The sequence below is a fragment of the Gymnoscopelus microlampas genome, assembly GCF_963454915.1.
Source record: "Gymnoscopelus microlampas genome assembly, chromosome: 2".
NCBI lineage: Eukaryota > Metazoa > Chordata > Actinopteri > Myctophiformes > Myctophidae > Gymnoscopelus > Gymnoscopelus microlampas.
This window is the reverse complement of record NC_139939.1, coordinates 6,157,500-6,229,588: the sequence shown is the minus strand read 5'-3', so window position 1 is coordinate 6,229,588 and position 72,089 is coordinate 6,157,500. Positions and strand designations below refer to the sequence as shown.

At 41.2% G+C, this 72,089-nt stretch overlaps 3 protein-coding genes across 4 annotated transcripts; all 3 read left to right on the top strand.

Moving 5' to 3' along the window:
• Positions 1-5,107: 5,107 nt before the first annotated feature.
• On the top strand, positions 5,108-18,568 carry LOC311060737 (kelch-like protein 24). Of its 2 annotated transcripts, none has more exons than XM_084079044.1 (13): positions 5,108-5,240; positions 7,456-7,543; positions 8,746-8,946; positions 9,298-9,432; positions 9,818-10,009; positions 10,893-11,036; positions 11,332-11,491; positions 11,895-12,029; positions 13,304-13,450; positions 15,043-15,246; positions 15,478-15,624; positions 17,124-17,295; positions 17,936-18,568. In XM_084079044.1, exons 2-13 carry the CDS (start codon positions 7,481-7,483, stop codon positions 18,201-18,203), a joined length of 1,968 nt encoding a protein of 655 aa, XP_083935170.1. In that variant the 5' UTR covers positions 5,108-5,240; positions 7,456-7,480; the 3' UTR covers positions 18,204-18,568. The 2 variants fall into 2 exon arrangements, with proteins under 2 accessions (XP_083935170.1, XP_083935171.1); XM_084079045.1 differs by having other exon boundaries at positions 5,220-5,240; positions 7,456-7,547; positions 8,749-8,946.
• Positions 18,569-21,470: 2,902 nt separating this feature from the next.
• On the top strand, positions 21,471-44,183 carry LOC311053483 (kelch-like protein 23; the record flags this gene model as incomplete). The annotated part of the gene is made up of 13 exons (XM_084069061.1): positions 21,471-21,502; positions 22,620-22,723; positions 23,299-23,327; positions 23,566-23,704; positions 24,450-24,568; positions 25,108-25,299; positions 25,977-26,120; positions 27,125-27,310; positions 31,200-31,353; positions 36,039-36,182; positions 40,419-40,610; positions 42,316-42,490; positions 43,931-44,183. The coding sequence occupies 13 exons, from the start codon at positions 21,471-21,473 to the stop codon at positions 44,181-44,183; spliced, it is 1,863 nt and encodes a 620-aa protein (XP_083925187.1).
• Positions 44,184-47,184: 3,001 nt separating this feature from the next.
• Positions 47,185-62,473, top strand: LOC311053478 (GTP-binding protein 2-like; the record flags this gene model as incomplete). The annotated part of the gene is made up of 12 exons (XM_084069050.1): positions 47,185-47,385; positions 49,719-49,745; positions 51,293-51,477; positions 52,254-52,365; positions 53,504-53,701; positions 54,564-54,738; positions 56,727-56,946; positions 57,719-57,854; positions 58,767-58,825; positions 60,091-60,262; positions 61,615-61,779; positions 62,153-62,473. 12 exons carry the CDS (start codon positions 47,185-47,187, stop codon positions 62,402-62,404), a joined length of 1,902 nt encoding a protein of 633 aa, XP_083925176.1. The 3' UTR covers positions 62,405-62,473.
• Between the last annotated feature and the right edge of the window lie 9,616 nt (positions 62,474-72,089).

Sequence of the window (72,089 nt, the reverse complement as noted above, 5' to 3'; positions counted from 1 at the left end):
GACACGTCGTGGATTACGTCGTTGTTACCGACATTGCTGATGTCAGCGGCGCCTGTGGGAAATAAAGTTGGGTACGACATTGTCCAGAGGCCAAGGGTGTTGTACTCAGAAGCTGGTTTTGGGCCGCGTGTGGGCCACTGAAGAACAGGGTGTGGTACTTTGTCGGCATCCACTTGCGGATCTATGGCATCTCGTACTTTGTCCGCCTCCACCCGCGGATCAACCTCATCTGCCAAACCGGTGACGACGGTGTCTCCTGGCTGGACTTCACGGGACTCATCAAAGAGTGGTTCATCGTCGTTGTCTTCATTGTTGTGCAGAATCTCCAACAGCTCGGTGGGAACCCCATCTTTGGGTAGTTTTTGGATAACATCTTCCCGGATCGTAATGTCGGCATACAAACGATTGTTTGCCTTCAACCATGTCAAGGCGGAGAGGATACGTTGGCCACGAACTATGAAGTCCTTGTGCGTGTTGTTGCTGCCCTCCTTCCGCACGATGAGTATGTTGGCATCACGTGGACTCCGAGGAAGGTCGCTTACAAAGGTTTGAATGTCCTGTTGAAAGGCGATGACGTGGTTTCGGTATCCAATCTGACCACGTAGGCGACAAACATACTTGCACGGCAAGAAACGCGCGATGAGCATTTCTTCCAAGAAGGTGAGGTGGGAGAGCTCAGGGGGGACGGTGGCGTCTGGCTGCATGCCGTTGTCGGCGCTCCATTTTCTTGGCTGCTGCTTGTCAGAGTGGCAGGTGGTGCAAAGGTGTTGGTGGTTGAGTGTGAGGCCCAGGCTTTTGCGGTGACAGCAGGCACACTCGTGAAATGTGAGTTGGCGTTCAGCTTCTATGAACTCCTGCTGAGGTGTCGGCAGAGGTGGTTTAGGACGTGCGGCTCTTGAGTGCCGCATCGTGGCAGCATTGTTTTGCCGCAGCTGGGCCCGACTGGCGTCATCCAGTTGTTGGCGGCGGTGCTGGTTGCGTTCAGCATTTTGTTGGCGCAGCTGGGCCCGGCTTTCGTCATCCAGTTGTTGGCGGCGGTGCTGGTTGCGTTCAGCATTTTGTTGGCGCAGCTGGGCCAGGCTTTCGTCATCCAGTTGTTGGCGGCGGTGCTGGTGGCGTTCAGCATCTTGTTGGCGCAGCTGGGCCAGCCTTTCGTCGGTTTTGTTTTTGCGTAGACGCTGCATCCGTTCCCTGTTGAGACGGCGGCGACGCTCTTGTTTACTCTCCTCTGGGCTATCAGCACCTGCATTAGGCATTGGGCTGTTTGATGGTCGTCTGCTGGTGGAGGGCTGGGACTGTGACATGCTGTCTATGTATCAGGTCAGTAGCTGAAGTATTGTCCGGGCTAGAGCTCATCTAAGTTGGTCAACTCTAATCTGAAACTCTATTGTTTTGAGGTGAGTTGAGGAAAAGTGATAGAGAAAAGTGATAGAGATGCATTGAAATGGAGTTCGATTTGTATTTGTCAAAAATTACAATTTCTTATGTATTAGACTGTATCTCGCTGAGTGTTCCTTAAAATTGCAAATGATGACCCTGACTCTACTTATTAGAGCATTGCTAGCTAGCTACATGGAGATGCATAGAAATGTATGGGTTTTTTATTTTTGGCAAAAATAAGGTTCAAAACACACCATTGTAGTAGTTATTGCCCCCCCCCACAAAAAAAACATATTTATTTGACTGTATCTGGCTCTGTTTTTCTTAAAAGTGCTAATTAGTCATTTGGAATCCCATGTTACAGCATAGACCAATTATTTGTTTACTAACATTGAGCCTGGACGCACAGGTGATTGTTTCACGCAATCAATTCCCAACCTGTTTCGGGGTGCACTGGTTTCAGCACACCCCAACCCCCTCTTGTGTGTGTTGGCTAGTGAGACGCGTCCTAACGAGACCTGATATAATGGGTTTCGTTGCGCGCATACTGGCTGCACGCAGCCAGTATGACGTCGTCTGTTAAGGGGTCTATAGCTAGCTAGCTAGCAAGAAGAAATCTCAAACTGTCCTCAAACTAAGGCGTTTTCAACTTGCCATCCGGCCTGAAATATGCAGAAAGGACATGGAAATCTTAGATATCCCAATAGATGAACTTGTGTAGATGCTTTTAGATGTGTTATTTTTGACTGTAGCTGCTATATTTCTGTCAGAGGAGTGTAATTAGTCAACAGGGGCAAGCGGATTTCAGCCACACTGTAGTGCACGGTTGTTACAGCAGCTAGCTAGCAAGTAGAAATCTAATACTGTCCTCAAACTAAGGCGTTTTGAACTTGCCATCCGGCAATTCTTTTTGACTGTAGCTGCTATATTTGTCAGGACGTTTCTCTAGTAGGACCCAAATGCAAGAAAGTCAGAATGTTGATGTGGAAGACAGAATTTAATGGACAACAGCAAACATGAACAGACTTGGAAACTCAGGATACAAACACAATGAACCAACAAACCAACACACCCAAACACAGGGCTTAAATACACACGAGGATAACAGGACACAGGTGAACTCAACAGACAATTAACACAGGGATTGGCTGGGGCAAACAGGACACAGGTGATAAACATGAACCATAAATCAGGGTGAGACAAGACAGGTAACAACCACAATGGAAGACAGGAAACACAAGAGCATACTTCAAAATAAGATTCAGGAACACACTTTCAAAACAACACAAGCAATGCAGGTCCTGACAATATTTATGTCAGAGGAGTGTAATTAGTCAACAGGGGCAAGCGGATTTCAGCCACACTGTAGTGCACTGTTGTTATAGCAGCTAGCTAGCAAGAAGAAATCTAAAACTGTCCTCAAACTAAGGCATTTTCAACTTGCCATCCGGCCTGAAATATGCACAAATGACATGGAATTCCTAGATATCCCAATAGATGAACTTGTGTAGATGATTTTAGATGTGTTATTTTTTACTGTAGCTGCTATAAACAAGTAGCTGCTATATTTCTGTCAGAGGAGTGTAGTGCACTCTGGCGCACTCCGGTGGCTGCACACAGGCAGTGCACTGCACACAGACACACACACACACACACACACACACACACACACACACACACACACACACACACACACAACCCCAGCACGGTAAGCTCCACTTGCGCGGAGGCGCCTCCTTCCGCTGCGTTCGCAATGACAGGTCAATAACAGGTAGATGAGTGACGAGTGAGATGTGTGACGTGATATAAAGTCAACCTGTTTTTAATCATAAGAATTTAAAAACAGCCTATCAAACAAACATGTAAGAACAAAAATATAATGCATATCAATTTCATATTAAATGTCTCATTGTATCCAAGATGTGTGAGCCTTCTGGACAAACCTCATCTCTATTATACTAAACAAGGCCCTTTGTATGTGTCTATTTATTGAAACCCTGAATGTGAGCCATGATGTATGAATTATCCTCCGTTGAAAAAAAATCCCAGTTTTTATGAAAGCCATAGTTTCACGTTCGATAGATTTAGATACAGATTTATCCACATGCATTGTTTTCTATTTAGTTCACACATTGGAATGATATTCCAGCTGCCAGATTGGTGTGATGATTAACATGAATGGGTGCAAGAATTCAGAATAGTTTATTGATTTAGAATTAATCAGAACAAGATTGTTCTGATTAATATGTCTTCCGTAGGGGTAGGGGTTGAGTGTCTTGCTCAATAACACTTATGGACTCAGGCAGTGGTGGAAAGTAACTAAGTACATTTACTTAAGTACTGTACTTAAGTACAATTTTGAGGTATTTGTACTTTACTTGAGTATTTCCAATTTCCAATACTTTTACTTCTACTCCACTACATCTCAGAGGCAAATATTGTACTTTTACTCCACTACAATTATTTGAAAACTTTAGTTAGTTACTTTTCAGATATAAACTATGATATAATGAAACATACATTAACCACTTTAGCCCTATTTTATACATAGGCTATTTGAAAATAGCCGATCTACAAGCTCACAACGCGTCGCATCGCCACGCCTTGTGAGCTTGTAGATCGGCTATTTTCAAATATTTAGTACTTTTACTTTTGGTACTCTAAGTACATTTTGATGCCAATACTTTTGTACTTTTACTCAAGTACATTTTTAATTTTGGACTTTTACTGATATTGCAGTATTGGTACTTTTACTTAAGTAAAGAATTTGACACTCTGAGCTTGTAGATCTATTAAAATAATAATAATCCTAATAATAGTAATATAATACAAATCAATTTTAAATAATTTTGTAAATGTTTAACAACGCAAAACTCTTTTCAAATGAGGGTCCATGGCCAAATACATAATGTGGGGGTCCTTCTGACATGAACATGTTTTAGAACCACTGAATAAATGAACAGGTTATCACGTTTGGGATTTATTTGTGTGAATACTGCTTCTAATTTATTACGAGGAATAAATATTGTTGAAACATTGTTGATCTGATTAATAATATGATTTATTTCATGGAACTGTTTTGTATTAACATGGTTTGTGTCCGGAACCTGCGTGTGTTGTTGTCAGGACCAGTGTTGCCATGTCCGCTTATTATAAGCGACTTTGGGCTTGTTTCTGTGTAAAGTTGCTTGTAGTCGATATTGGTAGTTGCGGTTTGTGGGGCTTATAGACATAGTTTCTAAAGTGAGTGTAGTCGTTTATTTGACCTTGTTTCTAACGTGTAGTTAATTATTTGGGCTTAATTCCAAATGTTTTAATTATTTAAACCAGTGGTTCTCAAACATTTACATGTCAAGGACCCCCACATTATTATGTATTTGTCCCCCTAACCCCCATCTGAAAATGTTTTGTGAAAGGGAGCTGTGTATCAGATTTGTGTTATTAGAATGTTCCGAAATATTCCACAATGTCTTTACATTTATTTTCAATAGCAGATCTACAAGTTCACAACGCGTCGCATCAAGAGAAGTTGTGAGCTTGTAGGTCAGCTATGTAACTATGTTCAATGTATACAATATGGTTGAATGTGCTCAGTATAGGCGCACTGAAGTGCTTCTTTTGGGCTTGTTTTCATATACCTGGTTGCTTGTTTCTCTCGCACAACCTGGCAACACTGGTCAGGACACATTTGGTGGTTACACTTCCTCCCCTTGAAGTTGACAAGCGGCGTTTGTTTTGCTTGGAGTTGAAACGTTTAAAAGCCAATATTTAGTTGTTTATTTAATTAACATCATTTATAATAACATCGTCATTGCAGTTTGTTTGGAGCGGCTGTCGTGATTCACACTTGTGAGGACGAGGTATGTTTATTTGAGCTGTTTTTTTGCACATTAACGTTTCCATGCTTTCCTAAACCAGTGGTTCTCAAACTTTTTCATTAAGGACCCCCAAATTGTCACTTATTAGCCCGGGGACCCCCATTTGAAAAGATATGTCAGGGACCCCCATAAGGGAAGTATTTTGTACAGCTCTAGCAGTGATTCTCAACCATTTTAATGTCAAGGACCCCCAATGTGCATTAGGCTACGGACCCCCCATTTGATGGCATTTCTATCTCTGGGACCCCAATTTATAATGTAAAATCAATGTTAATGTAACTCTGAGAGTGTACAAATGGACCCGTTAACGGGTCCATTTGGTTCCATTTGTACACTCAGAGTTACAGACACATATAGGGTCCATTTGGTTCCTATATCATTTAGCTTGGGACCCCCTGGAACTCCCTCAAGGACCCCTGGGGCTCCCCGGCCCCACTTTGAGAACCATAAACCAATATTTCTTCAAATAATGAAGAGACTCATAAAAGACACGTTTATTTGTAGCTCATTTCAATAAGGCACTTCACTGTACTTTATATAAATGATTACGAAAAAATGAACGAATTTACAGGACATTTGAATTCAGTACAAGTTAAAAAGTTAAACTAATCAGGACCATGATAGCCCTGAAACATGACCGTCATGTCATGACAGTCATGGCGCAACTTGCACCTGGTTTTGGCACTTTCTCCATTTACAACCCGTACATCTACATAAACCTTCAGATTTCAAATATGAAGTGCTGACCCCACGGCCATGGATGTAACAAGCTAAAACGCCCTTGTCTAAGTACCCGTATCTTCCGTATTGTTCAATAAAAATCGTTTTAATCCGATCGGTGGCCATGTTCTAAAAACTTCCTCCCTATGCGTTCAACCAACGTGACCCTATCGGTTGGGACGTGTACTGCACTCTGATACATTATAACTCTATGAGGAAATGGCCGCCGATCGGATTAAAATGCTTTTTATTGAACAATACGGAAGATACGGGTACTTAAATCCGAGCGTTTCAACTTGTTACATCCATGGCCGTTGGGTAAGCACTTAATATTTGAAACCTGAACGTTTATGTAGAAGTACGGGTTGTAAATGGAGAAAGTGCCAAAACCAGGTTCAAGTTGCGCCATGACGCTTGTGACAGACACGCGTCATGTGAACCATGGCTATTCAGGACACCGAGCAAAAACAAACAAACACTGACGTCATTATTTTATAACTCAATAAAAACAAAAGTTAAAAATGGAAATAGAAAAATAAGAGTAAAATGACAAGTAGACTGTACTGTATGTGCACTATTAATACATTGAGTGAACTTGTAGATTTATTTATGCTATTTTGACACATTTTAAGTTTTTAACAACTAGCCTACAGTATTTATTTACATGACATTATTTTTGCCTGTATGGCATGCGAGTCATGAATCTGTTTTCTTCCATAGACAGATACCATTGTAATATGTAGTATAATGCTGGTATGCTCACTATGCTGCAGTCAGTGGTGTGTAAATAGCCCACATTGCAACTATATATCCTATTTTTTATATCTGGAATATAAGGTTGCAATACCGACCCTTGACAGCCCATACATCCAAATAGAAAAGCCTTATCTAATCTGATTGTATTAAACAATGTTAAACTCGCCAATATTGCAGCTGCACGGAAAGCTTGGATTATGCTCTTTGTATCTGCCAAGTTTTTGTTTCATAACAATCCACCATAGACATGTTATGAGCTACTAAAGCGAGTGCTTCCAAACTCCAACACTTAGAAAAATGATCACCTGCTGAATTTCTTTGTACTGGGCAGCTCCCAGTTACTGCCTGTTAATTGAACCGTGTGCAGTAGCCAGGAAATTACTGAAAAATACTTGGATGTTCTCAACCAATCTCCACTGATTTAATAAAGCTTCGGTATATCAGATTAATAAATAAAACTTCAGTAGTATATCAGATTATTACAACATAATAGGCTGACAAGTCAATAAGCTGTTTCTTTGCATTTTAAATGTGGTGAGAGTAACTTCACACCACCACATCTCAACACTATACAACCTCATTTCACTATGCCTATAGCCTAAATATAATTAAATTGCTGTAATCAACAGCTGATTAAATAAAAGATGAAGACGTGAACACTGAACAGCAAGGATTTTTACTGTGTAACCAGTTTTAACAGTACTGTGTGTTCTCTCTGCAGACGCTTCCCTCACCTCACCTCAGCCATGGCAGCTGCCTGCCAGAGTGGATCACCACTGGCTGCCAAGAAAGGGAGACGGGGCAAAAAAGTAAGTGTGTGTGTGTGTGTGTGTGTGTGTGTGTGTGTGTGTGTGTGTGTGTGTGTGTGTGTGTGTGTGTGTGTGTGTGTGTGTGTGTGAGTGTGTGTGTGATCAACAGTTGTTGGTGGACTGCTGTGTTGACATATCAAGCACAGGAGAACAGAATAGAAATTGGATGCCTGTCAATCTGTGTGTCTGTCTGTATGTTTGTCTGGCTACTTTTCAAGGTGTTTATTGAAGTGTCTCTGCCTGTAGTGACACATCTCGGTGTGGTCACCCTCTTTGGCTGCATTTTAGTAGGAGACAGATTAGGAGGGCTTGGAGCTGTTTGGTAAAGGTTGGTGCAGAATGGAGGGTAAGGGCCTTAATATTGAGGCTGTTTAGGGCACTTTGATGCTGAGAGGGGTAGATGAGAAACATCACTCTAGAGTACCCTGCCAGGTCAATAAGCTAACTGGAAAACCAATAGAGTACAGCAGTCCTGACGTCACTCCCACTACCCCTGGGTCACGGAAGTATTTCTTCTATTGAAATTCCCAAGTTGTTTAAACATAAAGTCTGTGTTTGGAGATTTTTTATTTATTTAATTTATTTGGGTAAATTAGTCATTTTTCACCGTCAGTTGATGCTTCATATCCATATGAGTAAATTTGTCAGACTGTTTCTTTTTTTTTTTTTTTTTTTTTTTTTTTTTTTGTAAACAGTTCTTATATGATGCAATCTCTTCTCTTATGGGATTTCCAATGTAAAAAAATAACTGTGATCCAGGGGGATAGCGCCCTCTAGCGGCAGTGATGTCAGACCTCAGTGCTCTAGACCAATTATTTGTTTACCAACATTGAGACTGGACGCACAGGTGATTGTTTCATGCAATCAATTCCCAACATATTGTTTCAGGGTGCAGCTGGTTTCAGTTCATTCAACCTCCTCTTGAGTGTTGGCTAGTGAGGCGCGTCCTAGGGAGACATGACAGAATGGGTTTCATTTGGTGCCGACCTGCGTGCGCATACTGGTTCTTATCAGTGTGACATCGTCTGTTAAGGGCTCTATAGGAAACCCATAATGTGTTGTGTTGACTCATGAAGCTGTCAATGAGGGACTGATGTACAAGGACAAATATGACATTTTGCAGGGTACACAAGGACACAAGATCAGCGACATTACTCACGGAGTTGTTTATTTGTCTGATTTATAAATCTGTTGCACTTCAGAAGGACGGCACCAGCGTACATCTATCCTCAGTGGATGATAAAGACTGGATGTTTGTGGATTCCAGCCATCCTAACAAGGTGTTAGAGGGCCTCAACAGGCTGCGGCTCAACACTACCTTGTGTGATGTGATTCTGTGCTGTGAGGGACAGGAGTTCCCCTGCCATCGTTACGTACTGGCCTCCTTCAGCCCTTACTTTGAGGTAAAATACCACACATTTATTGAAATGCTGTTAAGGGAATGACACTCAAATCAGCCTTGGCTTTCACGTGAACCCAACATCATGCTATAAATTGTACACATAATGTAAATAAAAAAACGTTCAATGTTCGGGGTCATTGTAACGTCTACTGAGGCTATTTTTGTGAGCACCCCAGACAGTTTTTTAAGTTTCCAGTGTTTACGCCCCCTTCCTATACAAACCCATTGTAACTTCAAACTCCATTTTTAACCATGATGGATTCATTGAAAACACCCGTCCTTGGTTCTGGTGACTGATATTGTCCTTCTAATGCGTGAGGGGGTTGTGTTTTTTCAATTACTTTTTGAACAGGCAATGTTTACATCCAGCATGAGGGAGTCCACACACGACAGGGTGACCCTCAGCGGAGTGGAACCTCAGATGATCGGTTTGTTGGTGAACTATGCCTACACATCTAAGGTGTCCATCTCTACTGCAAATGTGCAGGTAATGTATTATCATGAACGTTATCCATTGTCTCCATGTTTATGCTACATAACATGGGTGCTCATGGATTCAAGTTCTCAGTCGCCACGACTAATTTCAGTCATTTGGATTCCGTAGAAGCCAGCTTGTCTTCTATGGAAGCATGTTGCGCAGCAAAAATAGCCGATCTACAAGCTCTCGCGTTGAGAGCTTGTAGATAGCCTATTTTCGCCTATTATTTTAAGTTTAGAGCATTTTGAAGTGGTCAAACTAGAAATATGTTCAGAAGTATCTTCCATAAAATCTTAATAGTCTTTGATAGTTCATGTAGAAGCAAAGGTTACAGCTTCATATTTTGCTTTAATCCATGGGTGCTAAGTAAAGATATTTTGTTCATTTGGTCTAGGCCCTGCTAGCAGCATCCAACTTGTTGGACGTCACGGCTGTTCGACAGGCCTGCTGTGACTACATGCTGCGTCACATGGACGTAAATAATTGCGTAGGGATTTACTGCTTTGCCGAGGCTCACTCCTGTAAAACGATGGAGAAACGCAGCATGGATCACATTCTGCAACACTTCCGTGTCATCTACAAGCAGGTCAGTCAGTTGTTGAAGGATCATACATACATTGTTTGTGCCGTTGTTGGCTTGTTTTCTCCTATAACTTAGTTGTTATTACTATTACTCAATCTTTCACCACCACAACTGACCCAGACCTGTGTAGAAACATTCAGTCAGTCAGTGTTCAGTGATTGCATATATATTAATAAGCTACAGTCAGTCACTTGTGGGGCGGCAGTGGCTCAGGGGTAGAGTGGCCGGGTAGAGTGAACTGGAAAACCGCAAGGTTCCCAGTTCGATCCCGGGCTGGGGCGCTCACCTAGAGTTAGTGTCGAAGTGTCCTTGAGCAAGACGCTGAACCCCTAATTGCTCCCGATGAGCAGGTTGGTGCCTTGCATGGTTTCCTCCGCCATCGGTGTGTGTGTGAATGGGTTAATGGCACAATCAATGTAAAGCGCTTCGGATAGAAGCGCTATATAAATGCACCATTTACCATTTACTTGTCCAATTCATTAAACAAGCTCAGAAGTAGGTTGCGCACATCCAGTTTGTTGCCAGTGCTGGACACAGAGTAACGGTTCAAAAGCATAAAAGTCTGCACAACAGCATTGCTCCTAAAAGTGTTTTTTGTACTTTAACACACAGTGGTACAGGTGGTACAACGTTGTGGCCACACTTGGCCTTCATCAGGAGGCCATGTGCGGCTAAAACGTTGTACCACTTTTCTGTGGTACAACAAAAAAAAAAGTAAGAAGCAATGCTGTTGTGTGGACTTTTATTCATTTGAACCATTTCATTAAACAAACCATCCATCACCATTTAGCACTTTGAATGGAGAAAAGATTACTTCAGTATGAAGTATGAGAACAGGGGCTTATCTATCAGCTAATCTACTGTACGCTTTGTTCTCTACCTCTAGGAAGAGTTCCTCTCGCTCTCTGTGGAGAGACTGGCAGACATTCTTGCCAGTGACGATCTCCATGTGCCCAAGGAGGACATGGCGTTTGATGCTGCCATGTTGTGGTTGGCCAAGTGTCCTACCCGCAAGCAGAACTTTGAAAAGGTCAGTCACCTCGCCAGACGATCGGTGGTGTCTGCCTATCGATACATCTAAATGCTTGGTAGTTGCTAGAACGGCATCTGCTGTCCAATACATGCTTGGCATCTATATTGTTGCTGTCTGGCAGAACATCTCCATATTTTTTTATCCTGAAATGTAACAGTTTTGGATATATGAGGTTTCCACCCGACAGACACGATATGGTACTAGCTGGTACTATGCATGATTGTTATATAATGATGTTCACCCAATATCCAGTTGGACTATAAAATAATGAGTGTTCTATGTGTTCTTTAAGGTGCTGGAGCAAATCCGTCTGCCTCTCATCAGCCCCTCCTACATCGACAGAGTGATTGAGTCTCTGGAGGTGGTGAAAGAAAACCAGGGCTGCCAGAGGTTCATCTCTGAGGCCAAGGATCGGCCGTACTGTAAAACAGCACGCCCACGCAGGACCACAGGTACCCTGCTGAACACACACATGTTGCATGGTACAGCTGATGATGGTGCAAAAAAAAAAATCATCAAGCTTTTTCTAGTTTTTGCTGAGACAAATCCCCACAATGTGCAAACATACCTGGTAGGGGTGTAAAGATGAACACATATGAATCGTAAATTCATTTTAACATTAATGATGCGGCTACGTCGACGTGCGGACCGCTGGATCCACTTAAGCCCTATATACCTGTACGACGAATAGTGAATTTTGCATTGTGACGCGTTGTGAGCTTGTGGGTCTGCTACTTTGGATTAAAACGTGGTAAACTCAACATCTATCCAGCATGCCTGTGAGATGCTCTCTAGTTTTTTTAATAAATGTGGTTTCCTCTGCTTCTCTACTCTTGCCTCCCCTGCTTGCTGTAGTGATCATGATGATGGGCGCTGAGACTCAGGCCGGGTGGATTCACACAGTCGAGAGCTTTTGTCCCCTCACCAATCGGTGGAGGACTCGGGGACAACTGCCTCTGAAAGTTTCCTGGCATGCTGTGGTTATGTCAGGTGAGATTGACTCAATCAACCTGGGACCTGTAATGGATCCTACTCTGTTTTACCTCTGAACTGATCTGTAGCGATGCAGTCACTTAAATAGAATGCAATGAGCAAAGCACCGGAAATCTACAAGCTTACAACACGCCACACTAAGACGTGTTGTAAGCTTGTACATAGCCTATTTTCGTTTATTTAGTTATTTTCAGATTAAAGAGTATTGTGAAGTGGTCAAACTAGCAAAAGAATGCATGTTCAATCTTCCAGAAAATCCTGATATCAGATAAAAGCAACGGTTAACCCACTGGCGTCTGGCATTTTGTTTTAAAATACAAAATTATCCTAAAATGATCCTATCCTTTTTTGTCAGTGCATGCTGCAGGGATGGCCGACCATATTTTGCAATTTTATTCAACTGGTAGGCTGTATGGCTACCAACACATAATTCTACATATTGTGCTAATTAAAACACAACGCTAGTGAGGGGGCTCCTTTCACGTTGTTTTACAAATCGCATATTAGGCCATAATAGGCCTGACAAAGCATTTTCAGTTTTATTTTGCTTTAATCCATGGGTCTGTATAATCTGAAAGCAAATGTGTACCAACAGCGTTCAGAATTGTATTTGTCACATCACAGGCGTAAAGCAGTAGGTGAAATGATAAAAAAAAAGTGTGTACACTCCATCGTTTTGGAGATGAGGAGACAATCAGACAGACAGTGAGTAGTATGAAGCTGTAATGATTTTTTTCAAAACTGCCAAAACGATACATGTCACGAAAACGTATTTTGCGATATATCGGCACACCCCTAGTGAACACCTACGGTATTTCAAGAAGAGGGAGGAACACAGGGTAACATAAGAGTGGCGGTAGAAGCACACCGGTGGACTATATTGTATGTAGGAGGGCTAGTCTGAAAGGGATCGGCGACTAGGTGACAGCAGGGGAAAGTGTTGATTGTTTATAGACGGCAGTGGAGTTCCTCACTAAATTGTTCAACACGATCTTAGAAACTGACTGAAATGTGTCCTAAGCAGTGGAAAAGAAGTATACTGGTACCGATTCTCAAGAACAATGGCAATTTACAGAACTCTAGTAACTACAGAGTTATAAAGCTGATGAAAGCATGGCATTTCTTGGCTTTCACAGTAGTATAGAAGACGAAGAAGACAGCCTATACTGTATGTGAAGACATTTTAAGTTGTGCATGCGTGTGACTACTTTTCTTTAACAATCAAGGCATAACTCATTAATTGGTTTAATTCTGCTCTGCTTCCACCATAGGCTCCTTTCTGTATTTGGCCGGAGGATTCGTCATACAAAAAGGTTCACGGCGCACTGGTTCAGGCAATAAAGAGTTATGGCGCTATGAAGTTGACCGTAACTCATGGTTGAAGATGGCTCCCATGAATGAGCCACGCATGTTCTTGAGTAAGACTGTCAAATCTTGTCGTTCCTATTTTGGGATTACCATTAGAGTAACCTTCCTCTTCACATTAGGACAAATACGTACTGTATATTTATAGAGCATTTCCTGGGAATATTTGTTCTGCCACTTATACTTGAAAAATAGCAAAATTCTGTCTGTTAACCCAAAACTACACAATACACTACAATGCAAACATCACGTAATTATCTCCGTCAGGCCGAAGGCGTGGCAGAGACTATATTTTGTACGCTGTCCGTCCATCTGTCTGTCCGTGCATGTGTGTCCATCTGTCTGTGACCAGCCAATCTCCGGCACCGTTGTTTTGATTGCAGTGAAACTGTGCACGCACACTTTCTGGATGCCAGAGCAGAACCTCTGCCCTGACATTTTCAGATCGGCCTGTTACAGCCCCACCAGGAGGGCGATCTTTTAAAACAAAAATATATATATATATTACTCCTACAGATTTTGTTCAAACATCAGCAAAATGGTAAGCAAAATCTCTATAGTCATTAAACGAAATGGGTCTTTCAGATTTTCCATATTCCATCCTGATTGGCTAAGATTGGCTTCTGAAGTTTGCGGGGGTGTTTTGAACAGAATGCCTCAAATCATGAATACAGCGTGCGAATTCCGTGAAATTTTGCATGCACATTTCCACTATGCCGAGGAAGAAATGGTGGAGCTATAACAGGCCGAATCACATTTTTACCTATAACTGCACCGATCTGCGTAAAACTTTGTATGTGCACTCCCTAGAGGCCAAAGAAAAACCTTTGCCCTGCATTTTTCACATCTGTCTTTTATAGCACCACCAGGAGGCCAACCTATGTAAAACATTTTGAGAGATTTTATCCAAATTTCATGCAAATCGGTACACATGATCACATCAAGATGGATCCGTTTGATTTTTCATATTCCATCCTGATTGGCTAAAATTGACAATTGACACAAAATCTAAAGTTTGCAGGAGTGGCCCCGTTTTGAACAAAATGCCTCAAATCATGAACACAGCGTCCGATTGCGGTGAAACGTGCATGCACTACGTTGAGGAACATGCCACCCTTTTGACATTGCCCTATCATAGCGCCACCAGGAGGTCGATTTTAGCAAAACAACTGTTTTGATATTACTCCTACAGATTTTGTGCAACACGCAAAATGGTACACATTATCTCTATAGTCATGTGATCAAGATGGATCTGTCCGATTCTTCATATTCCATCGACATTGCTGGCCCACAATAACCTACCTGACCTGGTGGAGACCTGTGCTCCGAGGAGCCCTTTTTCTAGTTATCCAATTAAATTAACTGTTTTGCTAACTATAACTGGTAGTAGCGAATCTAGCGATATGTTAATAATTTGGTCCAATTATAACATAGGCAAAGTTTTTTTGTTTGCTTTTTCACATTCATTTAATTTCAAGTTGAATTAAAAATGATCTGTTGCCCTATCTTTAACTTTGTTTCGGAATAATTGCAAAGAGTTGTTGCCTAGGTTAACCAAGCAGAGATTGTATAGTGCATATGGCCCCGTTATCAGTTCTAATGATCAGTTTTATTGGTATTGTTTCCCTGCTCTCATGGTCCATAGGGCTGGTGATGCTGGATGGAGATGTGTTTGCAGTGGGCGGCCAAGGGGGTAACAAGAGTGAAGACTCATTGGAGCGCTACAACCCCAAGACCAACACCTGGCAGCTCACAGAGTCTGTCGGTGTGGCAGCCTACGCTGATGCCGATCTTGATGTTTATAAACCTGCTACAGTGGTGGCTCTAGATGGACTGCTCTATTTTATTGGTATGGAACAGGTTTATGCATCACATTAACCCTAGTGTTCCTATTTTGTTTAGTTTTTTATGTAAAAAAAAATGGCAGATCTACAACCTCACAATAAGACACTATGGGGGCATTCATAGCTGAATGGTTCGAGAGCCCCTCTGAAAAACCTGTTATCCTGAATAATGTTTTGCTGTGTGTGTGTGTGTGTGTGTGTGTGTGTGTGTGTGTGTGTGTTCTCCTGGGCCCTAGGTGGCATGTCACCTCGTAAGCAGATAGCTCCGCCCCATGTGGCCAAGTACGACGCTGAAACATCCATTCTGACGGAAGTCGCTCCTATGCATGTTCGGCGTAATGATTCGGCTGCCTGCTCTCTGAATGGAAAGATCTACGTTACAGGTATCAAAACTGTTCTTAAATGCTCGTAGACAGTGGTCAGTTTTCACCCATTCTTGAGAATTGGGAAAAACCTTTAATTATATATAAAATAAAATAAATACTCTTCAATTATGCCAGGAAAATATATTTGAAAGGATCAAAGTGTTCGACTATTAAACCACGTAATGGGCCAACCTCCCGTGTTTTTTGTTTTTTTACATGTCAACTCCATAAGAAGACATATCTGACGGAGTTGACATCTTACAGAGTTGACAAAATGTTATATTTTATTAATTCAACAGCACAGTCATAGTGAGTAGACGTTCAACGTTGCTCAGAGTTCTCTTAATGCTAACAAAATTACACATTTTATTTAGTTTGAATTAAGAAGGACTTACGGACTTGACATGTTATGGTTGAGACACATCTGATAGCAATATTATTTAATGCATTTATCAAAAAATAGAAAGCTTACATTAGCTTCAGCAGCTTTCCTGCCTTTTTTTAAACCAGGAAGTGAAACAGGGGACCTTAAGATATAGCTAAGCCTGTTTATGCCTGATTAAAGTTGTGTTTAAGATCTTTGTCAACTCCGTCAACTTTAAGGTCCAACATTTTTACAAAAAATGTTTTTTTAAACAAAGATGATGATAATAATAGTACATTTTTACACCTATTTTATCTACATGGTTATTTTTGTTTTATTTATGTGCTTTTAACAAAAATATTTTTTGAGTCCTTGTCTGAGACGAGGCTGTTTTCTGGCAGAGTGCAAGTAATAAAAAAAAAACAGGAAACCGGACCAAAACATTGTATAAATCATATGTAATTCATTAAAAACTCAGAAAAACAAAATAACAATTGAAATGTTTGTTTTAAAAAACTAAATCTGCAAAGTAAGGATCAAAAGCTTTCAAATAATTGTACTGGATACAAAAAAATGCCTGTTTGCCTCTGAGATGTATGTAAAAGTGCATTAAAACAAAATTCAAACCCTCAAGTTTACATTTTCTCAAGTACAGTGCTTGAATAAATGTTAGTTCCATAATAGACTCGCTTCGACTTAGTAAGGGGACATAATCATGGTTGCACATAACTGTTTTGGTCTAGTTCTCAGGGAGCACATTACATAGTTAAGTGCAACAGAGCCATATTAATATTTTAATATGGCTCTGTTGCACTTACGGTAACTATGTATTTAAAAGCTATGAATCCGTTAGATAACTACATATGACGGCAGGCTGAGCCTGCAGACTGTGTGTGTGTACTGTAGAACCTCTGAGCGCAACACTACTGTACCAAAGAGCTATGCTGTGCACATCCAGCAGTCGCTGGTGCAAGACAAATAAATAACAGTAGTAGAGAAATTATATCGGCCATGTACGTAAGATTGCTTATTTTCGTTTGATCTGCCACGCAACATTTATTTTGACCGCGCATGCGCACTAGTTACACTATGTGCACCGCTGCACATAATAGAACACACTAACAGTCCTTATGGTCTTCTTGTTTATCTATAGGTGGCAATGTGGGTTATCCTTATATGATCGCGGATTGCTCAATGGAATGTTACAACCCCAAAACCGACCAGTGGACTTATTGTGCCTCCATGCCAGTGGAACGCTACATGCATAGTGCGGTTGCAATGGATGGAAAGATCTACGTACTGGGAGGGCGGGACGACACGGACAGGTAACACACGGCTGCTCCATGAATGTCTGGGAAAAGGTGTCTTCTTTTCCACACCAGACGTTTCTCTTGTCTATTAGACCAACTATTTTTTTACGACACTGCAGGCACAGGTGTGGGTTGCATGTAATCAATTCCCAACAGACGCCCTCTTGTGTGTAGGCTGGTGAGGCAGTCCCTAGCGAGACATATACTTTGTAGCACAACACAGTTAATACCCGTTGTACAAGTTCACAACGTGAGCTTGTAGGTCTGCTATTCTCGGCCGGTCTCTGCGCACGAGCATACATTTGCCTTTAGTGCCGGCAGCTGGGCGAGCAGGCAGGCGTGGTCATGAAGAGTGAATTCACATTATCATGAGTCATCTGCAGACCAGTCTGGCCCCAAGCGCTGGGCGGGCGTTTTGCAGAAACCAAAATGTGGAAGAGCCAATCAGCGTCTGTCAATCACAGGGCCCTGACCGCAGACGCTGATTGGCTCTTCCACATTTCCACAATAGCGCTTGGGGTGCTATTACCACTTTTTCACTGCTATGCATCTTATGAGCGGCCGGTTTCTAGTGAAGCCAGCCTGTGTGCGCACACTGGCTCTTATCAGTGGGACGTTGTCTGATGCCATTATCGGTTTGCCTCTCTTCATGTAGGTATCCCCAGAACATCGAACGCTACTGTGAAGAGACGAACACGTGGGAGACTGTGGGAAAGATGACTCCTGGTCGCTACAAACTCCTCTGTGTCTCTCTCAAGCTGAGGACGGATCATGCACCCGTGGTTGATGATGAAGATCATGCACCCGTGGATAGTGATGATGACGATGATGAAAACGAGGAAGATGAGGAAAATGAGGATTCTGATTCATACGATGATGATGAGGATGATTATTATGACAGATCTAACAGATGCCGGTGGTAGGGCAGTAGATTCCACTAGGATCTGGGGGTGTCAAACCTCCCCGTGCCCTCCATAGAGGGAATCGTTGCTGTCAGGTGGAAACCCTGTATGTCCAAAACTGTTATAACTTTTAACTTTTTTATCACCATTTAACAAAAATGTAAAATAGTGAAAATAGTCGATCCACAAGCTCACAGTTGTGAGCTTTTAGATCCGTTATTTTCACTACTTTCGTGTGACTCTTGTAAGTAGGAGATTAATTTTACGGTGAGTAAAGAAAACATGACATTTTGAAATGTGGATCGGACATATGAGGTTTCTGCCCGACAGCAACAAAATTATGTTCTTGGATTAATTAGCCCTGTTTTCATTGGCACATGGTTCATGGACTATGGATGTACACTTACATGTACATTGCTGACACACTGTACATATATCAGCCTCACATCCACTGCTGACAGTCTGTACATATACAGTAGATATATGAAGACAGAGATGGATAACTTCAAGCACACTCACCAGTTCAACAAGTCAAGGATTTAATTAAAACATTTTGCTAGTTTGAGAGTTGGTAGTTTTTTTGCCATTCAAGTTTATTTTCAGTTTGTGTCTCTTTTTGTCTGCCTATTTATACAGCAAATGGTTCCTATTTTTGTTATTTTTATCTTTGCTTATTTGCTGGACAAGATACTCTCTATATATTTTGCAGAAAGACAAACATCTTTGTTTCATGTTTGTTTCTAGGGATTAATGTAACACAAGATGTTTCAACCTAGGTTCAGTCCTTTTACACCCAAATTCACCATGAGAAAAAATAAAGACTGATCTTAATGTCTTTAATGTTTTATTTTATGGATTTATTTCCTATTATTACTTAACCCTGGCCACATGCAGCCCAGTGGTTCCTCTTCATTCCTCTAACCTGTGTTTTATCTCCTGATTATCAGTAATTAGATGAACATACTGTATATGAATGAATGTCTCCATAACTCTGTTTGATGAAGACTCAACATGCATCCAAATATTAGTCATGAATATAATTATTTGATGCCGTATAGTCATGTGTTAAATATATCCTACCAGGCCCTCTAGTACTGCTGGTTTTATATCCTACCAGGACCTCCAGTACTGTTGGTTTTATATCTTACCAGGACCTCTAGAACTGCTGGTTTTATATCCTACCAGGACCTCTAGAACTGCTTGTTTTATATCCTACCAGGACCCCTAGAACTGCTGGTTTTATATCCTACCAGGTTCTAGTACTGCTGGTTTTCTATCGTACCAGGTAGCTCATTGCATTCGCCTGGTCTTCCACATAAAACAAGGTTTAGAAGTAGTAGAATTCTACAACTTCTACAGTTAATCATTACATACATCGGGTATAACTAAAACATAGTTATTGTGATCACGTTAGCACATGACTATAAACAGATGTTGTGATATAAAGACAACCTTTTTTTAATCATAAACATGTAAAAACATATCAAACATAAATATGGTAATATATATATATATATAATTTATATACATTTCATATAAAATGTTTGAGCCTTCTGACAAACCTCATCTCTATTATACTAATCAAAGCCATTTGTATATTTATTGAAACCCTGAATGTGAACCATGATGTTTGAATTATCCTCTGTAATGAGAAGTTAAATGAAGGCATCGTTTTCTATTCAGTTAACACATTGGAATATAATCGTCTCTGTCGGGTGGAAACCTCATTATTTCCAAAACGTTACTTTCTAGGATTTAGGAGCTTGTGGATTTGCTACTTTTGATGGCTGTAGCCTGTAGTAGGTCTATGATCAAGGAGGCCATTCATTTACGAAGACAAATAGTTAAAGTTAAAATATGGAGAAGAGGTTTCTGCCCATTTCAGCTGTAAGATTGGTGTGATTAATATAAATGGGTGCAAGTCAAGAATTTAGAATTGAGTCCACAATGGACAAGATTGTTCTGATGAATATGTCGTCCGTAGAGGTTGAGTGTCTTGCTCAATAACATTTGGACTCTACCCAGGGGGAGCTGCAAGTATCCAACCAAGAACCTTGTGATTCCCAGCTGACCACTCTACATTGGTTCTCAAACTGGGGGTCCGGGGACCTCCAGGGGGCTTGAGGGGGTTCCAGCCATGCTGCCAGGGTCCTCAGCAAAATGTGTTAATACAGCAGAAACCAGTTTAACCACTATAGCCCTATTTTATTCTTTGGCTATTCGAAAAAAGCGGACACTGAGCTTCTAGATCTATTAAAATGATAACAAATAATGATAATATATATATTTTTTTTAAATAATTTGGTAAATGTGTAACAACACAAACCTCTTCTCAAATGGGGATCTGTGGCCAAATACATATTTAATTTGGGGGTGCCTTTGATATGAAAATGTCTGTGATATTACATAAATGATGTATATAATATCACAGCCTAGCCATAGAGCTATGAACAAATTCACAGGTTCTCAAGTAGAAAAGTGTTTTTTATTTTTATGATTCCTGCTGTGTTTTACGAGGAAACAATATTGTTGAAACAGGTGTCCGGAACCATGACACTGATTAAGTGTTGACACATTTAGTGGTGACACCCCCCTTTGAAGCATAGACTGTATAAAAGTTGACAAGCGGCTTAATGATTGTTTGTTTGTTTTGTTTTGTTTGAATTGAAGCGAACATTTCGTTGTTTATTTAATTAACATATTTACAGTTAGTTTGGAGCGCCTGTCGTGATTCGCACTTGTGACGACGAGGTATGTTTATTTGAGCTGTTGTTACGTTTCCAAACTTTCCATGGTGTCCTAGCCCTGAAACATGACTGTCATGGATGAACTTCAACCTGGTGTTTGCACTTTCGCCATTTACGGCCCGTACATCTACATAAACGATATGTCAAATATAAAGTGCTTACCCCATGGCCATGGATGTTACAATTATGTACGGGCCTTCAGAAGTACGCGTATGTTCCGTATTGTTCAATAAAAAGCATTTGAATCCGATCGGTGGCCATTATCTCTGTATTTTCGCCATGTCCTTTCAACTACCTGACCCTATTGGTTCGGAGTAGTATTGCACTCTGACACATTGTAACTCTATGAGAAAATGGCCACCGATCGGATTAAAATGCTTTTTATTGAACAATACGGTATATGCAGATACTTCTATGGGCCCGTACATAATTGTAACATCCGTGGCCATGGGGTAAGCACTTTATATTTGAAACCTGAACGTTAATGTAGATGTACGGGCTAAAAAGAGAGAACGTGCAAACACCAGGTTGAAGTTCATCCATGACTGTGTTTCAGGGCTACCTTTCCATGCGGTCCAGTATTTCTTCAAATAATGAAGAGATTAATTAAATACAGCAGGCAAGACACGTTTATTTGTAAAGCTCATTTCAACAAGACAATTCAATGTGTTTTACATAAAACATCATGCAAAAATAAACACATTAACAGGACATTTGAAAAAATGAATTCAGTAAAAGTTAAAAAGTTAAGCTATCTCTTTAATAGGAACCAACTATTCAGGACACCGAGCAAACAATGTAATATAACGTTCATTTGAATACAATTAAAAATAAATGTAAATAGAAAAATTGTACACTAATGGATTCAGTAAACTTTATTAATGCTATTTTGACACATTTTAAGTTTTACATTGTAACTATTTACATGACATTTTAGCCTGTATAAATACATGCCAGTCATGAATCTACATCATTCCAAAGATAGACAGATACCACTGTGTTAATGCTGCGTGTATTCTGGACCATAGATATATATAAAGTGCTGGACTATGCACTGATTCATGGTCATTGTCACAGTGATGACAGGTCCTCTGCTGCACCTCTGTGGTCACATTGTGCGTTACAATAGCAGTTTAGGCATTTAGGAGACACTCTTATCCAGAGTGATTTCCAAGTGCAACATCAGAGTAAATGTCATGAACCCTGGTCAAAACAGTGTGGGTAATTTGACATAAAGAGTGCAAAGACAGTTTAGTGAAACTAGGATACCAGGTAAACATCAATCCTAGCGATCTGTCTGTGAACAAATAACATATAACCTAATACTAGCATTTATTCTCGAGCTTGGAAGCCAGGAGGGAGATAAGTGTAGGGAGTGTGGCTGATGTGCTTTAATGCTGACATTTGAATTTGCATAGGAGGCATAATGATGCGTATTTGCACTCACTGAGAAGTCAAAGAAGAGAAAGAATCATATAATAATACTCAAACTGCTCCAGTTGCCAGCCGTAGAAGACTGGTTGTACTGTACTGGGCAGCTCCCAGTTACAAATGCCTGTTAACTGAACCGTGTGTAGTAGTCAGGAAATTACTGAACATTTTTCATTCCATTTGAACACTCAGAGTTAAATGAACAGTGAGGATTTGTACTGTGAGTGTGATGTAACAGTAATGTGTGTTCTCTCTGCAGACGTGACCCTCACCTCAGCTCAGACATGAATGACAACATCCTGCCTGCTGCCTGCCAGAGTGAATCACCCCAGCCTGCCAAGAGAGGGAGACTGGACACTAACCGTGTGTGTGTGTGTGTGTGTGTGTGTGTGTGTGTGTGTGTGTGTGTGTGTGTGTGTGTGTGTGTGTGTGTGTGTGTGTGTGTGTGTGTGTGTGTGTGTGTGTGTGTGTGTGTGTGTGTGTGTGTGTGTGTGTGTGTGTGTGTTAGGGCTGTCAGAACGAATTTCGGGATTCGAAAATAATTAGAATTTAATAACAATCGAACGCTAAAATTGCCATTCGAATGTAGTTAAAATAAATAAATATATATAATCAATCACAAGGGATCCCAATCCCCATTGTACCGAATAAATCCTAGGTTCACATTACGACACCAGACCAAGAAAGGCAGTCCACTCAGAGAGTGGGTGGGGTCTAGCTCTGCTTGAAAGCTTGAAATTTTAAAAACGTTTCCAAATTTGATGGAACCCATTGATTTCACAGACTTCAGTGCTCTATCCACCTGTTTCCGTGGGAATTTACTGGGGCAAAGGCCTGGTGGGGGAAATATCCTATACATAGCTGGTCACAGATCGCATAGTATGCGATCTGTGACCAAATGCAAACACACTGTGCTCCTACTTCCTGTGCCTCCGCAGGATATTTCCCCCACCAGGCCTTTGCCACAGTAAATGCCCACGGAAACAGGTGGATAGGAAACCTATAATGTGTTGTTTTGACTCATTAACTGTCACTGAGGGACTGATGTACAAGGAAGAATATGAGTATGACATTTCACAAGGTACACAAACACAATGACTGTTTTCAAGCCACATTACCAGATCAGCAACATTACTCACAAATGAATAGTCGTTTATTTGTCTGATTTATAAATCTCCTTCTGGATGGTTTTTGTTGCACTTCAGGAGGACGACACCAGCGTACATCTATCTTCAGTGGATGATAGAGAATGGATGTTTGTGGATTCCAGCCATCCTAACAAGGTGTTAGAGGGCCTCAACAGGCTGCGGCTCAACACTACCTTGTGTGATGTGATTCTGAGCTGTGAGGGACAGGAGTTCCCCTGCCATCGTTACTTACTGGCCTCCTTCAGCCCTTACTTTTTTTTTTAAAAGATTTGTTTGTGGTAGATTTTTATTATTTTTCATTGAAGAGGGACAGGGAAAGTAGGCTGACAGGAAGAATGGGGAGAGAGATGGGGGGAAGACATGCAGGAAAGGCCGACGGGAACGGGACGCGAACCCTGCTATTAAGGATTTTCAACCAGGGTGCCTAGACCGCGACGCCACGGTCTAGGCCCTTCAGCCCTTACTTTGAGGTAAATACACACATTTATTGACCTGCTGCAGTTAACCCATTAAGACTCAAGGTCGATTAAAAAAAAGTCTTCTAAATCCAGTTCCAAAACAGTTTTCTGAAAAAAACGTATGTTGCTATATCAGTGTTGCTCAAACCTTTTCATGTCATGGACAACCAAAATGATATGTAATTTGGCCGCGGAGCCCTTTTTCAAAATATTTGTGCCAGGCAGGGACCTCCAGTAGCAAAGATTTTAGTTAAAAATGTTTGCTTTAACAATTTTTGTATATCTGCTATTTTTGGAGAGGGAGAGAGAGACTGGGTTAAGGGAATGACCCTCAAATCTGCCTTGGCTTTCTCGTGCACCCAACACCATGCTATATCCAATCAATTAATTGGTTGTCACAATGTAAATACAAAGGGCCTAAAAAAAACATGAACACTCCAACCTTCACCTTATTTCAACCTGCACAGGCAATGTTTACATCAGGCATGAGGGAGTCCACACAGGAAAGGGTGACCATCAGCGGAGTGGAACCTCAGCTGATTGGTTTGTTGGTGAACTATGCCTACACATCTAAGGTGTCCATCTCTTCTGCAAATGTGCAGGTAATGTATTATCATTAGGATTTTGGAGTTCTGAGAACCGGTACCATTACAGTAGTACAGTACAGTACAGACAGAATAGATAGTTTTGTACTGCTGTGTAATTTCAGAACAAAGTAAGGCATGCATGCTCTCAGAATGAAACCAAGTGTCCCCCAGTAGTACAACATTGTCCAAAGAAAGAAAAAAATGCTATTAATGTCATTGACTATGGAAAAGTATCAGTTCTGGCACCACTTAGGCACCTTAAAAAAAACAAAAAAAAACACTTACGCAGGGGTTTAGTACAACATTGTTCAAATTGGCCTTGTCCAAAAAGAAAGTAAGCAATTTATGTCATTGACCGTTTTGGAAAAGTATTCAAAAACGGTCAATGACATAAAAAGTATTATATCGGTTCTGGCACCATTTTAAAAATACCAGTTTAGCACCGGTATCGGATCAAACCCAAATGATACCTGTCGCTCAATATCATAAACATTATTCATTGTCATGTTTGTCCTGTCGGTGCTAAGTAAAGATATTTTGTTCATTTGGTGTAGGCCCTGCTAGCAGCTTCCAACTTGTTGGACGTCACGGCTGTTCGTCAGGCCTGCTGTGACTACATGATGCGTCACATGGACATAAATAACTGTGTAGGGGTTTACTGCTTAGCCGAGGCTCACTCCTGCAAAATGATGGAGAAACGCAGCATGGATCTCATTCTGCAACACTTCAGTGTCATCTACCAGCAGGTCAGTCAGTCGTTGGATTGATAATATATTATATATGATGATAATAAGAGAGGCAGTTGTTATTAAGATGTCTTCTATTTGTGGTGATTTCCTTGAGTTAGAGGATTATGAAAAACTTGAGATATGTTCTGTTAAAGGAGCTTTTGTTGTGGCAGATTTGATCTGTCAAGCTTGGGAGAGAAGACCGAACATTATGTATAATTATGAGATATAATTGAATGTATTATGTGAATATACTGTAAACATGCTGTAAGCGTAGAATGGTGTCTTATAAACCCATGAGGGCATCATTAAACAAGCTCAGAAGTAGGTTGTGCACATCCAGTTCGTTGCTGGTGCTGGACACAGAGTAACATTTTAAAAGAATAAAAGTCCACATAACAGCATCGCTGTTTTTTATTTATTTTTATTTTTACTTTAAACAGAGAAGTGATACAGGTAGTACAACATTTCGGCCACATATGGCCTTCATCAGGAGGCCATGTGTGGCAAAAAAAAAACACTTCTAGGAGCAATGCTGTTGTGCAGACTTGTATTCTTTTGAACCATTTCATTAAACAAACCATCCATCACCAGTGAGCACTTTGAAAGGAGAAAAGGTTACTTCTGTATGAAGTATGAGAACAAGGGCTTATCTATCAGCTAATCTACTGTATGTATTTTTTCTCTACTAATAGGAAGATTTCCTCTCGCTCTCTGTGGAGAGACTGGCAGACATTCTTTCCAGTGACCACCTCAATGTGCCCAAGGAGGACATGGCGTTTGATGCTGCCATGTTGTGGTTAGCCAAGTGTCCTACCCGCAAGCAGAACTTTGAAAAGGTCAGTCACCTTGCCAGACGATCGGTGGTCTCTCCGCCTATCGATACGTCTGGGTATCTAAATGCAAGGTAGTCGCTAGAACAGCGCCTGCTGTCCACATGCTTGGCATCTATATATCGTTGCTGTCGGGCAGAAACTTCCTATCCATGTTTTTACTTTTTGTGTTTTTTCATAAATTAACGCCCTGCTTGATCATACTACAGTGTCACACACAAGCATCAAGTAGTTTTCAGGATTCAAATGCAAAAACGGCAAAAGTAGCAGATCGACAAGCTACTTGTCGATCTGCTACTTTTGCCGTTTTTGGATTTGAATCCTGAAAACTAACAGTTTTGGACATGGGGTTTCCACCCGACAGAGATGATATGGTATTAGCTGGTGCATGATTGCTATTTATTACACGGCTTGGTTGAATGCTTGATTCTGATTGGTCAATCTCTCAATTCAGCGGTGTGTTATTTCTTGATAATGACCTCTGAGCTCTATAACTGTCTAATCAAAGGCTCAGAGCACCTGTCCATATCAACCTGCACTGCTTGATTTTATGCTGTATCCAACATGACAGCCATGTAAACAAACACACAATGTAACTTACAGCTAAATTATGCTCTCAATAATGTTTTTGAAAACATTTGAAGCGAGAAATGGACGATCCAATAACCAAAAAAATATTCTATTTGATCAACACTGTTTTCCGAGGCGAGCGTGTCCACCCAGCGCAACACTTATGGAATACTTTTGTTACTTTTGGGTCAATGTATTAATTTATTTATTAAGTAGCCGTTTAATAAGCGGGATAATTGACAGGTCTGCGGTCATTATTGAGAAGTAATAATGTGCCTCAATAATGACCGCATACCTGTCAATTATCCCTTGCATAATGATGTTCACCCAATATCCAGTTGGACTATTAAATCAAGAGTGTTCTATGTGATTGATTGATGTACTTTATTTAGTAAGACATGAGTGTGAGAACAACAGTACATGGAAGTGTGTTCTTTAAGGTGCTGGAGCAAATTCGTCTGCCTCTCATCAGCCCGTCCTACCTCGATACTGTGATTGAGTCTCTGGAGGTGGTGAAAGAAAACCAGGGCTGCCAGAGGTTCATCTCTGAGGCCAAGGATCGGCCCTACCGTAACACAGCACGCCCACGCAGGACCACAGGTATCCTGCTGAACACGCACATTCATGTTACAGCTGATGATGGTGCAAAAAAATACATCAAGACAAAATGATTTAGCTTAAATATTTAATGAATATCTTAATGAAACTCACAAATCATTCTGTGTTCTCCTAATATCTGGCAAAAAAATATGATTGGTTCGTTATTGTCTATAGACTATGCTTTCACATCTGTCCGTCCGTGTGTGGTCCGTGAGCTCTGTCTGTCCGTCCATCCGTCTGTCTGCGAACAGCTAATCTCCGGCACCGTTGGACTGAAGGGTTTGAATCTTTGTAGTAAGGTTGGGCGACAGGACAAATATATCGGCAGTCTGCGATTGGATGAGTCCAATAGTCGAATGTTTTTATTAGGCTATTTGTTTTGGGACGATATTTGTCATTTTATTTAGCAAAATGAATGTATCCTAATGGTCTGCCTCCTCGAGAATTAAACTCTTCAAATATTGCCAAATTAAATGTAAAGCGCAATACAAAGCGTGCGCGAAATCTTAATACATTTGGAACATTTTAATAATGATTATTGATGATGATGATGATGAAGGCACGCTCTTGTTGCACTTATTTCCGACGAGTCTAGGCTACAAAACCCTGTCCCCTCCCCGGTAGGTAGGCTACTGAATGGAGCGGAGGAGAGCAGAGGAAAGAGGGAATAGCTTTTGCTTTCCTAGTTGTCTGTTTATCAGCTACTGTACGTTTGATGATAGCTGTATATACATTTTATATATAAAACACAATTTTAACTACAGCTCTAGTTTCTGCAAATCCTCACTGTGCAATTTCCAAGCTTGACGCAGGAGTGCATTTTCCCCGGTCTCACAAGATCTAGCACTTTATTCTTAACTTTTGCTGTCAAGTCTGTATATTAAAACTTGTGTCAGCTTATATCCCCAGTCAATCAATGCGATTTGAAATGTGATTTCACTTGCGACCCGACGCGCGTTGCAAGTCCCTTTAGTTACAGAGGAGGGTGGCCCGGGCGGGTGATTTGTCCAACAGCAGCACGATTCATTATTTGTCCGAATATAAAATAGTAAAATTGAATGGGTGTGTTTTGCGACATCGTTGCTGCAAACTGAGGTAGGCTTCTCTGCTTCAACTTCTCTGCTTCATCTCCTAGCCTGTGATCTTAGCTTAGTCCTAAAAGAATATCCTATGGAAGTGATATGTTTGACAATTCTTTGTTGTCTAAACAAGTTTTGGTCAGTGAGAGAGTGAGATTGGTGCATGGCAGCAGAAATACAATCATGCCGTCTCATCTCCGTTTGTTCAATGACAGTGTGCAGTCACGTTACTATAGTAATCCGACACTGCAGGTCTTACAGCCGAATGTATACTCCGTCGAGTCGTGTGCCGAAAATAGCAGATATACAAGCTCACAATGTGTCGAGTCCACGGCACGTTGTGAGCTTGTAGATCTTCTATTTTTGACACTTGACCTGCTGTACAGGCTTACAACTCGAGCTTAACTGGGGACTGGCGAGCTATTCTCACATTATCGCTTTTCTAGCTTGAATATATCGTCAACCGGTGATTTTTTTTTTTTGGCCAACGAATATTTTGGCATATCGCCCAACCTTACTTTGTAGGCACACTGGCCCTCATTTATCAACGCGGTGCAGCCCGAATAATGAGCGTACGGCGTAATCACCGCACCTTTCGGCATTTATCAATATATCCTGACGTGGGCTTCATCCTACCGTAGGCTGAAATCTCACGTCTGGTCGAGACCAGTTGTTGACGTTGGCTGCACCCGTTTATTCCATTCTAGACCTGCGGAGCACCATTGTCTGACTGTCTGACAAGCATCTGGACACATAATCCACTCCTAAATGTGTATATCTACACTAATAAATAATTGCTGTGAAAATATATCATTTTGTAAAGTAATTTAAACAAACTGCTTTAACAGTCATTCAGATAAGATTGTAGATCGGTCTGTATTGAAAATAGCAGATCTACAAGCTCACAAGCCAGCGTTGCATCGCGACGCGTTGTGAGCTTGTAGATCTGCTATTTTCAAAAATATACGAGCGCTTTTGCGCCGGGAGTCCCGCGGTCGGGACTCCCGGCCACCTTTTCATGGACAGTGTGGTCTACAAACTTACAGTAGCTTGTCCTATGTTATGGAGTTATGTCATAGAGAGTTATGTAGGCTACACAACCTGGCTGGGTTAAGGATATAAACCCGACGCTCCAATATTAACGTGGCGGCACGGAATCACTGCATTCCGCCCGAGTCTCATGTACCGCTACGCTACATGAAAGACAAAGTTGGGCGGGCGCGTGTGTGTGTGTGTGTGTGTGTGTGAGTGTGTGAGTGTGTGAGTGAGAGAGACAGCGAGAGAGCGAGTGAGAGAGGCGTGTGTGGCGAGCGGGGGACGTTTCTTATTGGCTTTTCATGTCTTTGGTCGTATTCTGGTTCGTCTTCATGTCGTAAAATCGGGGCGTTTTGGAGGGCGTGTTATTTAAATGACGCTCGTTTCAGCCGTGACATTTATCAACGCTGGGACCAAGTGTAAGCTCGTATCAGCTGTGTAGGATGCGTTGATAAATTTGACTTCGACGTTGGTGTACGGCCGAATACAGTATATGGAAAAATATACGCCGGTTTATACGCTGCGTTGATAAATGAGGGCCATTGTACATTGGAGGCCAGAGCAGAACCTTTCACATAGGTCTGTTACAGCGCCACCAGGAGGCTGTTTTTTAAAGAACATTTTCTAGTTTTCTAAAAACGTTTTTTATCACACCTACAGATTTTGTCCAAACATCACGCAAATCGGTACACATTATCTCTATAGTCATGTGATCAAGACAGATCTGTCTGATTTTTCTGGGTTTATTTGGCTTCCAAAGTTTGCAGGAGTGGCCTGTCGTGAAACTTTCCACACACATTCCCACTAGGTCAAGGAAGAAATGGCACCCTATATTATTCAAATCATCTCATGGTGGCGCTACAACAGCCCACTTCACCTTTTGGCCTATAACTCTTGAACCGTAGGGCGTACAATCAACATATTTTTTCCCCTGGATTCCTTGGATCATGACGCAATTTATAGGCTATGTTTGTGCCAGATTGCATTTTCTGCCATAGTGCATTATCTTCAAAACACACTTTTTGCTACTACAGATTTTGTCCAAAACTCAGAAATCGGTACACATTATCTCAAGATGTATGAGTCAGATTTTTCAGATCTCATTCCAATTGGCTATGACTGCCTTCCAAAGTTTGTGGGCCCTAGGTAGGCAACCCAGCCTGGCGGAGATGTGCCCTGTGGAGCACACTTTTCTATTTGCATCATGATTTTATTATTTTGATTTTAAAATTCAGGCTTTGATTTAGATTGTTGCGAGTTATAAATAGTTTAACAATACATTTCAAAATGAATGGCAATTTTCTCCTGGATTAATTCAGGAACTACTAGTTTTGGCTATCACATTTCACTGATGTAGAGACTGTAAATTTGCTACTTTGTAAAATGTGAAAATCTTGGTGGTTAACGGGTGACAAACTGAAACTCAACATCTATCCAAAGGCCGGCATGCCTGTGAGATGGTCTCTTTTGACTTAATCTCTCAAGAACAGATCCAGAGCTGCACTACTGAATCTGTCGGGAGCCCCGTTCAGAATGTGTCAACATTGGCCTACAAGTGGGCGTGCCTTAGATCAGGAAGCGGGCCACGTTTTACCCAATCAAATGTAGTGGGTGGGATTAACATCTGTGCGTTCGCTTCCCACTGGAAACAAACCCAAACTCATTTAACAATAGCGTCCTCGGCAGGGGCACGGTGGCACAGTCGGTAGTGCTGTCGCCTCACAGCTATAAGGTCCTGGGTTCGATTCCCGCAGGGGACGCTGTGGGCACTGGGGGCGTGTTCTCTCCTCCGCGTCATCAGGAGCAAATTCGTCTGCCTCTCATCAGCCCGTCCTACCTCGATACTGTGATTGAGTCTCTGGAGGTGGTGAAAGAAAACCAGGGCTGCCAGAGGTTCATCTCTGAGGCCAAGGATCGGCCCTACCGTAACACAGCACGCCCACGCAGGACCACAGGTATCCTGCTGAACACGCACATTCATGTTACAGCTGATGATGGTGCAAAAAAATACATCAAGACAAAATGATTTAGCTTAAATATTTAATGAATATCTTAATGAAACTCACAAATCATTCTGTGTTCTCCTAATATCTGGCAAAAAAATATGATTGGTTCGTTATTGTCTATAGACTATGCTTTCACATCTGTCCGTCCGTGTGTGGTCCGTGAGCTCTGTCTGTCCGTCCATCCGTCTGTCTGCGAACAGCTAATCTCCGGCACCGTTGGACTGAAGGGTTTGAATCTTTGTAGTAAGGTTGGGCGACAGGACAAATATATCGGCAGTCTGCGATTGGATGAGTCCAATAGTCGAATGTTTTTATTAGGCTATTTGTTTTGGGACGATATTTGTCATTTTATTTAGCAAAATGAATGTATCCTAATGGTCTGCCTCCTCGAGAATTAAACTCTTCAAATATTGCCAAATTAAATGTAAAGCGCAATACAAAGCGTGCGCGAAATCTTAATACATTTGGAACATTTTAATAATGATTATTGATGATGATGATGATGAAGGCACGCTCTTGTTGCACTTATTTCCGACGAGTCTAGGCTACAAAACCCTGTCCCCTCCCCGGTAGGTAGGCTACTGAATGGAGCGGAGGAGAGCAGAGGAAAGAGGGAATAGCTTTTGCTTTCCTAGTTGTCTGTTTATCAGCTACTGTACGTTTGATGATAGCTGTATATACATTTTATATATAAAACACAATTTTAACTACAGCTCTAGTTTCTGCAAATCCTCACTGTGCAATTTCCAAGCTTGACGCAGGAGTGCATTTTCCCCGGTCTCACAAGATCTAGCACTTTATTCTTAACTTTTGCTGTCAAGTCTGTATATTAAAACTTGTGTCAGCTTATATCCCCAGTCAATCAATGCGATTTGAAATGTGATTTCACTTGCGACCCGACGCGCGTTGCAAGTCCCTTTAGTTACAGAGGAGGGTGGCCCGGGCGGGTGATTTGTCCAACAGCAGCACGATTCATTATTTGTCCGAATATAAAATAGTAAAATTGAATGGGTGTGTTTTGCGACATCGTTGCTGCAAACTGAGGTAGGCTTCTCTGCTTCAACTTCTCTGCTTCATCTCCTAGCCTGTGATCTTAGCTTAGTCCTAAAAGAATATCCTATGGAAGTGATATGTTTGACAATTCTTTGTTGTCTAAACAAGTTTTGGTCAGTGAGAGAGTGAGATTGGTGCATGGCAGCAGAAATACAATCATGCCGTCTCATCTCCGTTTGTTCAATGACAGTGTGCAGTCACGTTACTATAGTAATCCGACACTGCAGGTCTTACAGCCGAATGTATACTCCGTCGAGTCGTGTGCCGAAAATAGCAGATATACAAGCTCACAATGTGTCGAGTCCACGGCACGTTGTGAGCTTGTAGATCTTCTATTTTTGACACTTGACCTGCTGTACAGGCTTACAACTCGAGCTTAACTGGGGACTGGCGAGCTATTCTCACATTATCGCTTTTCTAGCTTGAATATATCGTCAACCGGTGATTTTTTTTTTTTGGCCAACGAATATTTTGGCATATCGCCCAACCTTACTTTGTAGGCACACTGGCCCTCATTTATCAACGCGGTGCAGCCCGAATAATGAGCGTACGGCGTAATCACCGCACCTTTCGGCATTTATCAATATATCCTGACGTGGGCTTCATCCTACCGTAGGCTGAAATCTCACGTCTGGTCGAGACCAGTTGTTGACGTTGGCTGCACCCGTTTATTCCATTCTAGACCTGCGGAGCACCATTGTCTGACTGTCTGACAAGCATCTGGACACATAATCCACTCCTAAATGTGTATATCTACACTAATAAATAATTGCTGTGAAAATATATCATTTTGTAAAGTAATTTAAACAAACTGCTTTAACAGTCATTCAGATAAGATTGTAGATCGGTCTGTATTGAAAATAGCAGATCTACAAGCTCACAAGCCAGCGTTGCATCGCGACGCGTTGTGAGCTTGTAGATCTGCTATTTTCAAAAATATACGAGCGCTTTTGCGCCGGGAGTCCCGCGGTCGGGACTCCCGGCCACCTTTTCATGGACAGTGTGGTCTACAAACTTACAGTAGCTTGTCCTATGTTATGGAGTTATGTCATAGAGAGTTATGTAGGCTACACAACCTGGCTGGGTTAAGGATATAAACCCGACGCTCCAATATTAACGTGGCGGCACGGAATCACTGCATTCCGCCCGAGTCTCATGTACCGCTACGCTACATGAAAGACAAAGTTGGGCGGGCGCGTGTGTGTGTGTGTGTGTGTGTGTGAGTGTGTGAGTGTGTGAGTGAGAGAGACAGCGAGAGAGCGAGTGAGAGAGGCGTGTGTGGCGAGCGGGGGACGTTTCTTATTGGCTTTTCATGTCTTTGGTCGTATTCTGGTTCGTCTTCATGTCGTAAAATCGGGGCGTTTTGGAGGGCGTGTTATTTAAATGACGCTCGTTTCAGCCGTGACATTTATCAACGCTGGGACCAAGTGTAAGCTCGTATCAGCTGTGTAGGATGCGTTGATAAATTTGACTTCGACGTTGGTGTACGGCCGAATACAGTATATGGAAAAATATACGCCGGTTTATACGCTGCGTTGATAAATGAGGGCCATTGTACATTGGAGGCCAGAGCAGAACCTTTCACATAGGTCTGTTACAGCGCCACCAGGAGGCTGTTTTTTAAAGAACATTTTCTAGTTTTCTAAAAACGTTTTTTATCACACCTACAGATTTTGTCCAAACATCACGCAAATCGGTACACATTATCTCTATAGTCATGTGATCAAGACAGATCTGTCTGATTTTTCTGGGTTTATTTGGCTTCCAAAGTTTGCAGGAGTGGCCTGTCGTGAAACTTTCCACACACATTCCCACTAGGTCAAGGAAGAAATGGCACCCTATATTATTCAAATCATCTCATGGTGGCGCTACAACAGCCCACTTCACCTTTTGGCCTATAACTCTTGAACCGTAGGGCGTACAATCAACATATTTTTTCCCCTGGATTCCTTGGATCATGACGCAATTTATAGGCTATGTTTGTGCCAGATTGCATTTTCTGCCATAGTGCATTATCTTCAAAACACACTTTTTGCTACTACAGATTTTGTCCAAAACTCAGAAATCGGTACACATTATCTCAAGATGTATGAGTCAGATTTTTCAGATCTCATTCCAATTGGCTATGACTGCCTTCCAAAGTTTGTGGGCCCTAGGTAGGCAACCCAGCCTGGCGGAGATGTGCCCTGTGGAGCACACTTTTCTATTTGCATCATGATTTTATTATTTTGATTTTAAAATTCAGGCTTTGATTTAGATTGTTGCGAGTTATAAATAGTTTAACAATACATTTCAAAATGAATGGCAATTTTCTCCTGGATTAATTCAGGAACTACTAGTTTTGGCTATCACATTTCACTGATGTAGAGACTGTAAATTTGCTACTTTGTAAAATGTGAAAATCTTGGTGGTTAACGGGTGACAAACTGAAACTCAACATCTATCCAAAGGCCGGCATGCCTGTGAGATGGTCTCTTTTGACTTAATCTCTCAAGAACAGATCCAGAGCTGCACTACTGAATCTGTCGGGAGCCCCGTTCAGAATGTGTCAACATTGGCCTACAAGTGGGCGTGCCTTAGATCAGGAAGCGGGCCACGTTTTACCCAATCAAATGTAGTGGGTGGGATTAACATCTGTGCGTTCGCTTCCCACTGGAAACAAACCCAAACTCATTTAACAATAGCGTCCTCGGCAGGGGCACGGTGGCACAGTCGGTAGTGCTGTCGCCTCACAGCTATAAGGTCCTGGGTTCGATTCCCGCAGGGGACGCTGTGGGCACTGGGGGCGTGTTCTCTCCTCCGCGTCATCAGGGCCCATACCCTAGGTGGGGTTGGTGAAAGGGCCCACTCTGTGTGGAGTTTGCATGTTCTCCCCGTGTCTCCTAGGGTAGGTACCCTCACAAAAAACATGCAGTAATCCTGGTCACTATACTGCCTCCCCCTGGCCAGCCGGGCGCCTGATGGAGGGGAAGGGAACTGGTTGGAATAACGTGTTCCTTCCACGCGCTACGTCCAACCAGGGAAACTCCCCCCTGTCAGGTGACAAGAAGGTCAGTTGGCTCTCATGCATTGAAGGAGGAATGAGCTCGGCCCTGGCCTCCCTAGGTTGGCAGAGGGAAGGTAGTGCCCAGGATTACATAGACAATTGGCACTGGGTGTAAAAAAATAGGTTTACAAAATCGCGGGATAAAAAACAAAAAAAACAATAGCGTCCTCGGAGCCGACAAAACCACAGAAAGTTAGTAACATTTTAACTTGTTCTTCAATTATAGAAATAAGTATAACCAAAACGATCCATGTTCCGTGGGAGAAATGGTGTTAGTGTTCCGTGGAGAAATGTTGTTAGTGGGAATGAAAACATAGGTGCACCACCGGAAGTGGAGGGCTGAGGGCAGACCCAAACGTCGGTTTCCAGTCGGCAGCATTCCATTTATTTGCTCCCCCCAGAGTCAAAAGTAAAAGAACAGCAGAGGGCCCTGTTTTTCCTTTTTTTTGACGATGGGTTCCCATATTGCTTTTGACTAAACAAATGTGGTTTCTCCTTGAACTCTTAAATGTACTGTCTCACCTGCTTGTTGAAGTGATCGTGACGATGGGAGGACTGACGCCTGTCATGCCCAGACTAGGCTTTCACAAGGTCGAGAGCTTTGATCCCCTGACCAATCAGTGGAAGACTCTGGGAAAACTGCCCCTGAAAGTAGTCTACCATGCTGTGGTTATGTCAGGTGAGGATTACTATCAGAGTTTGTTTTATTTGATTTGCACAACAGAATATATATTCATAATATACTAGTTTTTTCAATGAGAAAGATGACAGATAGTTGTTGTGCCGTTGAGGTAAGAAACCCTACGGGGGCTTAGGCTATACGAGAACCTCACCGTTTACATTACATACGATTTGAGTTTGAGAGTCAATCAACTTACTGTTTTACTTCTGAACTGATCTGTAGTGATGTAGTCACGTAAGCAGAATGCAAAGAGTAAAAGGTAGTGCTTCAAATAAGCTAGGATACCAGGTAAACACAAAATCATCTGTCCCTAAACAACATGCTATCTAAATTACATGAACATTACAGCAAAAAACAAATCTAAATAATCGTATTTATTTTTGGTGAATGTCGGAACTTGAAATGTTGGCACTTTAACTGGTAAGGGTTTGCAAAACAGTTTGCAAAAAGTACAGAGGTACAGTTATACAATATTACTAAAAGGATAACACAAAAGGGCAAGGCCCTGAGGGTTTGTTTCCATTGTGGTCCTATGTATTCAATTCATCAAGAGATATAAAGACATACAATACTATACAAGAAATCATCAATACTAGGAGCGATACAAGTACATTTACGGAAAAACAGTGGGGGGTAATTTCTTACTCCCTCTGGTGTTGTGCCCGCGGGCGTTTCTCACCCTTTTGAAGTAGTTGGACAGGTACATGGGGTACAGGGGTTAGGTGAGTCCTAGGTGTGAGGTCTAGTAATAGTCTGATTAGCTTGTTTTGAGAGGTCTGTAGTTTTGATTTCAGTGCCTTTTTATAGGTGCTAGAGTACCATGAGGTGCAGCGAGTATACGTATACGTATATATGTTTTGTGCGTGCTCTAGGGCTGAACGATTTTGAGAAAAAAAACAAATTGCGATTTTTCTGACTGATATTGTGGTTGCGATTTGATTTGTTTTAAATTGATTAATTTTTAAATTAAAAAAGATTAAATCTTAAAAATAAAGATTTAAGTCAAGCTTCAGTATAAACATACAGTATTCACTGTATGTTTAAAAAGTAATTGGAAGTAATGGAACATTACCAAATTTCATACCATTTATTTACTGTTCTAGATTCTAATAAATAAAGATGAGAACTATTATAAAGATAGCTTATTGTAAACAACCCAACTTTAAACTAGTTAAGTCATTAACTTATGGCTCAAGAAGAGAAGCACTTTCTGAAATAATGAAGTTCAAGTAATACAAATAAATAACCCTAACCCTAAAATTAAACAAATAATAACCTTTTTGTGTAAACAATTCACAATAGTGAAATAAATCGGTCTTTCACTTTACTGATACAATGTACTGATATCCAGTACTGATACAATGTACTGATATCCAGTATTTAGCTTATGTAGATTAACATTCAACTAAAATGTAACACTTTTTTTTGTCTCACAAGGCAAAGTCCTCTCCTACTGTACATTGTATTCACTACTCCTTGGAAAGTCAAAAACTCAGAATACACAAGTGACAAAGATACAGTTCATAGTTCATCGCTTCTTTTGGGCTTGTTTTCATAGACCTGGTTGCTTATTTCTCTCACAAAACCTGGCAACACTGACCAGGAAGTGCTTTTCATTGTATATGTATTGTTTACATTGGATCACAGCATCCAACAGTAATAGTTTAATAATGATGGTAAAAATATAAGTTACACTTACAGAAACAAAAATAGATAGGAACTAAAATTTACAGCAACAACAATACTACTACACTACTTGTGTCGCACCGAAAAGAACATTTTACCGCTACACGTCCGCTATCGCGGACTTGTACAACACGGCCATTCAACAAACTATAAATACACATAGCCACCGGAGAGGGACAGGGAGCGAGGGACGGGGAGTGAGGCGGGGCGGACTCGCTTCTCCATCACTCCCTCCCTGCAGAGATAGAGAAGGAGACAAGTAGTCCCACTGGTGCTCTGGGATTAATATTAATGCGGGAATGAATATTATGATAAAAAAATAATTAAAATCGCGGCCTTTGCGATTAGCTAATCGCGATTTCGGTTCGAAGACGATTAATCGTTCAGCCTTAGCGTGCTCCATTGTTTTGGAGGTGAAGAGACGATCAGACAGACAGTGAGGAGCGTGAAGCTGGACATAAAAGGCGTAATGATAAATGTCTGTGCATATGCCCTGCAGGTTGGGTGTGCAAGAGGTGATGTAGGTGTGGTAAGGAGAGAAACGAAGAAGGACAGATGGTACTGGACATTGCAAAAACTATGGAAATGGCTGTGGTTAACTCCTATTTCAAGAAGAGGGAGGGAAATGGTACTCTGTAGGATGACTCTGGAGTGTAAGCAGAGGAAGAGAGTGAAGGTAGAACCAAGGGTCAAATTGTGAAATTTGAACAAGGAAGAATGTTTTGTGGAGTTCAGGGCACTTCAGGGCACTGGCCGGCAGTGAAGAGTTGTCAGATGACTGGGAAACTACTGCAGAAGTAGTGGTAAGGGTAAAAAGGCATTGGTAAAAAGGAAATGGGATGGCCAGAGATGCAAAGAAAGCAGGCAGGAGTATAAGGACATGTGGGGTATGGAGAAGAGAGCAAGGAAGGAGAAAAGGACCTGTAGCGTTTGGCTAGACAGAGCGACAGAGCTGGGAATGATATGCAAGAGGTTAGGGTGATAATGGATAGAGATGGAAATATTTTGACAAGCAAAAAGTGTATTGAGAAGATGGAAGGAGTACTTTAATGAGCTGATGAATGAAGAAAATGAGAGGGAGAGAGAAGGGTGGAGGATGTGAGGATAGTGAACCAGGAAGTTGGTGGGGGGGATTTAGAAGTGAGGGGAGCTGTGGAGAGGACCAGGTGATGACCTAAGCAGTGGAGAAGATTTTCAAGAACAAGGGCGATGTACAGAACTGTAGTAACTACAGAGTTATAAAGCTCATGAACGCATGGGATATCTTGGCTAGATAAGTGAACCATCACAGTAGTATAGAAGACGAAGAAGACAGACTATACTGTATATGAAGACATTTTAAGTTGTGTATGCGTATGAAAATATACATTTTTTTTACAATAAAGCTCATATGTCTGACTGTACCTCGTGCTGTTTTTCATTTCTGTCTAATAAAGTATTAAATCAATAACACATACATTGATTTAATTCTGCTCTGCTTCCACCATAGGCTATTTTCTGTATTTGGCCGGAGGGTTAAAACTTGTATCACGGTACTCTGGTCCAGTCAGTAGAGAGATGTGGCGCTATGATGTTGACCATAACTCCTGGTTGAAGATGGCTCCCATGAATGTGCCACGCTTTGAATTAAGTAAGACTATTGTATGACATTTCATTTAACCATATTAATGTCGTCCCTATTTTGGGCATACCATTATAGTAATCGTCTTCTTTACATGTATATTTATAGATAATGTCATGGCAATAATTGTGCAAAAAAACACTAATTTATTCTTTATTCACTAGCTTTTGCTGCCACTTATATCTTGAAAAAGAGATATCACGAATAGTGATTTTTAGCATTTGAATTATTCAACCTATTAAAATATTTGATTAATCGATTTGATTATTAAAAAAATAAAATAAAATAAAAATAGTCTTTGACAAATCGACTCAAGGAATGCTAGTTAACGTCAGGCTCCTTGCCGGAGCGTCGACTTTTAGGGGACAGCCCTAGGCACAACCTCACATAGAGTATGAAATGATTTGACAACAATCAACCATGAATGGATTAGGAAAACTACCAACCACAGCTCACAGCTGCGTGTCTGCTGTAGAAAAGCCACTGATTTATATAGAATAATCGACTTTGATGTACTGTGGTCGAATAGTGGTTTGATAGTCAAATATTCGAATATTCGATTATTCTATTAATGCCCTAACACATACACAATACACACTATTACAATACAAACATCACATAATTATCCAAAGAAATGAACTGTTTTGCCATATAACTTTTGATAGTGGTAGTAGCGATATGTTTATAATTTGGCCCAATTATAACGTAGTGCTGGTATTTGGTTTGTTTTTTCAAATGAATGCAATTTGAAGTTGAATTAAAAATGATCTGGTGCCCTGTCTTTAACTTTGTTTTGGACTAACCGCTAATAGTTGTTGCTTTGGTTAACCAAGCAGAGGCTGCATAGTGCATACGGGCAAGGTCATCAGTTCTAAATATCAGTTTTATTTGTTTTGTTTCCCTGCTCAACCCCTCATGGTCCATAGGGCTGGTGATGCTAGATGGATATGTGTTTGCAGTGGGCGGCAGTGATGGAGACTCACTGGAGCGCTACGACCCCAAGACCAACACCTGGCAGCTCACAGAGTCTGTCGGTGTGGAAGCCTATGCCACTGCCTATGCTAAGCGTTGTATACCTGCTACAGTGGTGGCTCTAGATGGACTGCTCTATTTTATTGGTATGGAACATTGGGGAGAAAAAGGGGTAAAAAATAATTGGCTACTCTAAATTTAAAATAAAAACAACGTTCTAAATCTTAAGTTTTCTGAAAAACATATGTTGCTATATATATCTAAAATGACACACAGATTTGTATGGAGGCAGTGGGGCTACTTGTCTGCTATTTTCAGTTTGTTGTTCAACAAATTATATAGGGCTTACATGGCTAAGACAATAACCACAAATCAAACCATGGTCATAATGGTTAACTGAAAAGGACCGTGTGTGTGTGTGTGTGTGTGTGTGTGTGTGTGTGTGTGTGTGTGTGTGTGTGTGTGTGTGTGTGTGTGTGTGTGTGTGTGTGTGTGTGTGTGTGTGTGTGTGTGTGTGTGTGTGTGTGTGTGTGTGTGTGTGTGTGTGTGTGTGTGTGTGTGTGTGTGTGTGTGTGTGTGTGTGTGTGTGCGCGCTCTCTCCTGGACCCTAGGTGGCCTATCCCCTGATAAGATAAAACCCCATGAGGCCAAGTACGACCCTGAAACCTCTGTTTTGACAGAAGTCGCTCCTATGCAGGTCCAGCGTGATATTCCGGCTGCCTGCACTCTGAATGGAAAGATCTACGTTGCAGGTATCATATCTGTTCTTTAAGGCCCTTAGTGGTGGAAGAAGTACTCAGCTTTTTTTTTTACTTGTAAAGGTAGCAAGTGGCTTAATGTTGTTTTTTAGCATTACCGGGATGGAGCGGATAAAAGCACCACATTTTGCATGAGACTTATTTAGAACCTACTTAAGCCTAGGAACAGAAATGTCAAAACTCTACATACAGGGCAAAATAATTATGCCATCAAGTCATGACTCCGAGGAAGGTCGAAAGACCGAAACGTCAGTCAATATTTTACTTGCACTGCATCAATAAAAGGCTTAAATTGTCCGTTCTGCTTCAGCGCTCTTCTCTTATGCATCTATTGTCCCTACCCTTGTGACGCACTGGACTGGCCGTTTAAGGCTGAGGCGCAACAGTAGTATCCCTTTGTTCTCAGGGCACAATAATCCTCTTTTTTAATATCCATAAAAAACAAATATAAGATTGATTTGTATTAATAAACTAAATCTGCAAAGTAAGGAGCAAAAGCTTTCAAATAATTGTAGGCTACTGAACTAAAAATGTAACTGTTTGCCTCTGAGATGTAGAGTAGAAGTAAAAGTGTATTAAAAAAGTTCAAACTAGGGATGCAAATGATCTATTAATTCATTAATTGATAGTTAATAACCTTATCGATCGATTAATTGATCAGCATGGTTTTTTAGGATCAAAAGGAAAATTCTTCTGTCCGAAACCAAAAATGAGTGCAGAAACATAATTGCCTTAACGTATATAACATTAACGAGCGTCAACGAGCATCAGCTGGACACAGACACAGACAGACACACACACCTCCCCTCTGCAGTGCTCTATGGAGTCTGTCTCATTCATCTCCAAAAGCCCTTGAATATGATTAAGGATTAGTGTAATTATGTTAAGCTTTTATCTTTTAATTGATTATAGATTAATTGTTAACATCCCTAGTTCAAACACAAATTAATTAAAAGTACAAAAAAAACAGGTACAGGTACTATATAATAATATACATTACAATAATAAATACATGTTAGTTCCATAATAGACTCGCTTCAACTTAGTTTGGGCACATAATAGAACTCCCTATGCTCTTCTTGGTTATCTATAGGTGGCATTTTGGGTTATCCTGGTAGGATCACAACTCCCTCAATGGAATGCTACAACCCTAAGAACAACCAGTGGACCATGTGTGCCCCCATGCCAGTGAAACGCTACATGCATAGCGCGGTTGCAGTGGATGGAAATATCTACTTACTAGGAGGGTGTGTCAAGCGCCACGAGAGGTAACACAGAGCTGCTCCGCAAATGTCTGGGGAAAATGTGTCTTGTCTATTAGACCAACTATTTGTTTACAAACATTGATACCCCCCCCCCCCCCTCTATTTCTTTTTTTTCTTTTTTTCACTCTTCATACCAGTAACCTGTAAGCTGATTGTATGACATTCTGTATAGTAGTGTGTATATCTGTCTGTCTCTTATATGTCATCATGATTTGTGTGCATGGGGATCTCATCTTAAACAAGCTCAGTGCTTAATGAGTCTCCCAGTTTAGTAGACCTAAACTTTTTATGCATTTTTTACTATTTTGAAAAACATTTTCATAGCTGATCTACATCGACACGTTGTGAGCTTGTAGATCAGCTATTTTAACTATAGGGCCCTGAGACTGCAGGCACAGGTGCGGGTTACATATAATCAACTCCCAAAAGATCCTCAAACATGTTGTTTTGGGGAGCGCTGGTTTCAGTTCGTTCAACGTCCTCATGTGTATAGGCTGGTGAGGCGGGACATATACTTTGCCGAGAATAGGCAACGTACAAGCTCACAACGCGTCACAGATGCGACCGTTGTGAGCTTGTAGGTCTACTATTCTCGGCCGGTCTCTGCGAGCTACACCATTGCACGACGGAGCTGGAGCTGGGAAGGCAGGCTCTGGTACCGTGGTCATGAAGAGCACGTCCCTCTGTGCGTCTCGCGGCTAATGACAGCGACTAGAGGCGGGGTTTTGATGACAACTGGTTTGGGAATCGCTAAGAAGTATACATTTCAAGAGGGAGCGATCACAGTTAAAGGAGACATCCGGGCATTTTAAGTGTTATCTTCGATGTGTGGCAAATCACTCACCAACGTAGAAATGCCCATTGAGTTACTCCACAGATCCCCCTGTCGACCCCCACCGCTGGCATAATAGGAGGCGCGAGGATAGCCCAAATTCGCCTATTTTAACAAATGCAAAGTCTGTTTTATTTCTCCTAGCACTGACTGTGGAGTCCCATGATACCCTTACAGGCGCTGAAAGTCCCGACAAGCTAACCGCTAATAACAGAACGAGCTAACGCTCGTTGCTTGTTTCTCTCCGAACCTGGCAACCTGGTGTTGCCAGGCAGAGAGATAAGCAGCTCCTATTATGCCAACGGTGGGGGTCGACAGGGGGATCTGTGGAGTAACTCAATGGGCATTTCTACGTTGGTGAGTGATTTGCCTCAGATAACACTTAAAATGCGCGGATGTCTCCTTTAACATTGTGAGCCTTCTTCCTCCGCACTGGGAGGAAAACGGCATGTGAAAGTTTGATGGAATGCATTTTGACTTGTGAGTGCTGTGACCACCTTTTCATTGCATCTTATGAACGGTCGGGTTCTTTTGAAGCCAGCCTGTGCGCGCACACTCGCTCTTATCAGTGTGATGTTGTCTGATAAGGGGTCTATTTGTCTTTCGCGTAGGTATCCCGTAAACATTGAACGCTACTGTGAAGAGACGAACACGTGGGAAACTGTGGGAAAGATGCCTTCTGGTCAGAGTGGTCGCTTCAATATGGCCTGTGTGTCTCTCAGGCTGAGGAAAGATCATGCACCCGCCGTTCATGATGTAGATCATGCACCCGTGGTTGATGATGAAGACGATGGTGTGTGTTTCAGTTCTGATTCATACGATGAAGAAGATGAGGAAGATGAGGATGATTATGAATGGTGTTAGGCCAATAGATTCCAGTAGGATTTGGGGTGTCAAAGCTCCGATCTTATTCAGTAGGTATCTGTGCCCTCGATAGGGGAATCGTTGCTGTCGGATGGAAACCTTGTATGTCCAAAACTATCTTGTAAGTAGGCCATTCATTTACGGGGGGGGGGGGGCTTCTGCCCGACGGCAACAAAATAATTATTGGATTAATTAGCCCTGTTTTCATCGGCACATGGTTCATGGACTATGGATGTACACTAAAGTATTACAGTTGCCTGTTAGGTTAACTGCTCAGGTTTCGCTGTCAATAGATTGTATATTGCTCGTTCTATTTACTGCTGATTTACATATACGTTGTACATAATATATGACCCTTACTGTGTAGGCTGGCTGACACTGTGCATACAGTATATCAGCCTCACATCCACTGCTGACAGTCTGTACATATACAGTAGATATATAAAGACAGGAAAGCCATTAGGATAACTTCAAGGACACTCACAAGTTCAACACGTCAAGGATATCATTAAAGCCTTTGATTACCTTTTTTTGCTGGTTTGAGAATTGCAATTTTATTCTGTTAGTGTTTGGTCTCATAATGAGGGTGATGGTATGTTACCTGTATGTGTAAACAGCAAGGCCGTGCAAGTTATGTTTTGTTTTTGTCTCTTTTTGTGTGCCGATTTGTACAGCAAATGGTTCCTATTTATTATTTTTATGTTTATTTGCTGGATAAGATGCTCTGAATATATTGATGATGCAGAAAGACCTTTTCTCCATGTTTGTCTCTAGGAATTAATGTAACAAATTGAAAAGTTACAAAGCCATATAAGGACAGTTTATTCTAGGTTCAGTCCAGAGAACCACACATCCACTTGGACTGTAAAAAGTTATAGACTCTAATCAAGAGCACACAGTATTTTTTTGTTCTTTGACATATGCTGTAAATATATGTTCATATTCTGGTGATGGATAGTGCCTTATTATATATATTTTGTAATAGTTCATATATACACTGCTGTCCGGGTCAGTTCAAGTGCTGATGGGCTAGGTAAGACTGCTATTTTTATTTGTTTGTATTCAATCTTTATTATTTATTTTCCCCTTTATTTGCATTTGAATCTTAGTTGTAATCATGTTCATGCCTACTGCAGTGCTGCTATTACACCCAAATTCACCATGGGGATCAATAAAGACTGATCTATTAATGTCTTTAATGTTTTATTTTATTTCCTATTATTACTTAACCCTGGCCACATGCAGCCCAGTGGTTCCTCTTCATTCCTCCAACCTGTGTCATACTGTGACATACTGTATATGAATGAATGTCTCCATAACTCTGTTTGATGAAGACTCAACATGCATCCAAATGTTAGACATGAATAGAATTATTTGATTTCCTTATAGCCATGTGTAAAATATATCCTACCAGGACCTCTAAAACGGCTGGTTTTATATCCTACCAGGACCTCTAGAACTGCTGGTTTTATATCCTACCAGGACCTCTATTCTGCTGGTTTTCTATCCTACCAGGACCTCTAAAACGGCTGGTTTCATATCCTACCAGGACCTCTAGAACTGCTGGTTTTATATCCTACCAGGACCTCTATTCTGCTGGTTTTCTATCCTACCAGGACCTCTAGTACTGCTGGTTTTCTATCCTACCAGGACCACTAGACCTGCTGGTTTTCTATCCTACCAGGACCTCTAGACCTGCTGGTTTTATATCCTACCAGGACCTCTAGAACTGCTGGTTTTATATCCTACCAGGACCTCCAGAACTGCTGATTTATATCCTACCAGGACCTCTATAAAGAAAAACATGACATGGATGGAACTGGGACGTGTCAACGGTGTTGTAGCCTGGGGTCATAGGGTGTTTCGGGTCTCGCAACAACATACACCCTCGCCCAGGTGACCCAGTCGAGGTTGATCAAGCCCCAACTTAACGTCCCAGTAGCTACCCACGGTCAGTCCTATAGGGAAAGACAGGGCCACTCAGTCCGCTTCTCCGGAACTACTCTGCCGGGACTCGGGGAGGCTCTGGCACGTGGAGGGACTAGGCTCTGTGGGTGGCCTCCTGGCCAGGATCCTCCTTCGTCTCACCAGGTCCAGGATCTGAGCGCTGTACCACATCCGCTGCACCACCCCGATGCAAACATTTCCTTCTGGCGTGATGGTACTGCAGGCTCCACTACCAGGACCTCTAATACTGCTGGTTTTCTATCCTACCAGAACCTCTAGAACTGCTGGTTTTCTATCCTACCAGGACCTGTAGAACTGCTGGTTTTATATCCTATCAGGACCTCTAGAACTGCTGGTTTTATATGCTACCAGGACCTCCAGAACTGCTGATTTATATCCTACCAGGACCTCTAGAACTGCTGCTTTTATATCCTACCAGGACCTCTAGTAGGGCATAGGCCTACTGATGACTTAATTTCTCATATTCTTTAGAACATTTTTGTTTAAAAAAATATGTAATTTCTGAAAAGTGTTTTTCTTTTTTAAATTATAAATTAAATCATAAATAAATTCGGAAGGAATATTTACCCCCTACCCATACAAATTTGGTCCACGACCCAAAAACCGGTCTGTGACCCATCGTTTGTGAACCAGTGATGTGATGGTTTCAGGAGTATCATCACACAGTCTAGCTCAGTGGTTCCCAAACTTTTTAGCTCAAAAACCAAAATAGAAATGTTTGCCCGGGACCCAAACTAGTGAAAATAGCCGATCTACAAGCTCACACTGCTTCACGCGTTGTGAGCTTGTAGCTCGGCTATTTTCCCTACTTCTTAAACATTTGTTTTCTAATTTATGGAATTTATTTCATTTTTTCCCTTTATTTCTTCATGACATTCTTTTGAAAAATCATGGATTTTTTTTAATTCATGAAAAAAAAACGTTTGTTTTTTTTTACATTTACCCGTGACCCATACAAATTGCCCCGCGACTCAATGATGGGTCCCGACCCCCAGCTTGGGAAACGGTCCTCATAGCCTCAGCATCTTTAAACATGGAGGTTCGCTTGTGCAGCAACAACAACAGCAGCAGCGCTGCAGGCTCTGCGGGTCAGAACCAGAACCGAGCCGCGGCTCTGCAGAGGAGGACGGCGGCCAACAAGAAGAACAAGAAGGGCAAACGAGGGAGGAGGAGAAGGAGAAGCAAGAAGAACAGGAACAACGTCAAATCTCCTCCTCCGTATCTCCCCCCAGAGGTACCACTGTTACACTGGTATACGTTGCCCTATCGAATTCTGTGACTTGTATGGACTGGAGGTCGATGTGTTGCGATGTTCGGTTTTAAGCAGTGGTGTGAAGTTGCTGAGTACATTTACTCAAGCACTGTCATTTTTTGGTATTTTTTAACTTCTGGAGTATTTGCAAATTGTCAGTACTTTTACTTCTACTCCACTACATCGCTACAATTATTTGAGAACTTTAGTTAGTAGTTAGTTTGTAGATTTGTATTATTACAAAACATACACTTAAGCCCTATATAATTGTAGGGCTATTGAAAATAGCCGATCTACTGCGACTCATTGTGAGCTTGTAGATCTGCTATTTTTTATTATTTTTTTAATCCCAGACGTTTACTTGTAGCATAACAAGTATTTTTACATTGCAGTATTCATACTTTTAAACATTTAAGTATTTTTTTCCACCACTGGATGTTATTTATTTATTTATCCCTAGACAAAAGTGGACATTGCATTTTGAAATAAAATCTAAATTTGTTCCCTGATGTAAAATAACATTTAAAAATATGTGGCATAACTTTTGCCTGAAATGTATTTCAGTATATTTATTGATATCTAGCTCAAACTCTTTACAAATGTTTAAAAAAAACAATTCTCTCCGAAAAAGGCCAGACGTTGAAAGTATAAGGTACTCAAATAGACCTGACTTGTATGGAGTCACATAATTCTATAGGTCACCAGTTTTGATGTAGCAGAGAGCTGCAGCTAACGTTAGCAAAAACAATCCTGTGCTACAGTGCATCACTAACACATCCATGGTACTGCATCACATCACAACCACATTCACTCTGTCATTCACTAATGGATGAATTACAAACATGAAGGAATTACAAGCAACATATTTGTTTAGGAATTCTTGATTCAATTGACTGTATTGTTATTGTTATTATTATTATTATTGAGTTTGAGGATTAAATCCACACATTCAACATAGGTTCTCACTGACTTGATTACACAGTAAAAGGCTCAGTTTTCTATTTTCTATTTTATTTTTGTTACATTCATGTTAAATAGCTCTATATTATGATAGTAATAAATGCTATAGAGTGCTTGTTCAATAACCTTCTTTCCAGCTCTTTAATAAACATAAAATACATTTTGAATACCCATTTTTATCCGATCAGGAGAGAGAGAACTCATACAGGATACAGGATAAACAAGTGAAACTGGAACTGATGACACAAAAATAAATGAGCAGGCAAAGTAGGTATCAATACACTATAAGATAAGCTGATAAATGGCTTCTCTCTCCTGATTGGATGAAATTGGTGACCCTGGAAAATGTGCTTTCTGTTCTCTAAAGAGCTGGAGAGACGGGGAGATCCCTGTTACTGAATTGTAATGATTACTATCACATTATAGCAATGTAACCTTTTAACACATAAAAGGGAAAAAAGCACACCCAGTGTGAAGTGAGCGGTGTTATTTAAGGTCATCACAGTGATGGAAGCTCACTTAAAAAAAAAGTAATTTTTTTGAAGTGCGTGGTGATATTTATAGGTTATGAATTTCATCATGCGTCTCGTTAGCCAATCGCAATACTGAGCAAAGGGTCTGAATACTTATCAGCCAATCACAGTACAGCGAAAGACACATTTTCACGACGGATGGGTCATGGGTCCCAACCCCACTTAAAGGAGTGGCTACACCGCTCAAAAAAGAATATAATCGCTTACAGTATAGGCCTACCTTTAATGTAACTCTGAGTGCACTCATAACAAATGGACCCTTTTGGGTCCATTAAATGAGGGCGCAAATATGTTGTTTACATTTGTGCCCTCAGCGCGGAGGTACAAATTTATTAATTAACTCTGTGAAGTTGCACTTGAACCTTTCCTAAGTAGTAGTAGTAGCAGTGAGCTCCGCTGAGGAGCGCTGGGGCCAGGTTTGAAGGACCAGCTCCTTCAAAGACTGGTCCCTGGGTCAAGGGCCGAACGCCGCACAGGAAGGCCCCAGTCGGATTTTAACCCAGTACTGTCGCTGTGGTGGCGTAGGGGAATTTTCTTTCTAATGTCCTTTGTCTGATATATAATAATATTAGCCACATATACTATGCTATGGCTTTGTAGTAATCCATACTCTATTAAAAGGAGTAAACGGGTAGCACAAGGATTAGGAATAAAGTAGCAGAGCGATGCATTTTGAGCTTGTCGATCTGCTACTTTTGCTAAATCCTAAAAAGTAAGTTTTGGACATACTGTATGAGGTTTCCACCCGACAGAGACGATATGTTATGTTATTGTTGTGTTAATGTTGTATAACTTATTGTCTTTGCTGTGCTCTGTTCCCAGGCAGAAGAAGGAAACATTGAGTATAAGGTAACTTAATCTGACATCAAACGTCACTACATATTGATATTGTAGACATTGAGAAGTACATTACATGACAACCTTTTCAACAGCTATAACCTGTCTAAGATAAAATGTATGCATGTTGATGTGTTGGTCATGTGCAAGTTTATTCTATATTTTCACCAGGGTTCGAAATGAACAGGTGCTTGAGGCAAAATGCCCTACAAATAGGCCAAATGCCAATGGAAGAAACATAAATGTATTGAAACATTGAGAAAACTGTATATTTGAATACTATATGGAGGCGTTAATATTGTTATCAAACATAGCATAAAAATAATATTACAATGAATTTAACTGACAACAAATGAAAGAGGCGGTTTATTAAATCAGTTTGATGAGATTTAATAGATAAACCATGTCTCATACACGATAGGTTTGCTTAACTGCTGCACCTCTAGATGTAAAGTATTTGTATTCTGGCACAGTGGACAGTTGAGATGTTTCTTCTGTCTTACATCAGCCGATCAAATGACAGAGACACTGCTCTGTAGCGACATGATGAAACAGCAGGGAAAGACCTTTCAGACCTTCAGTGTAGCGAGTCATGCGTTGCCATGGTAATGAGTAGACTGACAGTTGGTGGCTGATGACACTTAGCCTAGCGTAAAACGTTTGACATTACTGAATAAGACAAAGTCAAGAAAGCATATTGATTATCTTAGTAATTAGTTAATCGAATAATCAAGAATCACTTTTTTGGGATGATTTAAAAATATATATTAATGAATGTAATTGGTGTTTTATAACTGACTAAGTCGATTTGTCTGATCAACTTAAGCCTTATTTTAGGGCTACTTTTAGGGCCCTACTTTATCGTACAATGCTTTCATGCAAAACACATAATAGAGATATAAAAGTTAAAAAGTAAAGGGAGAAAAAACAGTCCTTGCATCTGTGGTGTGTGTGTGTGTGTGTGTGTGTGTGTGTGTGTGTGTGTGTGTGTGTGTGTGTGTGTGTGTGTGTGTGTGTGTGTGTGTGTGTGTGTGTGTGTGTGTGTGTGTGTGTGTGTGTGTGTGTGTGCGCGTGCGCGTGCGTGCGCGTGTATGTGTGTGCGCGTGCGTGCGCGTGTATGTGTACGTGTGTAACAATAATATCACGATATTCTGCGATATCACGACATATTGCATGAAATTTCACCAACGATATATCACGATAGTCCTTGTATTCAATTCATAAACACATAAAATAGCACCAAACAGTTCAAAATCATCATTACACAAATACAGAGTTGGAAAAACAACGTATTAATATCGTTTTTTTTCCGGCAGTATATTCATTATTTATCGTGGGAGAAAGTATCTCGATATATCGCCATATCGATATATCGTCCCACCCCTAGTGTGTAATGAATAGTGTTGTGTTTGTGTGTGTGTTGGTGGTCAGTTTAATACGTGTGTGTGTGTGTAATGAATATATTGTGTGTGTGTGTGTGTGTGTGTGTGTGTGTGTGTGTGTGTGTGTGTGTGTGTGTGTGTGTGTGTGTGTGTGTGTGTGTGTGTGCTGGTGGTCAGCTGAAGCTGGTCAACCCCACACAGTACAGGTTTGAGCACCTGGCCACCCAGCTGAAGTGGCGGCTCCAGGAGGGCCGCGGGGAGGCCGTGTACCAGATAGGCGTGGAGGACAACGGGCTGCTGGTCGGTCTGAGCGAGGCCGACATGAAGGCGTCTCTGAAGACCTTGAAGAGGATGGCAGAGAAGTACGACGTTCCGTTTAGGATTTGAACCATTCCGGTTCCTTTAACTTTCCTAAAGTTTGAGAACTATAGATCAGCAATCAGAGTTCGAGAGTAGCCATTAGGCTTTCATGTTCTTTTTAATCCTATTTAGTTGACCTTGTATTTAAACTGTACTTTCATGTGCTTTTTTACTTGTAAATAAAGTATTCAATCAATCAATATTAGCCTATATACTACTACTATACTATATATAGAGCTTGTAGATCAGCTATTTTCTTTCAAATCTAGATTTTGTCGGGGGGGAACACAAATATTGTATGGGGATCCTTGGCTCAAACTGTTTTCAGATGGGGGTCCTTAGCCAAATACATATTCTTTTGGGGGTCCTTGACATAAAAAAGTTTGAGAACCGCTGGTATAAACTTTAAAGGGATAGTTCACCCCAAAAACATATTTTTTCTATCGATTAGTCACCCCATGGGGACTTGAATTCATGTATATGTTTTTGTTTTTGTCGCATTCCTAAGCCAATAATTTGATGACCAGCGGACCGGTTGGCAGCGGTTCTGGTAGGAGACACAAAGGAGACTCTTTGTGTCTCCTACCGGAACCACTTGGGAATGCGACAAAAAAAAAAATATATATATCCATGAATTCAAGTCTCCATGGGGTGACTAATCGATAGGAAAAAAAGTCATTTTGGGGGTGAACTATCCCTTTAAGATGACGTGGATGAATGTGTTGACTTGTCATTCATCAGCATGATGACACGGTCCTGTCACTGTGGTGTCCCTCAGGGTGGGCGCCGACATCACTCTACTACGAGAGCGGGAGGTGGACTTCGACCTGGACCGGAACTGTCGCAAAATCGCCGAAGTTCTGGTTCGTAAAGTCCCAGACGACCAGCAGGTCTGTGAAGATCACCGTCCGTTCCGTGTCCACAGAGTTTAACCCTTTAAGACCTGAGGCGATTCTTAAAAATGTTTTCTAAATCCTAACAGTTTTTTGAAAAAAATATAAAAAAAAATGTTTTCACGATTTTTCAAAAATAGCAGATCTACAAGCTCGTAGCGCGGCACTCAGTGCCGCGCTACGAGCTTGTTGTAGATCTGCTATTTATGAATAGCCAAAGAAATCTAAAGTGACACAGATGCGTTCCAGGTCTTAGTGGGTTAAAATAATACATGAGACTTAGAAAGACTGATATTTCTTTTTTTGAATAATACAATTCCAAAATTGTATTATTCTGTAATGTTTAGCAACAGTGCGATTTAAGGTGTATTTGTGGCTAAATTCACACATCATAAAATGATAGCAGAACAAAACTGTATCAACAAATACTGTTCCTGGTACAGTTTGTGAATAGAGACCTTTGAAGTACATTTCTCCACCTTATTATTAGGTGTGTGCGTGTGCGTGTGTGTGTGTGCGCGTGTGTGTGTGTGTGTGTGTGTGTGTGTGTGCGTGTGTGTGTGTGTGTGTGTGTGTATTATTATTAAAGGAAAAGTTTACCCCCAAAAGTCATCCCATGGAAACTTGAAACCATGGATATTTTTTGTTTTTTGGCGCATTCCTAATCCAATAATGTGATGACCAGCGGACCGGTAGGCAGTGTAGGCAGCGGTTCCGGTAGGAGACACAAAGGAGACTCTTTGTGTCTCCTACCGGAACCGCTAACACGTTTTTGGAAGAAAAATTATTATTATTTTTATTTTTGGAAAAAAACGTTCAGAACCCAAGATATAATTATTTGCAAATTTGATGCTCTATTCACTTCTTGTTTAACTTATTACTTAAAAAGGCTGTATCTCGGCTCCTGTGTACTTTTTTTTTTACTATGTATTTTTGGCCCAGACATGTTATTATTGGATCGATCATACTGGAGATAAATATTCTGTGACTACTTGAAAAAGGTAAGAAAATTGAAAAATCGCTGGCAGTGGGTGCACGCAGCCAGAAATAAGTCTGCCTGTGAGAGAGTTAATTGCTGCTACGATGCCTGGGGAACGAGAGTCATCTCATACTCTTGGTTGTGTGTGTGGAACAGTTCCTAGATCTGCGTGTGGCCGTGCTGGGCAACGTGGACGCGGGTAAGTCCACGCTGCTGGGCGTGCTGACCCAGGGGGAGCTGGACAACGGGCGGGGCCGGGCCAGACTCAACCTGTTCAGACATCTGCATGAGATCCAGACCGGGAGAACCTCCAGCATCAGCTTTGAGATCCTGGGCTTCAACAGCAAAGGAGAGGTAACTGTACGGTAACAGTAGTGGTTCCCAAACGTGTTTTAACCCGTGACCAGTGGTTTAAAGTAACTAAGTACATTTACTCAAGTACTGTGCTTAAGTACAAATTTGAGGTATTTCTTTTACTTTACTGGAGTATTTCCAATTTGCAGTACTTTTACTTTTACTACTACAATTATTTGATTTTTGATTATTATTACAACACATACATTAACCACTTCAGCCCTATAATTATACATTTTGGCCATTTGAAAATAGCCGATCTACAAGCTCACAATGCGTCACGATGCGACGCATTGTGAGCTTGTAGATCGGCTATTTTCAAAAGATTTTTATACATTTGAAAACTTGTGAAATGGGACATTCTGCATAATGAGTACTTTTACTTTTGGTACTTTAAGTACATTTTGATACCAATAATTTAGTACTTTTACTCAAGCAAATTTTGAATTTCTGACTTTTTATTATTTCTAAATTGCAGTATTGATACTTTTACTTAAGTAAAACATTTTATACTTTTTCCACCACTGCCCGTGACCCAAAAGCGAAATTTGATGTCTTCCCCGGCCGGGGACTCAAACTAGTGGAAATCTAGCACATCTAGCTTGCAGATTGGCTACTTTCACTTTCCATAGATCTGCTATTTTCAAAAAAGAAATGAATCTATTATTTGTATTTATTATTATTTAATTTTATGAATAACGATACCTTGTGAAACGGGACATTCTGCATAATGAGTGCTTTTACTTTTGGTACTTTAAGAATATTTTGATGCCAATACTTTTGTACTTTAACTCAAGTAACTTTTGATCACTGGACTTTTACAGAGTATTTCTACATTGCAGTGTTATTTCTCCACTCCCAGGTGGTGAATTACAGCGACTCGCGGACAGCGGAGGAGATCTGCGAGAGCTCCTCCAAGATGATCACCTTCATCGACCTGGCGGGTCACCAAAAGTACCTGAAGACCACCATCTTTGGCCTCACCAGCTACTGCCCGGACTTTGCCATGCTGGTGGTCAGTGCCAGCACTGGGATAGGTCAGTTACTAAAGACATCGTTATGTCTGTGTACTCTGTCTATGTAATAATAATAATAATAATAATAATAATAATAATAAACTTTATTTGTATAGCACCTTTCATGACATGAAATGCAGCTCAAAGTGCTTTACAGAGCAAGAATACAATTACAGAAAAAGTACAACTAATTTAACAATAAAGCAAAAAAAGAAAAGCAAAAGCATAAAACAACATTAAAATAATAGCAAAAGGCAGTGAATCAGGTAAAACAGTGAGGACATGAATAACAACACAGAGATTTAAAAATCAAACAAAAGCAAGAGTGAAGAAACAGGTTTTGAGCTGTGCTTTAAAGCTATCCACAGAGGCTGCCTGTCAAAACAACATTAAAATAACAAAAACTTCCTTAAAAAATGTATATTTTTTTCCCCGCAAGTCCAGTCTTACCTTTCCACGCTCGAACGTAAGAGCACTAAGGCTCATCTATGTACAGTATGTGAATAATGTGTTCATTTAACGCATTAAGACCTGAGGCCGATTCTACAAATTCTTCTAAATCCTAAAGTTTTCTGAACAAACATATGTTGCTATATCAGTGGTGCTCAAACCTTTTCATGTCAAGGACCCCCAAAATTATATTTTAGACCCCCATCTAAAAATGTAGTCAGTCGAATGCTTTAAATTATATTTTCAAGATTTTTCTAAAATATCAGATACAAGTGCCCCGCTATGAGCTTGTATGTCTGATATTTGTTTTTTAAATCGTGACACACACGCACACACACACACACACACACACACACACACACACACACACACACACACACACACACACACACACACACACACACACACACACTGCCCTGCCAAGCCAAAGTGCAGTAACTACATTTTTGGACACACCCACTCATTTGTGTATCCCAAAGGTCAAATTAGCCTTCGTGATTTTGGGGGATGAACGATTACCTCAAGAACAGATGTACATTCATTGTAATATCACTTATATGCCGATATGTCATTTGGCTGACCAGTTGAATCACTTTAAAATTTTCAGTGATTTCTGTCTGTGATCTTGTAGCCTCGGAATCCCAGCCTTTTTTTTTGTTTCAAAAGAAAAACGTCTGGGCGAACAGTGCAGGAACGATGGTCTTAGGACCTTGTTAACTCCTAACCAATCAGAGTGCAGAGGGGCGTCGCTCTAAATTTGGTGACGTCAGCCTGGGGGGGGGGGGGGGGGGGGGCGGACCATGGATTGCTCTCGTTCTCTCAGTCTAGTGATCTTGTTAAAACAACAAGGCCGCAATAATGCCAGATATCACCACTAGAGGTCAGACATGACCTGAACAGTTCTAGTTGCATAGTAGCAGCTACAGAACCTTGCACTGGCTGTTAACCTCCCTTAGACTTGGACCCAGTGGTGTAAAGTAACTAAGTGCATTTAAGTACTGTACTGTACAAGTACTGTACTTAAGAACAATTTTGAGGTACTTTTACTTTACTGGAGTATTTCCAAATGTCTATACTCTTACTTTTACTCCACTACATCTCAGAGGCTAATATTGTACTTTTACTCCACTACAATTATTTGAAAACTTTAGTTACTAGTTACTTTGCAGATATAAATTATTACATTATAAAACATACATTAACCACTTAAGCCCCATTTTATACCTCGGCTATTTGAAAATAGCAGATCTACAAGCTCACAACGCGTCGTGTTGTGAGCTTGTAGATCTGCTATTTTCAAACGTTTCAGTACTTTCACTTTTGGTACTTTAAGTACATTTTGATACCAATACTTTTGCACTTTTACTCAAGTACATTTTTAATTCCTGATTTTTACTTGTAACAGAGTACTTCTACTTTGCAGTGTTGATACTTTTACTTAGGTGAAACATTTGTGTACTTTTTTCCACCACTGCTTGAACCCACTTTTTTTTTTTACAATCAGGTCACAGGTCGTAACCCTCCGTAATCTCCCTCCCTCCCCCTCTCTCCCCATGCAGCCGGGACCACCAGGGAACACGTGGGCCTGGCCATGGCGCTGAAGGTGCCCATCTTCATGGTGGTCAGTAAGGTGGACCTGTGCGGGCGGGCCACGGTGGAGAGGACCGTACGGCAGCTGGAACGTCTGCTCAAACAGCCTGGCTGTAACAAAGTGCCCATGCTCATCTCTGGGCCCGATGACGCCGTCACTGCTGCTCAGCAGTTCACACAGACATCCAGGTACATGGAGAGACAGACAGACAGACAGACAGACAGACAGACAGACAGACAGATGATAGGTTTATATTCATTCGTATATTCACTTTATATGTATATTTTACATATAGTTGCTGTCGGGCAGAAACCTCTTATCTCCATTTTTAAACTGTTTGTGTTTCTCTCGTAAATGAACGCCCTACTTGGTCATACTACAGCGTCACACAATAGTATGAGTTTGTAGATCTGCTGCTCTTGCTATTTTTGAAATGTAGTCTTTGGTTCGTTTGACTCGTTCTAGCGTTTAATGTGTTACTCTTTGGGTAAATGTGTACATTTCCACCTTCAGTCGATGCTTTATATCCATATGAGTAAAATCGCCAGCTGTGGTTTGTTTATGTTTGGAACACAGTTCTTATATGAGGCACAAAAAATAAAGCCACGAACCAGCGGAACAGTGTCCTGACGTCAGTGCTCTATTGTTTTTAGACAGATGCTAGTTTCATTGTTTACCTGATATCCTATTGTTTTGATGTACAGATTATTATTTTGATTAGTATATATATTGTTTAGAGTAGACTGATGCTAGGTTCTTGGTTTACCCGCGATCCTAGTTTCTTGAGGCACTACACTGTCTCTCTGCATTTGATGCATGTGTTTACCTTGCTTATTTTAAGTCACTCTGGATAAAGAGCGTCTGTTAAATGGCTACTGTAAATTGCATGTGTGTGTGTGTGTGTGTGTGTGTGTGTGTGTGTGTGTGTGTGTGTGTGTGTGTGTGTGTGTGCGTGTGCAGTGTCACTCCTATATTCATGCTGTCCAGTGTGTCAGGAGACAGTCTGGATCTGCTGAAGATCTTCCTCAACATCCTGCCTCCTCTGAGCAACAGCAAGGAGCAGGAGGAGCTGATGCAGCAGATGACTGAGTTCCAGGTACACACACACACACACACACACACACACACACACACACACACACACACACACACACACACACACACACACACACACACACACACACACACGCATGCACGCACACAACAGGGGTGTGAGAGCTACCTTTAGAAGTGGGGGAGCGCATAGACACTGCTTTTTCTATCCCTCTACGCCAAATCTCTTCACCAAAAAATACCCGATCTACAAGCTGACAACGTGCTGTGCTGCGACGTGTTGTCAGCTTGTAGCCATTTTGGTTAATATTATCCTCCAGAATATGGATGCTGGTCCTCATTTTATAAGTGGAGGCCCTGCGCGGCGCTCCCCCTCCACTACACCCCTGTAGCACGCACGCTGAAAATAGCCGATCTACGAGCTATTTTCTTTGTAGATCAGCTATTTTTGCCGAATGTTCTAAATAGTGGACTCATCCTAAACCCACAATGCATTGTGAAAAGTAGGGTACAACCCGACACACCAGCATGCGTTGTGCTGAAAGAAAAATGCAATACGCTGAGCTGGCAAACGACAGCAATGGTGTCATTCATGGCGACCCATAGGGCTTGCTTGAATGTCAGGCCGTAGAATAAGTCCGGTCTCAAGCCCACATTTTGAAGGCCTCGGCCTTGTCTCTTGTCTGCCTGCAATTTTACTCGGTCTTGACTCGCTCTCGGACCACATGGAAATCCAGAGTCCACTTGGTTCAAAGACCGAAGCTGTGTCTCATCGGCATCTGCTTACATTGCAAGCACACTGACATGAAAAAAACACGATACAATACAAAAAACAACAACATAACAACGTGCTCTTTCAACAGTCATCCACGTTACTCATACTAAGAGGAACGTGTCCTGTGTGTGTGTGTGTGTGTGTGTGTGTGTGTGTGTGTGTGTGTGTCTGTCTGTGTAGGTGGATGAGATCTATTCGGTGCCGGATGTTGGGACAGTGGTTGGAGGGACACTGTACAGGTCAGTGACTTTCTTCACAGCTCTCTGCAACAAATGGAAAAAGTATTATATCATATTATTAGATTGTTATCGTTGCTGTCCGGCAGGAACCAGCTAACTCCATTTTTCCGCATTTGCATTTTTTTCCCCATAAATCAGTGCTATTGAACACCCTTTACGTCTGTGTGTTGGTAAAAAAAAATATTGAACCAATGAAAAGCATTAAAAAGTGCTTCTGACAAAACCAGCTAACTCCAGCAAAGGGGGGTGGAGTTAGCTGGTTTAGCAGACTCCAGGCTCCACCCCCTTTTGACCTCCAACCTCATTGTGAGCTTGGAGGTCCATTCAGCTGTTCTTATCAATGATGAACAAAACCTCCTAACTTCACTTTTGTCATTTTTTGTTTTGTTTTTTTCATTTCCTGAAAAATGAACATTTTGGAGTTAGCTAGTTCCTGCCGGACAGCAGAGATATATAAACATGAAACAACATTTATCGTGAAGAAGACGCTTGTCGAGTCCTGACTCACTACTGTAAATTCTATATCATTTGTTCTGTTGAATAGTAACGTTCAAATTAAGGCTGAACTATCGATGATCTTCTTAGTGATTTTTCCATCAATTACTTTTTCGATAGATAATCAAGAAGCACTTTAAGACTTAACTTCCCTCTTCTACAGTGCTGAAGTGCTGCCATTTTACCAATGCATGTACTTCGTGCCGCGCTGCGAGCTTGTACATCTGCTATTTTTGAACATTTTAGACAAATCTTGAAAGTGTGAGAACTACTGATTTAGAAGACATTTGTCGGCCTCAGGTCTTTATCCCATTCAGACCTGAGGCCGATTCTACAAATGTCTTCTAAATCCCAACAGTATTCTGAAAAACGTATGTTTCTATATCAGTGGTGCTCAAACCTTTTCATGTCATGGACCCCCAAAATGATAATGTATTTGGTCGCGGACCCCCATCTCAAAATATTTAGTTCCAGGGACCCCCAGATGCAAAGATTTGAGTTAAAAGTGTTCGCTTTAAAATAATATATATATTCAAAGATGTTCACACATTTTCACGATTTTTCAAAAATAGCAGATCTACAAGCTTATAGCGCTGTCTAAAATCTGCTATTTTTGAATAGCCCAAAGTATAAAATAATGCTTTTGTAGCTCAAATCAATAAATGACACAGATGCGTTCCAGGTCTTAATGGGTTAATGGTTTTAAATGTGTCGAGGGTGGGGGCAACTTTGACGTTAACCCTTGGTTTTCCTGCGTGCCCGTGGTGCAGTGGTGTGTGTCGCGAGGGGGACAGGCTGGTGGTGGGACCCACGGAGGAGGGGCGCTTCATGCGTCTGAAGGTGGCGAGCATCCAGAGGAACCGCTCCGCGTGCCGGGTGCTGAGGGCGGGGCAGGCCGCCACGCTGGCCCTGGGGAACTTTGACCGCTCGCTGCTACGCAAGGTCAGATAGCTCCTTCTATTACATCGTTGCTGTCGGGCATAACATTCGTACCTCCATATTCTACCTTTTTGTGTTTTTTTTTGTAAATTAACGTCCTACTCGATCATACTACAGCGTCACACAAAAGCATCAAAAGTAGCAGATCTACAAGCTTGAAAGCACGGCGTGAAATGACGCGTTTTAAGCTTGTGGATCTGCTACGTATGCTATTTTTGTGTGGTTCTCAAGTGGGGTCCTTGTGAGGGATTTGTTAACAGTTCTGTCTGATCGCTGTCACTCAGGTTCTAATAAACCTCGACAAAAGCTTCCAAGAGAAATCGCACAAATAGGCTTCAGTGCGATTTGTCTCACAGTGGGTTTGTCTACATGACCTTAGTGGGTGTGTCTACATGACCTCAGTGGGTGTAGTCTCGCGTTACCAGACTGTTGCCTCCCACAATTTACAAATGTTTCCGGTCATACAGTCTGGGACTCGGAAGCTCTGATCATGATTAGAATATAAACCGGATGTGGAGCCTCCTCTCCATTTCCGTTTCGTCTTTACAGTCGCGCAAATTTATCCTAATATAAATACAAATCATCTAATTATACATAGCTTGCTGCTTAGCAGAAATGGATTTTAAAAAGTAAAATGTAAAGATATTTTAAAATATATTTTCGTGAACGGAAGTGCCAGTTTCCTCAATCGGATTTTGGGAGTTGTAGTTCCAGACTCTATATAACATTCAGAGATTGTGGAATAGTTGTCTGGCTACGCGAGACTACAGTGGGTGTGTCTACATGACCTTAGTGGGTGTGTCTACATGACCTCTGTGGGTGTGTCTACGTGACCTTGCAAAGCGCGAAAAGAATGGCCATTCAGATGTAGCACGTCTAATTTACCCACTTAACCCTGCCGGCATGCCACCAAAATGTGGAATGCCCTACCACCAGCCATCAAAAACTGTGACTCCTCAACCTCCTTCAAAGCCACCATAAAAGACCTATCTACAATTTGCAACTGGATTTAGACAAGTCTTCTAGCTTGTAAAAATAAATGACCCCTCACAGTTTTTCTGAAATATACTTGTATTGCTCCTTGTACTGATGATTTCTTGTATAGTATTGTATGTATACACATGTCTTGATGAATTGAATACACAGGACCATAATGGAAACAATCCCTTTTAGCATCGTCGTATAACTGTAACTCCCCCAGGAGTCCCATTGTAGCCCCCCCCCCTTTTTTCCCCTCTACCACCTCATCCCTTCGCCGGAAATAGCCGTCTTCAGGTTTTTATTTACATTTCATTTTAGGTTGAACAAAATAATTATTATTACTGTATTAACCCTTGTGTGTGTGGTGTGTTCAGGGTATGGTCATGGTGAGCCCCAAGATGAACCCCACCATTTGTCGTCAGTTTGAGGCGGCCATCGTGCTGTTGTTCCACGCCAAGACGTTCCGGAGAGGGTCCCAGGTCACCGTGCACGTGGGGAACGTCCGACAGACCGCCACTGTGGAAGGTCTTCACGGGAAGGTCAGTCTGGCCTGGCCTGGATTAGCTTTACCCTGAATTCAAGGAGATTTTACTGTTTTTGTGGCGTTCCTAAGGCAATAATTTGATGACCGGCAAAGTCTCCGGTAGGCGTCTCCTACAGAGCAGTATTTGAGCAGCAATGCGACAAAAACTGAAAAATCTCCTTGAAATCAAGGGTTCACGGGGTGTGTAATTGATAATAAAGTCAATAATAACACATTTTTTGGGGTGAACTACTCCTTTAACTCCTTGAACAGTGATTCTTTGGATCATGACACAAAATGCTTGTGTCGTAAATGTGCATGATATCCTCCATGAGCCGGTGCACCGTATGTGTGAACACTCTGGTTCTGGCATGTGGTGCTTTTGTCAGGAGGAGCTGCGTACAGGAGAGAGAGCGGTGGTTCGCTTCTGCTTCATCAAGCATCCAGAGTACCTCCGCCTGGGAGCCAAGCTGCTCTTCAGAGAGGGAGTCACCAAGGGCATCGGACACGTCAGCCGCCTGCTGCCTGCCTCCCAGAACCACCACCATGCTGAACCCCACAACCACCATACTGAGACCCTCAACCACCATACTGAGACCCACAACCACCATACTGAGACCCAGAACCTACCACCATATTGAGACCCTCAACCACCATACTGAGACCCACAACCACCATGCTGAGACCCAGAACCTACCACCATATTGAGACCCTCAACCACCATACTGAGACCCACAACCGCCATACTGAGACCCTCAACCACCATACTGAGACCCTCAACCACCATACTGAGACCCACAACCACCATACTGAGACCCACAACCACCATACTGAGACCCTCAACCACCATACTGAGACCCACAACCACCATACTGAGACCCTCAACCACCATACTGAGACCCACAACCACCATACTGAGACCCTCAACCACCATACTGAGACCCTCAACCACCATACTGAGACCCACAACCACCATACCGAGACCCAGAACCCACCACCATACTGAGACCCACAACCACCATACCGAGACCCAGAACCCACCACCATACTGAGACCCACAACCACCATACTGAACCCCACAACCACCATACTGAGACCCAGAACCTACCATCATACTGAGACCCACAACCACCACCATACCAAGACCCAGAACCCACCTCCATACTGAGATCCACAACCACCATACTGAGACTCACAACCACCATGCTGAGACTCACAACCACCATACTGAGACCCTCAACCACCATACAACCACCATACTGAGACTCACAACCACCATACTGAGACCCTCAACCACCATACTGAGACCCTCAACCACCATACAACCACCATACTGAGACTCACAACCACCATACTGAGACCCTCAACCACCATACTGAGACCCAGAACCTACCACCATACTGAACCCCACAACCACCATACTGAGACCCAGAACCTACCACCATACTGAGACCCCCAGCCACCATACTGAGACCCACAACCACCACTTAGACCCAGAACTGAGACCCAGAACATACACCCTCACTGAGACCCATAATCTCCACCACAACCTCCTACAAGATTACTAGAACCACCACCAGAACCTCCTGCAGTACTACTGAACCGTAGAAGAACCATGACCAGAGCCTGCTGCAAGACTACTGGTACCACCATCAGAACCTCCTGCAGGAGTATTGAGCCCCAGAACCACCATCAGAACCTCCTGCAGGAGTATTGAGCTCCAGAAACACCACCAGAACGTCAAGAAACCCGACGAGATCCTCCAGCAAGACTACTGGGCTCAGAGTTTACGTAGTGGTTCTCAAAGTGGGGTCCGGGGACCACCAGGGGTCCTTGAGGGAGTCCCCCGGCTAAATGATTGATCGTCAAGAACCAAACGGGCCCTTATCGCTGTGTAAAAAAGAGTGTAGAATGGAACATGGCGTTCCGTGACCTAATAATGCATCAAACTGAGGGTCCTTGAAATGAAAACCACTGATGAAGAGGAAGGAGAGGAGGAAGAAGTAACCAGTTGCCTGGAGACAGATGCAGCAGAACGATTAGGTTGTAATCCCTCCATCCGGTCCATCCTTCCTCCTAGAGATCTGATCAATTCTAATGCCTCTGTCCTTGTTCGCTCCCGGTGACTCGTCACACACTCTGAACTCAGCAGATCACTATATATATATATCTGTACTGTCCCAGCAACACACACACACACACACACACACACACACACACACACACACACACACACACACACACACACACACACACACACACAGCAATTGTATAAATGTCATTTTCACCATTGTTTCCCCACCCAGCCTGAGTTATACGTAGTTGCGTGTGTGTCGAAAATAACCGATCTATAAGCTCACGAGGCGTGACACCTTGTGAGCTTGTAGATCAGTTACGTTTTGGCTTTAATCAGGGCATAACTCTAACCCTAATCCCTAATTTAACCTCAATATGATTCATCCTAGTCTATCTCTTAAAGTCTACTATGCATTTGGCCCTCATGTGTATATTAATACAAATATTTGCGCGTGCACACACACACACACACACACACACACACACACACACACACACGTGGCTGAGAGTGACTTTCTTGTTGTGATGTGGTGACTTAATATCAGCAGACATTTATCCTCATCATGTGTCCCAGATTGAATTAAGGAGGTCCTCGACACACTGGGTGATTATAATCGCTGCTCCAGTCTCAAGACAGTTCAAGGTTCAATTCAATAATCTGTCCTGATACTGTAGATCATGAATTCATCTCAAATTGGGCAGAACGGTGTTAATACGAACAATAAACAAGGAAAAGAACAGTTTAATATTGACATTAAAAGAACTGCATTCAAGACCACATCATTACAAATGACATGACGTCCGTGGATTACAATGGGTATTTCACTTTGAACCACTTCTGGGATAATTTTAACGTCCATTTGGGCTTTTGTGTTCACCCCAAACAGTTTTTGCTTGATTTGGTATATTTGATATAATAATTGTATCAGTTTTATCAGTTTATATAGTTCCTATATAAACCCATTGAAATTCAAACCATTTTTAACCATGTTAGACACACATGTCCCTGTTTCTGGCGACTGATATTGTCCTTCTAATTACTTTATTTTATTATTTTTATTTTATTTTATTAAAAAAGGAAGGAAGAGGATGAGTTTTTATAGATGACATCATGACAGTATTATAAGCCATGAATGGCTTTTCACATCAGCATCTGTTAGCGCTGCTAGTGCTGCTGCTGCTAGCGCTGCTAGCTAAAATGAAGACTCCACAAACATCATGCCTTCAGAGGTGATGTACAATACAGTACAAGGCAGCTTTTCACTGCAAACCATGTTTAGAATCGTGCATGACGATGACAAATGAACCTAATCCTTCAATAGAATACGACGTAAACTATCTAGTGCAGTCTGGGAAACGGGTTTGACCTTTTCCTTTTCTTTTTTTCCTTTCGGTTCTGTGCAATTAATTGTAAATTCAATATTGAATGTACGTTCCATGGACGCTGTGTGTAATAAGCACTATACTGTCATCCGTGGAAACTTATTGGTGACTTTGCACTTTGTACTTAAAAAAAAGAAAACAGTCTCTGCATGTATTTTGATGCCGGTGACTCAAATCGTGTGTTTGTTTGTTTGTTGAGAAAGCTGCGTTGGTTGAAAGCCAAAAGTGTGAAAATTATGGATTATGGATAATAATCTGCTTTCATGAGTTTCAGTCAGTTTAACAAATTATATAGATCAGAGATTCTCAACCTCTGGGCCGGGGTCCACTTGTGGGTAGTGAGGATATTGCAAGTGTGCCCCCCAAATAAATGGCAAAACACTTAAGAATTTATTGATAGTATAACATTAATATAAAACAAATTACGGTATGTGAAAGAAAGAAAGAAATTATGGCTTTTTTTCCCTTCATTAAAACCTTGAAAAATGTTTTTTATTGTGATACCAATAAATAGTTACTTAACTCTCTCAGTGCCACGCACCGAGAGATCCCGAGTTTTCTCTGAAGGTCATCAGTGCCAGCACGAGAAATCCCGAGTTTTTACTTTTTACCGTGGTCGCTCCGTTCTGTTTATTTTTCATGATCACTTTCACTTTCTGATTCCTTCAGAGTCACTGGGTTCCGGTTTCATGACGCAGATTCCGTTTCCGGTTCTCATTTTTTTCCCGCGGTCATTTTCGTCCAGAATAGGGAAAGTCACGTTTTTTCACACGGTATACAAAACGAACGGAGAGGTCCACGTGTATTCTCTTTGGTCTGGGTGACGATCAGTCATCGTAATCGCGTATCACATCGTATTTTAACCCGATCAGAAATTTCGAAAACGTCACATCCGGTTGTGATGACCGGATGTGACATAGGCCTGTTTGGGAGGGGGCGAGTGAGTCAACGAGGTGATCAATGTCTCGATTTGGTGCTCTCTACTGGTAGAACTGTCGCATGAGTTTAAACTGCATATAGACAAGCTATTTGAAAATTAAATGACAAAATAACCCAAAAAAGAAAAAACGAAAATTGCTGGCACTGGGGGAGTACTTTATGAAAATACTCTGGCACTGAAAGAGTTAAAGGAGGAGTTAACCTAAAAAATGACTTATTTCCTATCAATTGCACACCCCATGAAGCCTTGAATTCATGGATTTATTTTTGTTTTTGTGGCATTCCTAAGCCAATAATTTGATGACCGGGTGTGTATCTGGTAGGAGACACAAATAATCTACTTTGTGTCTCCTACCGGATACATTAGCCGGTAGGAGACGAGAATCAAATTATTGGCTTAGGAATGCCACAAAAACAAAAATAAATCCATGGATTCAAGGCTTCATGGGGTGTGCAAATTATTGAAAATAAGTCATTTTTTGGGTGAACTACTCCTTTAACGTATAACTATGTTATGTTTCAAGCGGGCCTGCTGATCCATAAGAGGTTGAGAACCGATCTAACTTCTTTACCAGGTTTCAGACATCAGAACGACATCTAAACAGCTACATGAAAGCACAAAGCAGAATGATATTACTTTGTTTGGACTTTTGTCTTTGTTTTTTGCATTCTAATTTCTGATCAGTACTACATTCAGAGTAATATAACCCTTAATGAACAACATTACACGTAGGACCGTTAAATTGCAAGCCGCAATGACTCTTTGGGAGAGGTTTGGCTTGTGTAGTTACCTTGACATGACGTAACTCCATATATCAGTGAGATATCTTCAATAGCTGCTCCGTTGATTATAAATCGATAATCCAAAGATATTCCCCTTATTGACTCAAAGTCACTATTCTGGCACATACATGAAACAAAGCTGATTCTGTTATATAACGTCATCTTAACTTTTAATATCTGATAATATCAAATGTTGATTTAGCTATTATTAGGAAAAAAGAAACGTACTGCATCCGTGGATCTAGATCTGGATCTTACGCCAGTGAAATCAACAAGAAGTTGACAGAAAAATAAATAATAATACATAGATTTAAATGTTGTATTGGGTGTTGAGATGTTATTGGCAGAAAATGATTTGTTTGCGTTACTTTATGTGCTAAAGAAGTAACTTAGAGACATGTTTCATTGTGCAATGTAAGTCAATGAGGAGACCATTCTTGGAATATCAATTTATAATCAACAGAGCAACAAAGCGAGATATCTCACCAATATGTTACATCATGACACAGTAACGACACCACCCAAACCTCTACCAATTGAGCTTTAAGGGTTTTGTGGATCTGCATGTGTTTTATTAACTGATGGTTGTAATACAATAACTGGGCAACATTTGGTACTGTAAAGGGCTTGATATACTTGTTGCACGCTGGGCCGCACGCCAAAAATAGCAGATCCACAAGCTTACAACGTGTCAGTTTGACCCGTTGTGAGCTTGTAGATCTGCTATTTTCAGTGCACGACACAGACTTGGAACTAAGTATAAATCACCCTTAACATACAGTAGGCTGGTTCCACAAGCATGTCCAAATGTATTAGCGTTCCTGCTTTATAGATTTACAGTTTGATGTCAGACTATATGCTCTGCTGAACATTAAAGAAGTTTAACCACGACATTGACTGCTTATTCATTAATGTCATTAACGTATTTACCATGTTTAGATGCCAGCAAAAATCGGCCTTGTTAATTTAAAGGTGCTATAAGTGATATTTTTTTGGTTAAAACAAAAGTTGTTGTTTTTTTGTTAAAAAGTTTAAGCTCTATATTCTGATAGTAATCATAGCTGTACAGTGTTTGTTCAGTAACAGAGGTTTCCCCATCTCTCCATCTCACAGAAATATCACTTACACCACCTTTAAATGACAACAGCCACCTATTTGTCCAAATAAATAAAAATAATAAAGTAGTTGGAGCATGCAGCCACAGTGCATCAACCAGCTGATCATTTAGTCGGTTGGTTGGTTATAATATGCTGACTTGGTGTATGTTTCGGGTCAAGTTCCTGTCTTAAGGGGATAGGTCACCCCCAAAATTACGTTTTCTATCCATTAGTCACCCCATGGAAACTTGAATTCATGGATATTTTTTTGTTTTCGACAAAAACATAAAAATATCCATGAAAGTCTCCATGGGGTGACTAATCGATAGAAAAAAAAGCCAACACCCAGAAGAACACGTGGAAAGTACTAGCAGAGACTGCTGTTGGTGTAGTGGTGTAGCCCCCAGAACCTGAATGCAGAGGTTCTGTGTTCGAATTCCCACGACTTCCATTGATGTATTTTAGGAACTCATAATGCAATAACGGCTCATAATGTAAGTTTGCAGACCCACGGGCAATAGTTTTACATGGGTTTGTGTCCACCGGCAATAGTTTTACATGAACATTTCTAGCAGGGCCGTGCTTAGGGATAAGGAGGCCCTAGGCAAACCCCAGTATGAGGCCCCTGGGTCGGGACCCATATGTGGGTCGCGGACCAATTTTTAAGGGTCATGAGTAAAATACCCCTTTATTTTTTTGTTTCCTACATTTTTGTTTGTAATTATTTCAAAAGATGAAAAAATGTTTTACAAAAATTGTAAAACTCAACCTTTTTCAAAATAATTTGATTTAAAAAAAGAAAGTAATGAAAATAGCAGATCTAGCTATAAAGTTATTTTCCCAAATTTGTTTGGGAAATGTATGATTGTAAACGTTGTGGAGCACAATTAGGAGTTAAGAGTCTTGCTCAGGGACACACATTGCTGGCCCAGCCTGGAATCGTACCTGTGACTATCAGGACTTTCGACTCCCCAGGCAGGCACACTAACCACTCAGCTATGGCTACCACAGAACTACATGAAGAGAGGGAGGTGAAAGGCAGAGAGATTTCCAAACTTTTAAAAAATACACCAAGACAGACAGACAGATGTCTATCTGTCTGATAATTCTATTCCAATCTCACTACTTTATTACAAGTTATATTCATAGTGAATTGTTATGAAATTAAATAATATCACATAATATTGCTGTGTCTCTCTCTTTCTTTCTATCCAATTGTGGCATTGGGTATTTAGTTATAAAGTATTGTTTTTCAGTCTGTTGTCTCAGTCACAGCTATAACTACAGTATAGCACTTAAAACATGCTATTATGAAGAAGAATAGCTACTTTCATTATTGACATTAAAAACAAACCATTGAAGTAGAACAATTCAATTTGAAGTGAAACACACACCCAATAGTATTGGGTGGTATAATAAGCTGTAAACGAGCTGTTTTCCCCCTTTCCATTTGTGAATAGTAATTATGGACTGACCATGTAGCAGAGCCAGACAGAGCCTACCTCATTATAAATATAATCATTCAATAATTTGAAGGATTTTACTTTTATTCTCATTATTATCACCCCCCCCCCCCCCCCCCCCCTTCTGCCAGACGAAGGCGAAACGAAAGTTTTTGGTAAATTGTCCCCCCAAAAACCTGTTAGGAGTACGTTTCAGGCAATTTAAAGTTGAATGGTAGTACTTTATAGTGATTTTTTTTCCCGTCCCTAACATTCATCGAGCTCTGGACTTAGTAAATTTTCTTTTTACCGAAACGATTTTCTTTTTACCGAAAGGTAAATTGTCCCCCCAAAAACCTGTTAGGAGTACGTTTCAGGCAATTTAGACTTGAATTTAGAGTTGAATAAATGGTAGTACTTTGTAATTACTTTTTTTCCCGTCCCTAACATTCATCGAGCTCTGGACTTAGTAAATCTTCTTTTTACCGAAACGATTTTCTTTTTACCGAAACGAAAGTTTCGGTAAATTGTCCCCCCAAAAACCTGTTAGGAGTACGTTTCAGGCAATTTAGAGTTGAATTTAGAGTTGAATAAATGGTAGTACTTTGAAGTGACTTTTTTTTCCGTCTCTAACATTAATCGAGCTCTGGACTTAGTAAATTTTCTTTTTACCCAAACGAAAGTTTCGGTAAATTGTCCCCTCAAAAACCTGTTAGGAGTACGTTTCAGGCAATTTAGAGTTGAATTTAGAGTTGAATAAATGGTAGTACTTTATAATTACTTTTTTTCCCGTCCCTATCATTCATCGAGCTCTGGACTTAGTAAATTTTCTTTTCACCGAAACGATTTTCTTTTTACCGAAACGAAAGTTTCGGTAAATTGTCCCCCCAAAAACCTGTTAGGAGTACGTTTCAGGCAATTTAGAGTTGAATGGTAGTACTTTGTAGTGACTTTTTTTTTGTCCATAACATTCATCGAGCTCTGGACTAAGTAAATTTTCTTTTTACCGAAACGAAAGTTTCGGTAAATTGTCCCCCCAAACACCTGTTAGGAGTACGTTTCAGGCAATTTAGAGTTGAATGGTAGTACTTTTATAGTGACTTTTTTTTTCGTCCCTAACATTCTTCAAGCTCTGGACTTAGTACATTTTCTTTTTACCGAAACGAAAGTTTCGGTAAATTGTCCCCCCAAAAACCTGTTAGGAGTACGTTTCAGGCAATTTAGAGTTGAATTTAGAGTTGAATAAATGGTAGTACTTTGAAGTGACTTTTTTTTCCGTCTCTAACATTAATCGAGCTCTGGACTTAGTAAATTTTCTTTTTACCCAAACGAAAGTTTCGGTAAATTGTCCCCTCAAAAACCTGTTAGGAGTACGTTTCAGGCAATTTAGAGTTGAATTTAGAGTTGAATAAATGGTAGTACTTTATAATTACTTTTTTTCCCGTCCCTATCATTCATCGAGCTCTGGACTTAGTAAATTTTCTTTTCACCGAAACGATTTTCTTTTTACCGAAACGAAAGTTTCGGTAAATTGTCCCCCCAAAAACCTGTTAGGAGTACGTTTCAGGCAATTTAGAGTTGAATGGTAGTACTTTGTAGTGACTTTTTTTTTGTCCATAACATTCATCGAGCTCTGGACTTAGTAAATTTTCTTTTTACCGAAACGAAAGTTTCGGTAAATTGTCCCCCCAAACACCTGTTAGGAGTACGTTTCAGGCAATTTAGAGTTGAATGGTAGTACTTTTATAGTGACTTTTTTTTTCGTCCCTAACATTCTTCAAGCTCTGGACTTAGTAAATTTTCTTTTTACCGAAACGAAAGTTTCCCCCAAAAACCTGTTAGGAGTACGTTTCAGGCAATTTAGAGTTGAATTTAGAGTTGAATAAATGGTGTACTTTGTAAGTACTTTTTTTCCGTCCCTAACATTCATCGAGCTCTGGACTTAGTAAATTTTCTTTTTACCGAAACGATTTTCTTTTTACCGAAACGAAAGTTTCGGTAAATTGTCCCCCCAAAAACCTGTTAGGAGTACGTTTCAGGCAATTTAGAGTTGAATGGTAGTACTTTGTAGTGACTTTTTTTTTGTCCATAACATTCATCGAGCTCTGGACTTAGTAAATTTTCTTTTTACCGAAACGAAAGTTTCGGTAAATTGTCCCCCCAAACACCTGTTAGGAGTACGTTTCAGGCAATTTAGAGTTGAATGGTAGTACTTTTATAGTGACTTTTTTTTTCGTCCCTAACATTCTTCAAGCTCTGGACTTAGTAAATTTTCTTTTTACCGAAACGAAAGTTTCCCCCAAAAACCTGTTAGGAGTACGTTTCAGGCAATTTAGAGTTGAATTTAGAGTTGAATAAATGGTGTACTTTGTAAGTACTTTTTTTCCGTCCCTAACATTCATCGAGCTCTGGACTTAGTAAATTTTCTTTTTACCGAAACGATTTTCTTTTTACCGAAACGAAAGTTTCGGTAAATTGTCCCCCCAAAAACCTGTTAGGAGTACGTTTCAGGCAATTTAGAGTTGAATGGTAGTACTTTGTAGTGACTTTTTTGTCCGTCCCTAACATTCATCGAGCTCTGGACTTAGTAAATTTTCTGTTTACCG

What these genes read in the sequence shown, in the direction of transcription:
- LOC311060737 (XM_084079044.1), top strand. Translation starts at nt 7,481, where the DNA reads ATGGCAGCTGCCTGCCAGAGTGGATCACCACTGGCTGCCAAGAAAGGG. An exon ending in TGAGCCACGCATGTTCTTGA is followed by an intron (nt 13,451 to 15,042) that starts GTAAGACTGTCA and finishes CATGGTCCATAG; the next exon opens with GGCTGGTGATGCTGGATGGA. An exon ending in TGGACTGCTCTATTTTATTG is followed by an intron (nt 15,247 to 15,477) that starts GTATGGAACAGG and finishes CCTGGGCCCTAG; the next exon opens with GTGGCATGTCACCTCGTAAG.